This window comes from Sciurus carolinensis, chromosome 11 (genome assembly GCF_902686445.1).
Source record: "Sciurus carolinensis chromosome 11, mSciCar1.2, whole genome shotgun sequence".
Taxonomy (NCBI): domain Eukaryota; kingdom Metazoa; phylum Chordata; class Mammalia; order Rodentia; family Sciuridae; genus Sciurus; species Sciurus carolinensis.
This window is the reverse complement of record NC_062223.1, coordinates 72,972,122-73,044,210: the sequence shown is the minus strand read 5'-3', so window position 1 is coordinate 73,044,210 and position 72,089 is coordinate 72,972,122. Positions and strand designations below refer to the sequence as shown.

At 36.7% G+C, this 72,089-nt stretch overlaps 4 protein-coding genes and 2 pseudogenes across 4 annotated transcripts; all 6 read right to left on the bottom strand.

Annotated features, from left to right (window-relative positions):
* Window positions 1–1,164: 1,164 nt before the first annotated feature.
* Window positions 1,165–2,109, bottom strand: LOC124960721 (olfactory receptor 51V1-like). The gene has a single exon (XM_047519636.1). It carries the CDS (start codon window positions 2,107–2,109, stop codon window positions 1,165–1,167), a length of 945 nt encoding a protein of 314 aa, XP_047375592.1.
* A 23,160-nt stretch (window positions 2,110–25,269) lies between these two features.
* Window positions 25,270–26,223, bottom strand: LOC124959561 (olfactory receptor 51V1-like). The gene has a single exon (XM_047517971.1). The coding sequence runs from the start codon at window positions 26,221–26,223 to the stop codon at window positions 25,270–25,272; it is 954 nt and encodes a 317-aa protein (XP_047373927.1).
* Window positions 26,224–36,775: 10,552 nt separating this feature from the next.
* LOC124995340 (olfactory receptor 51V1-like) lies at window positions 36,776–37,720 on the bottom strand. Its single transcript, XM_047567663.1, has one exon. It carries the CDS (start codon window positions 37,718–37,720, stop codon window positions 36,776–36,778), a length of 945 nt encoding a protein of 314 aa, XP_047423619.1.
* Window positions 37,721–45,721: 8,001 nt separating this feature from the next.
* On the bottom strand, window positions 45,722–46,666 carry LOC124995339 (olfactory receptor 51V1-like). Its single transcript, XM_047567662.1, has one exon. The coding sequence runs from the start codon at window positions 46,664–46,666 to the stop codon at window positions 45,722–45,724; it is 945 nt and encodes a 314-aa protein (XP_047423618.1).
* An 8,108-nt stretch (window positions 46,667–54,774) lies between these two features.
* Window positions 54,775–55,723, bottom strand: LOC124959560 (olfactory receptor 51V1-like; annotated as a pseudogene).
* An 8,097-nt stretch (window positions 55,724–63,820) lies between these two features.
* Window positions 63,821–64,764, bottom strand: LOC124995330 (olfactory receptor 51V1-like; annotated as a pseudogene).
* Window positions 64,765–72,089: the final 7,325 nt, after the last annotated feature.

Here is a 72,089-nt window from a genome sequence, read left to right as displayed (position 1 = left end):
AATGATCTTAGGTACTTTATTTTTTTTAAGGAGGGTAAGAACGTGAATAAGTCTAGGCTAAGGAGTCAAAGTACACATTTTCAAATGATTCAAATGGTCTTATATAGTAATTATTACTGGTATAATTATTAGTATTAAGAAACTAATTACAAATTTCTTTCCATTCTGTTATATACTGGCTTTTGATCTTTTCATATTTCCAGTTGAGTTACTATTCATAGGTGGAGATAGAGAATGATGGGTCAGAGAACATTCTAGCAGCAAGATTACTTCTTTGGTTGTTTCATTACTTTTTTTTGTTTGTTTGTTTTGCGGTACTGGGGATCGAACTCAGGGCCTTGTGCTTGCAAGGCAAGCACTCTACCAGCTGGGCTATTATTTTGAAACGATCAAAAAAGTCCAATCTGAGGATGATAATGACTCCATTATAGGACCTTGTGACTCAACTTGGTATATGGACCATGGGTAAACAATGAATATGTTACTTAGAGTAATAAAAAGAACTAAGATAATAGTTGATTTTTTAATAATTCCTAGAAGGACTTTAGTCACCAAAAATTACCATATTCATTATGGGCATATTTCAAAAATACTCTCACACAACTGGCCCTAATAAAGTATGAATTTTCTATCAGATCTGCCTAAGACATTAATATGAGTCTCAGTTCCATTGCATATGTACATTCTCATATTAAAAATGTATTGCTGGGGGTTGGGGGTGGGGAATGAGAGAATAATGGAGGAACTTTAGAATATGTAGAAGGAAATGAGAGGGGGGGTATGAAAAATGGTGGAATGAGACAGACATCATTACCCTATGTACATGTATGATTACACGAATGGTATGAATCTACATTGTGCACAACCATAGAAATGAAATGATGTACCAAATTTGTGTACAATGAATCAAAATGCAGTCTGTAAAAAATTAAAAGCTAAATAAAAAAATAATAAAAAAGATCATAAGAAAAAAATGTATTGCTATATTATGCATGGCAATTTACTGAATTATGATGGCTATGGAATAAGAGAGAGATGCATTTGTAACATGTTAAAGATCATTAAAATAGAAGTTAGTATATCTATTTTGAATAACTTACAGATTTTCACACTAGTTAACTTCTCTTGTTGACTTTTAAGTACATGCACATTGCATCTCAAGACTTAGACTGCTTTCAAGGAGAACAACTTCTGGACTCTTCTTCGTATCTGCTGGGTCTTGATACTGTAGATAATGGGGTTCATCAAGGGTGGGAAAAGGATGTAGATGTTGCCCATGAGGACGTGAACCAATGGAGAGAGGTGTTTCCCAAAGCGATGAACCATGGTCAGACCAATGATTGGGATGTAGAAAATCAAAACAGCACAGATGTGAGACACACAAGTCTGCAAGGACTTCATTCTCTCTTCCCGGGATGCAATGGCTAAAACCGTGTGCAGAATCATCACATAGGAGATTAATATGAGCACAGCATCCAACAACAGGTTGCTGATCACCAAAGCCAGACCATAGATGCTATTGAAATGGATGTCTGAACAGGCCATTCGAATTAAGTCTTGGTGCAGGCAGAAAGAGTGAGAGAGGATGTGAGGCCGGCAGTAAGTTAAGAACTTCAGGCGGATGATGACTGGTGGAATAAGTAAAGAACTCCTACATGAGATTGCCACTCCAATTTTCATGATTTTGTTACTAGTTAGGATGGAGGAGTAGCGTAAAGGGTTGCAAATGGCAATGTACCTGTCAAAGGCCATGGCCAGGAGAACAGAGGATTCCATGAAGGACAGACCATGGATGAAATAGGACTGGGCAATGCAGAAATCCAGGCTGATCTTTTGCATGAACCCCCACAGAACTCCCAGCACCGTGTGCACAGTGGACAGTCCCATGCACAGGTCAGTGAAGGCCAGCATGGCCAGGAAGTAGAACATGGGCTGGTGCAAGCTTGGCTCAGTTCGGATCACATGGAGGATCATGCAGTTTCCCAGGAACACCATGGCATAGATGGAGGAGAAAGGGATGGCAAGCCAGAGGGAGTAAACTTCTAGGCCAGGAACCCCAGTGAGAACAAATGAGGAACTGTTGATGTGGGAGTCAGAGAGAGTGGACATGAGTAGAAGATGGAAAATCCTCCAAGAGGGCTATTTTAGTTGCAGAGGTTTTTGATGTGAGAATTTCCAATAAGGTTTATCTGCACTGGTGAAGAAAATAATATGTAATACAATTCCGTAAGCAGCAGCAGAAAGACCAGTTTCATTATTGTTTATAGGTGATCCTTTTTGCTAGACATGGAACTTGCAATAGGAGTAATGAGTATCTCAGAAAATTGGGGAGTTTTATGAAGAAACAGCAATGTGAATGGACACAGGGGATTTAGATTGGAGGCTCACCTTCTGGGAGTCTCTGTTCAATTCTAAAAGAAAATAATGCATGCTCAATTATTGGGAAGTGCCACCAGGGCTGGCCTCACCCTCAAGAGAATGTAATATACATAGCTAATTTTTCTCTTTGGTACCACATCTGTGCCTTTCCCCTAGGCCACATTTGATAATAAGATCTCTAAGGAAATGGACTGGTTAAATTAATCTAACTTTATGGTACATAAAAGTTAGATGAAAGAAACTAAACAAAGTGGAATCTGAATACATTCATTTGCACATCCTTTCCTCTCTGTGGATCTGTATTTATGTCTCATATTATTTCTGTGTGAAGATCTTCCTTCACATTTCTTGGAAAACATATATATTGACCCAAAATCTCACTACTTTTCTTGTTTGTCTCAGAAATTTTTATTTGAAAATTTATGAAATATATATTTGCAGTATATAATATTCCAATGATTCCTTTTTTTTTTTTTTTCCCCAGCACTTTCAAGACGGCTTTTCATTGTCCTAATTTGGCACAGTTTCAGATATCTTGTAGTTTGATGTCTGTTGCTTTTTCAAGTGTATCTTCTTTGATATCTGTATTCTTTTAATATTATAATGTTGTTTTATATCACTATCATAAGCCTTTGTCTGTGGTTTTGTATATTTACAAATGTCATTAACATTTGTCTTCCTTTGAGCTTTTTGTGTATATGGTTAATTCCTATTATTCATTTTGAAGAAAATATTTGGATATTATGTTTTTAAATGTTTCTCCTACCCTATGCATACTTTTTTCCTTCTCAGATTTGTGTTTTACCTAACCATATGACAGATATGAACAGCTCTTTGATGTTTTCTTGTTTTCCTCCTCAGTTTCTCCTTTCCACCTCCTCCTTCTCTCCTTTTCTTCCCCCTCCCTCTTCCTTCTCCTTCCTTTATTCTGCCTCTTCTCATTATGCTTTCTTCAGTAGCCCTACCTTCAAACTTACAAATTCTTTCCTTGTCATGAGTCTGTCAAAGGTATTTTCTATCTATGAGTAATTTATTTTATCTTATTTTCATTTCTAACAATTCATTTTATTTTTTTTAATAGTTTTTATCCAGCTGCTGAAATTGCCCATTCAATGTGTATTTTCTACCTTTTTTCCATCATTGATCTAAACACATTAGGTATAATTTGTTTCAAGTTCTCATTAGATAGATCCAAAATCTGTGTCATATCTTAGTCTGATGATTTGTTTATTATTTGGAAGTAGTTTTTTGCCTTGATCTGATACATTTTATAAAATAATATTAAGATCATTTTTTCATATACATATTGTAACATGACAATATATATTAACCTTTTTTGATAATAAAAAATCTTCATGAGGAAATAAAACTAAAGAGTGGTTTTCACCTTATAACTATATTGTATCAAGTAAATTATTCCCAGATCAAAATTGCTGTTGTAATTTATTTTTATTTTTTTCAGTGCTAGGGATAGAACCCAGGGTCTTGTGCTAATAAGCAAGTGCTGCACAACTGAGATATAGTCCCAACCTATGGTTATAAATTTTATTTTAAAATCTGATTTTCACATCAGTTTTTTACTCCACATTTCTATTTTAAAGGACACTTAGCACATAGCTTTGCCTAGTAGTTCATGTATCCTTAAAACTAAGGAAACTTCTTCATGAGTTCTTATTGACTCAGTACTTAATATAGCCACTGAAATAGTGAATTTTTCAATTTCCTTCTGCCAGACCTCTTCATTGAATGAATAAATGACTTCTGATTAAGGATACAAAAAGAATATGTAACCAATAAATCCATGAATTATTGCAGAAAACCAAACTCATTCCAGTGGAATAATCTTCAACTGCTTGTACTCAAATTGCATGGGATCACATTACTGAAAATGTGTCTTTTCTCTCTGGAGTGAATGTGTGTAAGCCTGTAAATAAGTATTTGTGTGTATGTGGTGTGTATGTGTGAGTGTGTGTGTGTGTGTGTGTGTGTGTGTATGTGTGTGCAAGAAAGAGAGAGAGAGAGAGAGAGAGAGAGAGAGAGAGAGAGATCTCGAGAGAACGAAAGATATAAAAGAGAACCAAAATCTGAGATAAACCATTTGAATGATCGTGTGTCTCTGTATGCATTCCTGGACCTACTTAATTGCCTCATCAGTAAGTGGCTGTCTGAATAAGGACATGTGAAACAGTCAAACTTTTTTTTTCTTTTTTTTTGATTCCACAGATTGAACTCAAGGGCACTCCACCACTGAGCCACAGCCCTAGCCTTTTTTTTGTATTTTATTTATAGACAGTCTCACTAAATTGCTTAGCTCCATACTATTGCTGAAGCTGGCTTTGAACTTACCATCCTCCTGCCTCAACCTCTCAGCCGCTGGGATTACAGAAGTGTGACACTGTGCCCAGCTTCTGTCTTTAGTTTTTTACACCCATACACCCAGGGACTATGGTTTGAAGATGATATGTCCTTCAAAACTCATGTGTTGAAGATGTAGTCTTCAGTCCGTGATGCTTTTTGGAAGTGTTGGAATCTTTAAGAGTTGGGACCTAAAACTTAGGTCACTGGAGGGTGAACTGTAAAGAGGTATTCAAACCCCAGCCCCTTTCTGTCCCTCTCTTTTTGCTTGCTAACCACCGTGAGGTGAAGAGATTTCCTATGCCAGGTGCTCCTACCGTGATATAATGTGTGGTCACCATCCCAAAGCAACAGGACCAAGTGTCCACGGACTGCATCTTCTGACACTGAGCCAAAATAAAACTTTCTCTTTTTCACTTGATTTTCAAGGTTTTTTTTTTTTTTTTTTACAGTAATGAAAAGTTGATTAGTAAACTAATTGAGAAGAGAAAACAGAAGAAATATGCCCAACATCTACAGTCAGTCTGAATCAAAAGGTGCAAGCCTGGCTGCTGTGAGCTCTAGGCCAACATGCTCAAGCTCAGTGGCTCAGTCTCCAAGCCCTTGGTGCTTACACTGATGGGGATCCCTGGGTTTGAGTGTGTGGAGTTCAGGATTGGGAATTCTTTCTATGACATGGACATCATTGCTCTAAGAATTCCATTTCTTTTCATCTTGAAAGCTGTTCTCAGTGATTCTCTGACATGACACAATTTTGACCCACCAATTTCTTATTCAGATTGGCATTGGAGTGACCCTTCTTGCACGTCCATGACTCATTCTCTTCAAATGCAGAATAAATGGCCAGTAAAGTCTCCCATTCATACTGCAAGCACATGACTACAGTGAAGTTGGCAACAGAAGTTGTTGAAATCAAGAACATATGTGGTTACTTTGTGTATTGCAGTATACTTGGATTCACTGTAATATCCACCACACTCTCCTACATTCAATTATTTATAACTCAAGCTGCCTTCAAAGAAAACTAGGTTCAACTGGGCTCATTGGTACATGCCTATAATCCCAACTACTCAGCAGGCTGAGGCAGGAGTATCTCAAGTTCAAGGTCAACCTGGGTAACTTAGAAAGACATGTCTTAAAATAAAACTTATAAAAAGGGCTGGGGATATAGTTCATCAGTAGAGCACTCTTATGTTCATTCTTCAGTACTATAACCAAACAAACAAACAAACAAATTAAGGAAGATAGGCCTGAGGTCTTTAATATCGGCATCACCCACACTTGTGTCTTCTTGGAGTTTTATCTCCTGTCTTTCTTTTCCTTTACACACAGATTTAGTTTCCACATTCCAACCTATATTCATGTTCTCCTATCTAACCTTACTTAGCTATCCTATGAACCTGAACTAGATTAGAGATCAGGTGTCCAAAAATTTCCACACTAAGTGTCTTTCTTTATTCCTCATATATTTCATTTTATTCCCAATTGCAAAGGTCATTCTGAAAAAGCTGGTTCTTAGTAAGCACAGTGTTTTCTCAACTTCATAGGGTGATGAAATACAGATTTTAGTTCTACATTCAAAATGGTCAAATATTGTCTCTTTTGAAAATTTCTTATCTGTTGTTTTTAGACATATAGGACAGTAGATATATTTTGACATACTATACATGCATGTGGTAATACCCATTACAATATTAATTCCATACTTGTGGTTAAACATGATGTGGTATTACACTGTTATGTATTCATATATGAGCATAGGAAAGTCATCTGATTCATTCTAATGTCTTTCCTATTCCCATACTCCCTCCCTTTCCTTCATTTCCATTTGTCCAATATAATGAGCTTCCATACTTCCCCTTCCTACCATCACTTGTTGTGGGTTAGCATCCACATATCAGAGAGAACATGTGACCTTTGGTTTTCTGGGACTGACTTATTTCACTCAGCATGATATTCTCCAGTTCCATCCATTTTCCAGCAAATTCCATAATTTAATCCTTCTTTATAGTTGAGTAATATTCCATGGTGTATATATACCATATTTTCTTTATCCATTCATCTGTTGAAGGGCACTTAGTTTAGTTCCATAGCTTGGGTATTGTGAATTGAGCTGCTATTAAGCATTGATGTGGCTGTGTCACTGTAGTATGTGATTTTAAATCCTTTGGATGTAGGTTGAGGAATTGGATAACTGGATCAACTGGTGACATGATTTCTGGATTATTTTTATATTGAAAAATTGTTATTTATCTGACAGAAAACTTCTGAATTAATATAAAGAAATGACAATAACTTGTATACACACTAATTCAAAACATTTTCACTAAGCACCAAGTAGAATAGTTCCCTATCTTTTCACCAAAAATACCTTTATCATTGAAAGACTGCTTCAAACTTACTTTATTTAGAATTTTAATCAAGAAATCTAAAGCTGCCAATCAGAGCTTCTAATTAGCATAAGATGACCGGGTTAAACCCTTATGAGTAAAAAATAACTTTCAAGTTTTGACCTATACATTCCAACCAAGGGAATATGCTAGCCTCAGGCTGATCAACACAAGTCATAGGTCCACAAAACAAATATCATCCTCAAAGCGCACAGACAAAATGAGCAATATATATATATATATATACATACACATATATATATACACACACAAAGTGAGAACAAAGTATTATGTAAAATACATGATGTGTATATACAGTGCCTAATAGGAGTAATGCCTATTCCCATGAGCATACAATGCAGCAAGGGGCACAGAAACAAATACCATACACTAACCCACAAGGCAGTTGGAAGGAATGAAAGTCCTGTGCCTTGGAATGGAGTGGAGGTTTCTCGATCAGGTGGCATCCAGGCCAGACCAGGAACAAGAGTGGATATCAAAGCGTGTGGGGAAGGATCTTCCTTGTTGGAGAGGACAAAAGAGCCACAGACCTACTGAGTACTCAGAAGACAGTGGAGTGTCTGTACTGGCTGAAGAGATGTGATCTAAGAAAAGATACAACAGAGAACAGAAAACAAGAGGGCAAATACCTTCCCCAGAGGAGCCGCGTGCTCTCTATGGAGGTGAATAAGCAGAGGATCACTCTGTAGGTCACCTTTGCCCCAAGGCCCTAATGCCTGGCAGTCAAATTCATGAGCAAGAATATTCCTTCATGTAATTTCTTTTCTTCAAGGAGTAAAACAAAAACACAAGCAAACACCACAAAATTCAAAAGAAAAAGAATCAGACCAAGCTTTGACCCCTCGTGCTTCACCCTGTGTCCCAGCTGTCCTGCTAGAGACTGGGTCTGCTTGGTACTCACACTGGTTAATTACTGCAAGGCATCTAGCATATCATGCTCCTAATACAGTTCCCCATCAAACAGGCAACACCACACAACACAAACTCACCTAAACAAAAGGCAGCATCAAATTAAGGATCTACTGTGATATTACTACACTAACAGCATATTAACCCCTTTTCTGACCCATTTACAAAAATTTACAAAATATCTGCACTACTATGGAAGCATTACAAACATTGCATTAGATTCCTCTTCTTGAGGTAGTTCAAAGTCTTGAGACAGCAAATTTACGTATTTTTCTTTACTATCATGAATGGGTAGTAAATGTTAAAGGACTAAAACCAAACTCTTTCTCCACTGATTCTGGAGTATTGTAATTTTCCTCCTCAGTTAATAACTAACAACTGGAAAAAAGTATATAAAAGTCATATAAAATTTTTAAAAACAAGCAAAAAAACAAGAAAGAATCTGTGTCATCAAACTAAGTCTAAACTTTGCTACAAACAAAACCAAATCTCACTTGGTTCACCAAGCCATAAGCATTTTATAAACTAATCAAGTAATTAACAGTTCACAAAAATCAGGGAAATTTTTAGGTGGAAACAAAATTAACACCAACTTATTCCCTGGCAAATAATTCTTCTAAAATGTCACGTCCACACAGAGAGGTTTGTTGAAACTGTCTTCAAGAGGCTACCTTGTAGTCCAGAGCCCTCTCAGGTCTGCTTCAGAGGCGCAGGGATATTGGCAGAAGCCTGCCCCAGGTAGGCCAAGGAGCCCTGAGGGACTTCCGCTGGCTTTTTGTGCTGCACGTTGATGTCCTCCAGCACCTGCTGCCAATGCCTTAGCTTTGTCAAATGCTTCTGCACCAGCGCATCCTCCGCTGCAATTCATTCCTTAGTTCTGAGACGTCCTCTTTGATAACTTGCTCTGGTTTCTGGACAGACAACTGCAATCTTTTCTGTAGAAAGAAGCATTCTGTCTTGCAATGTCTAGAAACTTCTGGATACACTGATCAACACGTAGAATGACGACTCCAACTCGTCCACCAAGGTGCTGCTAGAAGTTCTCTTTTTGCCAGGCGCGGCGTGGAGAAGGGAAGCCTGGCCGGGGATGTGGCGGCGGCCCCGGAGGCTTCCCGGAGAACTTACCGCCCAGCGGAGTTGCCATGTTTGGGATGGCAGGCGGCGGCCCACTCGATTTCTGGATTTTTGGGAAAAATCTCCATACTGCTTTCTAGAGTGGTTGCATGAATTTGCAATCCCACTACCATTTCCCCCCACATCCTTGCCAACATTTGTTGTTACTTGTGTTCTTTATAATTGCTGTTCTGAATGGAGTGAGATGGAATCTTAGTGCAGTTTTAATTTGCATGTCTCTAATTGCTGGAGATGTTGAACATTATTAAATATATGTTTGACCATTTCTATTTCTTCTTTTGCAAAGTGCCTGTTCAATTCCTTTGCCCATTTATTGTGGCCTGAAAATATTGGTCTAAAAAGATGGCTCCTCCCATAGGCCGGCGTGATGATTCCCTTGATATGAGACACCCCTAGCAACTACTATCATGGACACTGTTGGTGTAATGGGCATAAGATGGACATACCTTTCTTTCAACTTTCATTTGGTGAGGGATTTTTTTTTTTTTTTTTTTTTTTGGCAACATGAGGGTATCTAATGTTGGCTATGTTATGTCAAATTGAGAGATTTTTGTGCAAAATTAAAGATATTGTCTCTTAAAGAGTATCACTAGATCACAGATGTATTCTAAATACAGAGAATTAATCACATTTAATCAGCAGATAACACAAGGCAAATTTATGAAGTTTTTAAAAGATCATTGGCTCTAACAATGGATATTTTTAAAAAGCAGTATTAAATGTTAACAATTTAGCTTCTGATAAACAGTATTTTTATTAAAGATATATTTAAAACTTAAATTATAACTATCAATTCTTTTCTTTCCACAATGAGATACATGTTCTTGACATTATTGCTTTCCACATGTCCTAAAGATATTCCTGTTTTCTTCATATAACAATCTTATTTCCAAATTATTTTTATATTATCTAAATTGTTATGCTAATTACCTAAAAGTTCAAGATTTAAGTTTGTTTTATTTTATATCTTGAAATTATCATTTAACTGTTTTCAGTGTTTGATCACTAAAAAGGAGGATATTTTAGATAATTTTTGTGGAAGTTTTGTCAGAGAATGATATGAAAGCAATTACAGGTTTCTGTAAAGGATGAACAAGGCAAATGTATATAAGACTATAGAATTCTAAGTTCACAATCTTTTTTTTCAAAATTCTAGACATAGTGTCTTCAAAAAATATACCTATTTATGCAAATGAAAGGATTATTGAAAGTGTAGCTGCTATAGTCTGGAGCTGGAGCTCATATCCACCTGACAAGACTTTGAAACTGACTATATTTTAATTACAGAAGTTCTCTGACCACCATTATTTATACCTCTTACTCGATATTAATGCAATATTTCTTTTAGAGAATTGTTCAAACTGTGTAATTACTATTATATTTTATTATCTTCCTTCACTTAATTTGCTCATAAAATCTAAACTCAGTATATATGAAATTATTTGAATATAACTATGAATTTTATAAAATTGATAAGCAAAATTCTGTGACAATTTGTTCCAAATCCATGTATCGCGTTCCCTCTGGCCGCAGAGAGAGACACGACAAACGTCTGAAGCTTTGGAAGTTTATTGTGCACAGTCTTCCTTTCTTTCCCTCTTTTCTAATCCCTTTCTCTCTTTTCTTTCTCTCGCTCTCTTTCCCTCTGCTTAACTCTCGCCTGCTCCGGTCGCTCCGCTCCTCCCGCTTGGCTCACACCTACTTCGGCCGCTCCGCTTCTCCCACTCGGCTCTCGCCCTTGCTCGCACTCTTCTTCCTCGCTTCTATTCCTACTCTCAGCTTCTTCTTCTCTCAGCTTCTTCTTACTCCCAGCTTCAGCTTCAGCCGCCCCTTACTCCCCCACCTCACCAAACTTATATACACTTCAACCAATCAGGGGAGAGCACACGAGGTAAACGCGCGGACAGCTGCAGGCATAGAATAGGTACACGAGGGGGGCATGCTCTAATCACATCGTTAACTAGCCAATCATTGGAATTCGCTGGTTGTTTACTGTATAGCTGGCCGCTTTTGGTTCAGCGCCAGGCACCATCTTGACCGTGCTCAAGGCTGGGGGTCCCGGGAACCCCGACATATCCCCCTTCTTTATTATTAAACTAAGGCTCGGGACCGTGTCTGTCTTAGGCTGAGTGGTCAGCATATGTCCTTACCCATCATCAGAGCCTGCAGAGCATGCTGCAGTTCCTGTCTTAGGTTGGTACATAGCCACCTCCTTCATTACCCGTCTTTGACTACTGGTCCAGCATCAAGAGCCATACTAATGGGGGGCTGTCGGCCTTTAGGGCGGTCATGGCCTGATGAAAGATAATTTGATCTCTCTATTGGCTAGCTCGTAGATGCATGCCAAAACGAATGAAGAGAAGGAGGCCAAGGCAGAGGAGTACCACCATAGCTTCTAAGCCTGCCCATTGTTTGATAAATCTATAAACAGAAGAAAAACCATGTAGCCATATTAAATACAGAAACAATATACATCCCAGTAGAGTTACAATACGGGCAACACAAACAGCTCTCAGGGAATAAACGCATCCCAGTCCCAAAAGTTCTTGCAAGGTATCCACTTGTTCTTATAGTAAGTCCACTTTCTGATAGAGTCTCTATGGTCTGTAAGGCAGCAGCTGTATTTTCGGCCAAATGATCGTTGTTATGGTTGTGTCAATGCTGCTACTGCAAGGACTGTGATGGCAATGATCATGGCTGTTGCAATGTCAAAGCCTCTTCTGTTTCTTGATAATAGCACTGGCAATTCTATATCTGCAACAGAAACTAGGACTGGTAGGAAGATAGAAATGTGCATCAAAATTGCACGGGTGGCAAAAGAACCATTCCAGCATTGTGAGAGATAGCACACGGTTAGTGAACAGTTAAGAGGTGTTATTAGAAATGTTAGTTGGTAGAAACATAAAAGGGAGGAAATACACAAGCTGACGTGGGAGGAAAAGCAAAATTACAGCTAGGGTCAGCAGAACGAGTTGCTCTACTCTGGGTCTGATTTGTAGTATGATTCCAACGGCAAAGTGCAAAAATTCCTCCTGTTAAAGCAAAGAAAGACTAGAGATATCCTTGTCACCAAAAACAGCACGGCCTGAAAAATCATCAGTAGAATTGACAGGCTTGTAGAGGAATTGGTGAAAAACAAGAAAAGAAAGGATAAAAAATGTGTTAGTTAGAAGTAAAAAATATGGCCAGGCTAACAATGGCCCATAGGTTCCAGGTTTGCCTTTCCGTCTGAGTTTTTTGTTATTGGAGGAAGGCTCAGGCTCGCCATTGCGAGGAGGAGGAGCATCACTTGCATGCTGTAAAACTCTGATTAGCCTTTCTGGAATCCAGACTGGAGTCTGTTGATCCTGTGGGAAAATACAAACAGACCCTCGGACCCAACGAAGGACTGGATCCGGTCCTTTCCAACAACCTGTCAGGATATCTTTCCATTTTGCCCATACTTGAGGAGTATCATGGGGATTATAATGTCGATCAGCTGCAGAGTGGCCGTCCCTATCCAGAGTTAAGAAATTTAGAATGAAAAGAACTAAATTAAGTTTATCTTTAGGAGACTTGTAGGAGGCTCCTATTCCCCCTTTTTGTTTATTTAGACAATTTTTTAAAGTAAGATGTGCTCTTTCCACAATGCCCTGTCCCTGAGGATTATAGGGGATGCCAGTGACTGATTGGATGTTAAATGTTTGTAAAAACAACCGGAAGCTTTTGGAAGTATAAACAGGACCATTATCTGTTTTAATAACTTTAGGTATGCCCCAGCCAGCAAATGCTTGTAGGCAGTGTTGAATGACATCTTTTACCTTTTCTCCAGAATGAGCGGAAGCCATAATGACCCCTGAAGCAGTGTCTACTGACACATGTACATACTTAACAGTACCAAATTCAGAAATATGGGTTACATCCATCTGCCAAATATGACCAGGCAGCAGTCCCCTGGGGTTAACTCCAAAGGATTGTACTGGGATTAAAGGAGCACAATGTTGACAATATTTTACTATTTGTCGAGCCATACATTTAGATATAGGAAATTTTCTGCTCAAAGTAGTGGAATTTACATGGAATTTTTCATGAAAGAGTTTTGCTTGTTCCTCTATGGAAAAAACAAAAATTGATTTGGTGGCCATATCTACCAAGTCATTAGCATTGGCCAAAGGTCCTGGTAAATTAGAATGAGCTCTAATATGTCCTACATAGAATAGATGTTTACGCTGTAGGATAAGGTTTTGTAGCGTGGTAAAATAAGAAGCTACCATGGACATGGAAGAAATATGGGGTACCGTTTCAAGAACCTGTAAAGCGTTGACGATATATAAGCTATCAGATAGAAGATTGAATGGCTGATTATCTGCTAATTTAAAGGCTAATATTACAGCTGCAAGTTCAGTAACCTGTGCGGAGTTGGGTGGAACTATTATGGTGTGAAGTTGTTTACTGATAAGTACTGCACCTACTCCATTTTTGGAGCCATCAGTAAAAATGGTTACACAGTCTTTAAGAGGCTGGACACTAGTCACTTTTGGAAAAACTATGGGAGTATTTTTACAGAATTGAATCCAGGGATGTTGGGGATAATGGTTATTGAACTGAGCTAAAGTGGAACAATATAATACTGACCAATCATCATCATTATTAATTAGCCATTTAATTTGCTGAGTGGAATAAGGAGTTATAATAATAGACGGATGGATTCCAAAAACAGTAATGCAAGATTCTATTCCCTTGAATATTACCTGAGCAATAGCTTGGGGATATGATTGTAATGTTTTAGCTGGACAGCTAGGGAGATTTATACTTTGCAGAGGTCCTCCTTGCCAAACTATGCCAAAAGGGGTATGTTTCTCTGAGATTATGATTAAACTTAATGGTTGAGTAGGATCACAACGATCAACGTAACATTGCTGAAGTCTATTCTCTACTAGCTGTAAGGATATCCGTGCTTCGGGAGTAAGTTTCCTAGGGGAATTCAAGTCAGGATTACCTTTTAATATATCGAATAAAGGTTTTAATTCCCCTGTGGATAATTTTAAATAGGATCTGATCCAGTTAATGTCACCTAAGAGTTTCTGAAAATCGTTCAAGGTATTCAATTGATCTGTCCTGATGGTCAACCTTGATGGTCTGACTGTAGTAGCAGTGAGCCTTGTACCCAGATATTCTTGGATCTCCTCTAATTTTTCAGGGGCTATTGTTAGTCCTCTTTTTTCTAATGCTTGAGTTATAAATTGTAATGCTTCTAACAAAACTTCTCTTTCTGGATGGCAAATAAGTATGTCATCCATATAATGATAAATCAACAATCTCTTAAACTTTTGTCTAGTAGTTGTTAACGCTTTATCTACGTATATTTGACATATAGTAGGACTGTTAGCCATACCTTGAGGCAACACAGTCCATTCGAATCTCTGATCAGGCTGAGTGTGATTAAGAGAGGGCAAAGTAAAGGCAAATCTCCAACAATCATTTTTGTGTAAGGGTATAGAGAAAAAGCAATCTTTTAAATCCAGAATAATAGTAGGCCAATTTTTTGGTAGCGCAGTGACAAGAGGGAGTCCGCATTGGATGGGTCCCATAGGGTACATTTTTTCGTTTATGTCTCTTAAATCATGTAATAACCTCCATTTTCCTGATTTTTTCTTTGTTTAAGAATATTGGAGTATTCCAAGGAGAAGTAGAATGTTGTAAATGACCTGCTTGTACCTGCTCTTGTACTAACTTATGAGCTGCCTCTAGCTTCTCTTTTGTTAGGGGCCACTGTGGAATCCAGCGAGGGTTATCATCTTTCCATATTATAGGGATTGATGGTTTATCAGTGGCCCCTAGGAAAAACCCAATCCATGAGAATCATTTTTTGGTGGAAGTAAAGCAGTGGTTGGGTAGATCCTTGACTATGTCTTCCTAATCCTTTTTTATCATCATAGTTCATATTTTGTAACATATTTCTTACAGGAGTCCCTTGGTAAGTCTGATCAGTGGTGAGTTTCATATCCATTTGCTGCAGGACGTCTCGTCCCCATAGACTAATAGGAACATTACAGACATATGGCTGAAATATTCCTGTGTGTCCCTCTGTATCTTTCCACGATAATGAGGAAGCACTTTGATTGGGGCTTTCTGCTACTCCTAAGCCTCTCAAGCTCTGAGCTGCTGTGATCAATGGCTAGTGCTTTGGCCAGACCATTGCACTAATAATACTTTTGTCTGCTCCCGTATCTAATAAACCTGTAAATTCCATATTTCCCACTTTTAATTTTAGGAGGGGCCTCTGTCCCATATCCATAGTAAGGTTTATTAAAGTGGTTCCTGTTGATCCAAAACCTCCTTGTCTTTTATTTGTGTTTTTACTGGGCCACAAAGAATGTCGACTGGGTAATATAAGCATTTGTGCAATGCGATCCCCTGGAGAGATGACCGTAATTCCTTTTGGTGAAGAGACCAAGGCTTTTATTTGTCCAGTGAAATCAGGATCAATAACCCCTGGGTGTACTATAAGTCCTTTTAGTGTTGAGGAACCTCTACGTAGTAATAGTCCTACACTGTTCTGTGGGATTTTTTCATGCCAATCAGTATCAATCATCTGCACCCCCATATCTGGGGTTAGTATGAGTCTGGAGGTGGCACAGATGTCCAATCCGGCACTTCCTGAGGTGGCTCTGCGCTCCCCTTCTCTGTGGGAGGATACCACCGTTGGGGAACTTGTTGAATTACCCCGTATATTTGTTGCGGGCCCCGGGGAGGGCCCTGTCTCCCGTTTTTTTGAAGTTTAGGATTCAACCCTAGGAAATTATCCTCCCTATCTCTAATAGACTGACAGGCACTACTCCAATGACTTCCTCTTCTGCATCTTGGACATAGCCCAGGTCCGGTTCCCAAGTTATTCTTTGTATAGATGTTCCCACCTTGGGCAAAGGGTGGCCTTTTGTTTGGACAAGTGGCTTTTAGATGTCCCTTCTGTCCGCACACAAAACATGATCCTAAAGACTCTTTATTAGTTCTTGAAGGGAACCTCCCCTGGGCTTGTGCAAGTGCGGCAGACAACAAGGTGGTTTGTCTATCTATGGCTGCTACAAAGGCACTGCTCTGCGCCGAAGTATCATTTATATCTCTACACACTTTTAAGTAGGTGGACAAGTCTTTGTTTCTCCATGGTCTTATGGCCTCCCTACACCATTTGTTGGCTTGTTCGTAAGCCAATTGTTTTACTAGGGGCATGGCTTGCTCTGCATCTCCGAAGATGCGTGATGCTGTCTGAATTAGCCTATCGACGAAGTCCGCGTAGGGCTCACTACTCCCTTGAGTTACCTTTGACAACTGGCCCTGCAAATCTCCTGCTCCTTGTAATGTTTTCCAGGCCTTGGTTGCAGCCACGGCAATTTGCGCATAGACTGCTGGATGATAATTAAGCTGTGCCTGAAGGGTTTCATAAGGTCCTACGCCCATAAGCATGTCCCTATCGACTTGGGGATTCCCCGCTGCCGCATTTCGGCGGGCGGTATCCGTAGATATTTCCTGCCATGATGTTTTCCACATAAGGTACTGTCCCCCAGACAGAGCGGCCCTAGCAAGATTAGTCCAGTCCTGGGGCACTAAGTTTAATGATGTCAAGGTATCTACTAAGGCTATAGTAAAAGCTGACTGAGGACCATATGTGCTAACTGCTTCTTTTAACTGTTTCACTATTTTGAAGTCTAAGGGTTGGTGGAACCTTTGATTTTGAGCATCCTCAAAAACAGGATACGCTACAGATCCAAGATGACTCCATTCTGAGCGTAATCCAAAACCGGACGCTTCATGAGGGGGTTCCCTATTTATGGGAGGTGCACTAGGCAACACGGGCACTAGAGGGGGCTTTTCATCTAGTCTTAATCTTTGTACTCTTTTTTCCAGTTCCTCTCCTGATAGTTCCCGTTCTGATAGTTCCTCATCTGAATTAGTTTCTTTTTCTGAATTTTGGGAAAGATAAGAGCGTTCCTCTTTTATTTCTTCCAAAACCTGTCTTCCCTCAGCTAAAGGCTCGGTGAGTGAAGGTTTTTTGTTTTTATCTCGCAGACAGGATTTAATAAGAGACCAAATAGCCATAGTGCCTACTGGCAAAGGGTTTTGCCTATCCGCTATACGAAGGTCCTCCCCCAGCTGTTCCCACTGTAGGGTATTCAAAAGGCCCTCATCCAAAAACCAAGGGGAAAATCTTTCCACAGTATCGAGAAATACTTTAGCTGTTTTTTCCTTTAATGGCGTCCCATGGTTTTTTAATAGCTCCCTGAGGGGTTTCTGCATTCTGAATTTAGACGTTTCAGAACCCATTGTTACTAATTTGAATAGCTTCAGTTATGGCAGTTACAATAACAAACAGTGGCCAAGCTGCCAGGAGCAACGAGATTACTGAAGGGAAAACTATCTATCAAGTGTGCATTAAAATTTTTATAGTGGCTTTTCACGTGCTACCTATACCCTAATTGGACCGCTTCAAGCGTGTTTCTACTTTCACTTTTAATTGGACCGCTTTCCACGCGTCAGGACCGCTGCTGGCGTATCCCGATACCGGACCACCTTCGGTGTGTCCTTATTTTTATTTTAATCGGGCCGCATCCCGCGTGCCCCCAGGACCGCTGACGGCGTATCCTGATACCCTTTAACTGGATCGCATTCCGCGTATCCCCAGGACCGCTGATGGCGTATCCTGATACCCTTTAACTTTTTTATAACCGGTTTAACTTATTAAAAATTTTTTAAGATATCTTACCTTGTCTTCTTTATAATATTTTCATCTTCCCGGGTTTCGGCACCAGTTATCGCGTTCCCTCTGGCCGCAGAGAGAGACACGACAAACGTCTGAAGCTTTGGAAGTTTATTGTGCACAGTCTTCCTTTCTTTCCCTCTTTTCTAATCCCTTTCTCTCTTTTCTTTCTCTCGCTCTCTTTCCCTCTGCTTAACTCTCACCTGCTCCGGTCGCTCCGCTCCTCCCGCTTGGCTCACACCTACTTCGGCTGCTCCGCTTCTCCCACTCGGCTCTCGCCCTTGCTCGCACTCTTCTTCCTCGCTTCTACTCCTACTCTCAGCTTCTTCTTCTCTCAGCTTCTTCTTACTCCCAGCTTCAGCTTCAGCCGCCCCTTACTCCCCCACCTCACCAAACTTATATACACTTCAACCAATCAGGGGAGAGCACACGAGGTAAACGCGCGGACAGCTGCAGGCATAGAATAGGTACACGAGGGGGGCATGCTCTAATCACATCGTTAACTAGCCAATCATTGGAATTTGCTGGTTGTTTACTGTATAGCTGGCCGCTTTTGGCTCAGCGCCAGGCGCCATCTTGACCGTGCTCAAGGCTGGGGGTCCCGGGAACCCCGACATCCATGAAATAAAATTGACAAACCAAACAGGGATAACGTTTAGCATGAGACTCTTGTATTATGGACACATTGTTTGGGAGGCATAGTTTTAGCATACAGTCCAAGACATCAAGACCTATCTTCAGTTGTAACCTGAAGTGTATAGTAAAAATTATTGAAAGACATATTAATGTATATGAAGAATGTCTAACGTATTATGTAGAAATAATTCATGTGTTTTCTAAAAGTTGGCAATGAAGATGAGAAAATAAGTTCATTGTGATTTTCAAATTTTTGTGTGGCCACTGGTTAGTTTAACTATAATTGTTGTATTGGGATTTGTTGTTTCAATATTATGTTGCTGGCCAATGCTGACACATATTCATATTCTTTATTTGTTACACATTGAAAATACTACCTTGGAACTTATGGCACTTAGAGTACAACATTATTCTTTGTAAAGATCAGTACAACTGACACTTTTAGCCAAACTTACCAGAAAATAAAAAGAAAAGATACAAATGACCAATAATATAATTAGTGAATACTATGATCAAATTTATACCAATATATTTAATACTTGGACAAGAAAGGAAAATTACTTGTAACACAAACCATCAAAGATCCTTCCAAAAGAAATGATAAGACAAAGAGTCTTTCATTTATTTGAGAAATTGTAATTGGAAACATTTAACAATTTACCAGGCCCAGCTAGATTTAGTAGGTAAATACTACTAAATAGGTGTGAAGAAAGTAAAGTAAAAACTCTATAAACTTTTCCCAAAACATTTTTATTAGAGATTTATAATAATGTGTAATACTGGTTCATTTTGACAAAATCATACATGCATTTCCCTCTATTCTACTGGTTTTCTTTTCTCTCATTTATTAATATATTTTATCTGTGATTTATATATATACATAAAGGTGGAATTCATTATGGCATATTTATATACATGGTATGATTTTTGTTAAATTCATTCTGGATTTCCTCCCTTTCTACCCCTTCTCCCCTGCTCTTTTTCTTTTGGGGGGCTACTGAGGATTGAATTCAAGAACACTCCACTATTGAGACATATCCCCATCCCTATTTTGTATTTTATTTAGAGACAGGGTCTTACTGAGTTGCTTAACACCTCGCTTTTACTGAGGCTGGCTTTGAACTCATGATCCTCCTGCCTCAGCTTCCCGAACCACGGGGATTACAGGTGTGCACCACAGTGCCTGGCCTCCCCTGCTCTTGACCTCCTTGTTCTACTCCACTGATCTGCCCTATATCATTATGATATTGGCTTCCCCCTTCTTTTCTCCCTTATTTTGCTCTAGCTTTTGCCTTTGAGACAAAACTTTTGACCCTTGATTTTCCAAATCTGGTTTATGTCATATAGCATGATATTCTCCAGTTCTGTCCATTTACCAGCAAATGCCTTAATTTCATTATTCTTTATGGCTAAGTAAAAAGCAATTGTATATATATACCATATTTTCTTAAGTCCTTCATCTATTGACATGCATCTGGCCTGGTTATGTAATTTGGCTATTGAGAATTGTGCTGCTGTAAATAATGAGGTGGCTGTATCACTGTAGTATGCTGATTTTAGTTCTTTTGGATAAATAGAGTGGGATAGCTGGGTCATATGGAAGCTCTATTCCTATGTTTTTGAGGAATCCCATACTATTTTTCAGAGTAGTTGTATAATTTGTAGTCCCACCAACAATATCAATGTACCTCACCAGCATTTATTATTATTTGTATTCTTGATAATTGCCATTCTGACTGCAGTGAGAGAAAATCTTAGTGTCATTTCCCTAAAATGTTTTTAAAGAGGAAAATACTTTCGAAGTCATTTTATATGGGTAGATTTATGCTGGTACAGATAGATATTACACCATTATAAAGTAATGAAAAGGCTGGTAATAAATTTCACAAACAACACCTTCTCTCTCTCCATGAACAACAATTCTATTGTTTAATTATCTATATTTGAGGTCAATATAATACTTGGCACTTTTCCTGTGCTTATCACCATCTTCAAAAGTCTCCATTTTAAATTCTTGGCAATGTCTTACTGTGTAGATAGGTAAATAATAAGCTCTCATCACCCTTTCATATATTAGATTAGTAATTTAAGTTCTGTCAGATTTCAGTCATACCTAGTGAGAATATATAACAGTTCACAAGCACAGGTCTCCTGTAGCCTTGGGTCAGCTTACATTATGGCTTTGGATGGGTACTGTGTGGCATGAAAAAAGTTACAAGATCTTCCCTTGTCACCAAGAGCCTATGGCAACAGGTCAGCATCATTTTAATTTTATTTTTTTACTTTTACAGACTGAATTTTGATTCATTGTACACAAATGGGGTACATCTTTTCATTTCTATGGTTGTACATGATGTAGATTCATACCATTTGTGTAATCATACATGTACATAGGACAATGATGCCTGTCTCATTCCACCATTTTTCATACCCCCACCCTCAGGTCAGCATCTTAATTCCCAGTCCCCAAATCTTATCCTTGAAATATAGAATTAAATGACTGAAGCATGCATCCTTGTGAACCATCAAGCGTGTCTGGTACAGGTTGAACACTCTGGGTATTAATAAATTCCAGTGGTTCCCCAAGATGGTAGAGGAGCTAAAGTCACCTGAAAATAAACTTATCTTGAGATATGACAGAAAAAAAGAGATAAAAGGAATTGAGGGTACCTTATTTTAATTTCTTAAAGAGGACACTCCCACATAAAATTTTATGTCTTCAAAACAATGGAATTTACAAAAAAGGGAGCAAAATGACTTGTAACCATGGAAATGAGGAGGGCGGTGAGAGCCAATGATGATCGAGATTCAGTCAGGGTCCTGCCAGAGAGGGTATATGAGTTTATTTTTCTAAGAAGAAATATCAGCTTCTAAAATGTTATCAATCAATTAAAAACTGTATTTCCCCACAGGAACAAGTGCAGTAAGTGCATCCAGAGACTACATAAACATTGTTTTAGTCACTTGATGACTCAGAATCATCTCTTCTCTTTGCTGGCAGACCTTTATACAGTATTTTATTAAAATGTTCCAGAATATCTGAATATCACACCACTTAAAATGAACTTTAGAATGGGCCTCAGAAATATCGAGAGTTAATTGGGGAAACATATTCCAGAAAAAGAATTACCATTGTACAAGTCAAGATAGGAAAACCATTACTGAGGGGTCCACAACAAAAGACTGTAGAGGGTGTACAGGGGAAAAGTAAAACAAGTGGCGAATCTTGGAACTTTAAGCAATTCATCGAGAAATACTCAGTTTAGTTTTTGGGAAACAATATAGGTTTATGACCAAAAAGACATTCTTTGGAGTCATATTTCTAATAATCAAGTATCTGTTTACTGATTTTATTATGAAATCCTAGGAAAGTTATTTCATCTATGTGTCAATATTTTTAATCAAGGAAGTATATATAAAGCACTTTTAATGGTGTCTAGAGTATAATAAATGTCTTATGAATGTTAGATATCATTAATAAATAATGAAGTTTAGTTTTTACATTTTCATAGCCATCTTGGTTTTGGAATTTGATTTAAATATGGTACATTGAAAATCAGCTTATGCCAAAAACAAATTAGCATTATTTTTAAGTCCAAAATTAGTACTTGTTACCACAAAGATGGAAATAGTTGAAAGAGTCCACACACATGTGTATTATGTGTATACATGTGTTTATGTTTCATACATAGAGTATTTTTAGAAATGCAAAGGTATTTTTCTTTTTGACTGTTCTTGATCTTACTCTAGAGTCTTACTGTCTTGTTTCTGCCAGAGTGTGAACTACAACTATGATAGTGAGAAAGGATGCTTGCACGCAGAGAAAATTCTTTCTACACACATATGCACACACACACACACACAACTGAACCCTTTTGAACATGAGGTGGGGGAGAGAGGCAAAGAAATGGAAGATATGACCTTCAAGATCCCAGTTTCAGCTGCCCATCCCCTGGTCCTCATTCAAATTGTCAAGATATGAAAAGACAAACCCAATGTGATCTGAGAGAAAAACCAAAAGCAAAGGAACAGTGACACCCGATTTCCTACTCGAGCATGTGAGGCAGATGACGTGGTGTGACATCTCAGGACATGGGAGGGCAGCAGTGGAGTGCAAATGACCCGAGGCATGTTCTGCAGGGAAAGTGAAAGTGTGCAACTGGTTTCCTTCTCCCCTGCCAGGCACATGGGGATGTGGGAACTCAGTACTGTCAGAAACACGCTAATCATGACAAATGGTTGTGTGACATTGTATGAGACATACCTTGGCTACGTCTATGTGGGACAAAGGACTTTGTGGTCAACGACCATTAAAAGCAAATGTTCAGTCAGATGAGTAAGAGAAAGTGGGTCATGTGTGAGGGTTTTGTAAGGTAAGAATCTAGGGTATGGAAGGTTCACTAAATGAATACCAAAGAAGATATCAAAGTTCAGCAGAGAGTACAGAAAAGATAAATTTTCATACAAAGTCTGGAGATTAACGTGTGTTTATTTTGACATGGAGAAGCCAAATAACATCCCTCACTCCTTAAATACAGGTGAATTTTCCCCTTTTAAAAATCGGTTCTTTGTAATTATACATAAGACCAAAATTCATTTTGACACAATTATAAAAGAATGGGATAAAATTTGTTGTAATGCAGTCCCTAGTACTTTCCCTTTTAAAGAGGGTGATGAGAGATGAAGCGTTCAGAGACCTATGGAAGAAAGAAGTTGTTCAGCAGAGATTATCAACTTCCAATGGGCAGAAAAGTTATTCAAAGAACTTGTTTTATATCACAACAAAAGTATTTTTTAAGTTCAGAAGCATTAATTAACATTTAAGTGGAAGGGTGTTAGTTCAGATAACCATTAGCTTATATAGGGTCACTTGGAACAAAACAAGGATACAAAAATAAAAAAAACAAATCAAAAAAATTCCCAAAACAAAACAAACATGTGCATACCTGCCTTTAGAATATAAACTGCAAAACCGACTACATAGGAACTTGATATCATGGTATTGGCTGAGAAAAGATTCATCTATTAATGTGTTCAGTTGGTAACACACTTGAAAATAAACATTCACATAAATATACCATTTAAAATACTTCACCACATACAACAAAGTAGTAGAATAATGAGGGAATGGCTCTTAACACAAAATGAAACAATAGTAGCCCTGGTAAAAGTACAATTTTTTAACCAAATTGCTCTATTATTATTTTATATGAATATAAAACCCCTTTATTGCAAGACCCTCAGCTATATGTTGAGAAATGTTTTATAATCATGTGGTATGTATGTTTATATTAGTTTTATTCAAAACTAAAATAACAAAACTATAAAATGTCCATCAACTAATGAATAAATAAACAGATTTTTGTATATGGAATGTAACAACAAATAGTAACAAGTAGAATTAAAAATACAACTAGGTATATAACCCAGTGATAGAGTTCTTGCTTACTATGCATGAGATCCCGGGTTCAAATCCTCAGACTGCAAAACCACAACAATAAAAAATGTGGATATGAACAGGTTTAGGAATGAGTCTATGAAGATTCTTTTAAGTGAAATTACTCAACGTGGAAGATATTAGCTACTATTTAATATACAGGACTTTCTCTGAAAGGCAAAGATATTTTGAAAATTATATGAGTAGCTGCCAAGAATTAGAGGTTATAGGAGAGGATAAATCAAACACAGGTACAAGGGCACTTTTGAGGGTGATGGAACTACTCTATTTATAGATTGTGTTAATGGCTGTGTGACTCAAATATTTTTCATAGTTCATGAAACTGTTCATATATCTAACTATAATGAGTTACATTTGTAATTCTACCTCAAGAAACAACATTAAAAATATGAAGCTAATTAGATTTATATTAAAACAATTATTCAAATTTTATTTTATTGGTTCTTGTTAGTTATATATGACAGTAGAATCAATTTTGATATAATTATACAAGCATGGAATGTATCTTATTCTAACTCAGACCCCAGTTCCTCTCTTTCCCCTTCCCCTTTCTCTCCCCCTATTCTCTTCCCTCAATTGATCATCCAGAAATGACTCTTAAACAAATGTACAGACACAAAAAAGAATGTAATTATATTCAGCTTATTATCATCCCTGATTTAAATTGGTGACTATTTGTTCATTGGTTTGTCATATAAATCTTTTGGAAGGTCACAGAAGTATTTTTAAACATTGTATTAAAAAGAAGTACAGAAGGAAGCAAGAAGGAATGAACTGTCATGAGATTCGTTATAAAGTATTATAGACAAAAACAATTTCCATCATGTGTTTCCTCCTAATTATTGGCATATCATTTTAACTCTGTGCATTTTAAACATCAATTTATGTAAAATAAAATAAGATACACTTCAGTCTTGTGAAAAGATTAAATTTGGAAACATATTTCATTAATAGATCATGATAACAATCTAGTCACTTCATCCCCTGCCAACAGTATTTTAAGCTATAAAACCTGAAGATTGAAGTGATTAAAGACAAATTAAATGTGCACTGAATCCAATGCGTGCGCATATTCTGAAATATAAGTTATACATTCAATTTCAATGACAGGACAAGTGTGGAAAGTGGGGATAGTACTTATAACAGGTAAAGGATCATATAAATTAAACTTAGAAATCTATGTGGAAATACTTACTGAATATAAGCTTATCTTAACTCCACCGGTTGACTTTTAAATACATTCACAATGCATCTCAAGACTTAGACTGCTTGTCTAAGGAGAATAACCTCTGGACTCTCCTTCGTATCTGCTGGGTCTTGATACTGTAGATAATGGGGTTCATCAAAGGTGGGAAAAGGATATAGACATTGCCCATGAGGACATGAACCAGTGGAGAGAGGTGTTTCCCAAAGCGATGAACCATGGTCAGACCAATGATTGGGATGTAGAAAACCAAAACAGCACAGATGTGAGACACACAAGTCTGCAAGGACTTCATCCTCTCTTCCCGGGATGCAATGGCTAAAACCGTGTGCAAGATCATGATGTAGGAGATTATTATGAGCACAGCATCCAACAGCAAGTTCATGATCACCAGAAATAGAGCATAGATACTATTAAAGCGGATGTCTGAACAGGCCAATCGAAGTAAGTCTTGGTGCAGGCAGAAAGAGTGAGAGAGGACGTGAGGACGACAGTAACTTAAGAACTTCAGGCGGATGATGACTGGTGGAATAAGTAAAGAACTCCTACATGAGATTGCCACTCCAATTTTCATGATTTTGTCATTAGTTAGGATGGAGGAATAGCGTAGAGGGTTGCAAATGGCAATGTACCTGTCAAAGGCCATGGCCAAGAGGACAGAGGATTCCATGAGGGACAGACCATGGATGAAATAGGACTGGGCAATGCAGAAATCCAGGCTGATCTTTTGCATGAACCCCCACAGAACTCCCAGCACCGTGTGCACAGTGGACAGTCCCATGCACAGGTCAGTGAAGGCCAGCATGGCCAGGAAGTAGAACATGGGCTGGTGCAAGCTTGGCTCAGTTCGGATCACATGGAGGATCATGCAGTTTCCCAGGAACACCATGGCATAGATGGAGGAGAAAGGGATGGCGAGCCAGAGGGAGTAAACTTCTAGGCCAGGAACCCCAGTGAGAACAAATGAGGAACTGTTGATGTGGGAGTCAGAGAGAGTGGACATGAGTAGAAGATGGAAAATCCTCCAAGAGGGCTCTTTTAATTACCCAGGTTTGTGATTCCCGAAGCTTTAGTGATGTTCATAAGCTATCGGGAAGAAAATAAAACATTCAATTCCATAAGTAGCAGTACAGGGAAGTAAGTCATTGTTCTGTACAGATAAGCATCTTCTGTACACATGGAAACTTTACAGTGGGAGTAATGAGTGTTCCAGGAACTTAGAAACTTTTATGCATTAGCAGTAGTGTAAATGGGCACCTGGGATTTGGTGTGCAGGATGGACTTGTGGGAGCCACTGTTCAATTCTAAAGATGGTAATACATGCTCACAGGTGTGAAGAGGCACCATGACTGGCTTCACCCTCAGGAGATTGAAACCACAGGCACTTTTCTAAGCTCTGCCTTTGGTTTCCATTAAAGGGTTTTGAAATACCTAAGGAAATGGCCTGGTTTATGTAATCTAATTCTGCAGAGCGCAAAAATTAGTGACCACCCAGTAAATAAGTGGAATCTGAACTGTATTGCATTCTATATTGGACCCCTCCCTTAAGTATTTATCTATTTAAATAACTTCACTTTTCCTTTCTATTTGTTTATTCAAAAGAATTTGTGAATTATTGAATTGTAAAAATATATGTGGAACTGGGCACGGTAGTACACATCTGCAATTCCAGCAGTTCCAAAGGCTGAGGCAGGAGGATAGTTCAAAGCCAGCCTTAGCAATTTAGTTAGGTTCAAAGAATTTTAGGGAAATCATGTCTCTACATAAAATCTACAAAGGGCTGTGGATGTTGCTCAGTTCTTAAGTGACCCTCATTCAATCCCCCTTATCCAAAAAATAAAAGGAAGAAGGAGGAGGAGGAGGAGGAAGAGGAGGAGGAGGAGGAGCAGAAAGAATCAATCTAGAATTCTGAAATACGATTAGAAACCCATAAAAGTCCACTAAAGTGACTTATCAGACTGTATAAAGTAAAACTTTTAAAAACAACATTATTTTATTTCTGCAAAAGAATTTAATATTTAAAAAAATAAAAAAAATTAAATATTTTGAGCACACATGATATTCTCATCCTAATACCTCTGATTGCCAGAATACTAGCTTAAGACAAAAAATAAAGATGAAAAATCATCGTGAAACAGAATTGGATTATTCTACATTGTGATTTTTTTTTTCTTAATAAGAAATCAGTCAAAACTCAGTGACTAATGCAATGAGTTTTTGGCAACAACCAAGAGAAGTCACTGGGAATTATCAACAAGATATTGGATAGTACAAGGTAGAAGAGAAAATGAATGCTAGTTTTTCTGCAAAGTTTTTCCCAGCATGTAAGGACAGATATTTTAGTCATATTACTAACAGATTTAATTAGATAGGGAGCATATTTTTTTATTCTTCATTATATTTCATTTTGATATATTTTAAGTTTATGCCCATTAAACACAGTAAACAACAGAAGGAAGTTTAATGCATGTTTATGAACACATGAAAAAATTACATAGAGTCAATTTTGTTAGGAAAATAAGAACTCACACTATCCCTATTTGTGGATGACATGATTCTATATTTAAGAAGGTGGAAAAATTCCACTAGAAAACTCGTAGAACTCATAAATGAATTCAGCAAAGTAGCTGGATATAAAACAAACACCAGTAAATCAATTGCATTCCTATACATCACTGATGAATCTACTGATAGAGAAATTAGGAAAACTATCCCATTCACAATAGCCTCAAAAAATATTTGGGAATCACTCTAACAAAAGAGGTGAAAGATATACATAGAACTCTAAAGAAAGAATTGAAAAAGACCTTAGAATAGGGAAAGCTGTCCCATGTTCTTAGATAGGAAGAATTAATATTGTCAAAATGGCCATACCGGGCTGGGGACATAGCTCAGTTGGTAGAGTGCTTGCCTTGCAAGTACAAGGCCCTGGGTTCAAACCCCAGCACCGCAAAAAAAAAAAAAAAAAAAAAAAAAAAAAAAAAAAAAAAAAAAAAATGGCCATACTACTGAAACTGCTATACAGATATAATGCAATTCCTATTAAGGTTTTGATGACATTTTTCATAAAAATAGAAAAAGCAGTTATGAAATTCACTTGGAATAATAAGAGACCCAGAAGAGTCAAAGAAATTTTCAGCAGGAAAAGTGAAGCAAGAGGGTTCACAATACCAGACCTTAAATTATACTACAGAGCTATAGTAACAAAAACAGAAAGGTATTGGCACCCACACAGACATGATGACCAATGGTACTGAAGAGAAGTCACTGAGACGAACCCTCATAAATACAGTTGTCTCATACTAGACAAAGGCAGCAAAAACATCAGGTGCTGCATCTATTTCCCACCCCTCTGACACTTGACACGGTTCTGTTGAAAAATCATCCTCACTCTTGGGGACCATCGGTGTGGCATGTCTCCATGTGTAGTTGCTTTTTAATATTAATAATCAATATATCATTAGAAACTTATTGGAAAAACATTGGGAAGATTTTACTGTATTGGGACACAAAATAGTGCATAATAAAAATTTAGTAGTAATATGTAGATAAGATATATAAAAATAAACAATTACAGCCATGCTTTGTGGGGGCATCCGGAATTCCATCCAGTTCTTGACAAAGATCCTCTGGAGGATGATTGCAAAGGCTCATCCTAAAAGGAATTGCCAGATGTTTTGCTCCGGAGCATGATGGTTTTTCTGCTGTGTTTTTCTGATAATATATTACTCATTTCAGTCTGAACGGATTGCTTAAGGGGATGAGGGGAATACAACAAAAATTCCAGAAAATTTTACCTACAATCTGAAAAACAATGGGTCTTTACCACTAACAAAATTAAAAATAATTTTACAATCGTGCAATGAGTCCCTGAAAGCCTCTGGAGAAAATAGTTATAGATCTGCCTTTGTCTCCAACAGGCTGGTTAAATTTTAACAATGGTTTTGTTTATGTGTGGTGGTGAGGTTAAGAGAATAAGGTTGCACAACATTCCTTCCTTCCTACAAAGAATATGTCACCCCTATAATAAACGTTGGTACACAATAACCATTGGGACCACTGCCCTCCTGTAACCCTTAACTCAGCAATTTAGATATTAACCAGATGGACCTAGTAGAGATGGTCACATGAGATTACTTGTCTATCGCTTTAACCGCGAGAATAATAAGAATAGTCTTAGGTCACATAGAGTTTAGATATTAAGGAAATAAACATTGTATTAGCTCATCAATGTAGTTAGATATTCTTAAAACAATTGTGATTAGGTAAGGATGATCTGTAAGGTTGTTGTTTTCTGCCTATGCTTTGGAAACTTCTTTAATATTAACCACAAGACTGCCATTATAGCCTGAAGAAAAATGTATATAAACCCAGCCTTCCCCAGAATAAAGTGGGATTGATTGCACCAGAACTAGAGGCTGTGTCTTTCATTCTCCGTCCATCGCCAACGCTGTCTCCCCGCGCCCCGTTTACCAGTGTGGAACCCATGGACTCCTGCTAGGGCTGGACCCCGGCAATGCTTGAATTAAAAGGAGCCTGTGATTACTTTAGTATTATAATTTCTAACTATAGATGGATAAGCAGGTATTCCTCCGAGCTTGGATGCGGTGTTTAGCCCTTGTTGCTTTCCTAGTCTTAATAATTGATTCTAGAGATACTTTACATAATAAAAGTATTTGTGTTAGTCATAAATATAATTTGTATTTTTCCTATGTTTAGTCTAATTCTTTGAGAATCAAAATAAGATTGTAGTCCACCATTAAATGAAATAGAATAGACTAAATATTAACTATAAGCTGATTTCTTTGCCCTTTCTTAATACAGTAAATGTTTTTCACTGTTAAACACCGGAGTTCAGGGTAAGGGTAATTTCTCAGAAAATCTAGTGACATATTTGTTTTGAAAATTGAAAGTTAACAGATCATGGTGCCCTCAGTTTAGCTGGGAGACAAGGCTGTTTTAATTTAGCTGGGAAATAAGGTTGTTTTGATCTAAGCTATCATACAGAAAGAATGTGTACTTTGAGAAGCATAGATTGTACTTTTGAAGTTTTTTTTTTTTAAACTAACCATAAAATGATATAATCATTACTAAAGAAAAAAATGTATAAAAACGGCTGGCAAAAAAACATAGAGATTCAGCCTGAGAACACTTGGTGTCTCTGTCTGCTGTTTCTCTGATGCCTTCCATCCACCTAGGACCCCTGACTGCTGCTAGGGCTAGACCCGGCTTTCTGGGGTAAAGATAGCCTCTTCAATACATAATGCTGGGAAAACTGGAAATCCTTATGTAACAAAATGAAATTAGACCTGTATCTCTCACCTTGCACAAAACCCAACCCAAAGTGGATCAAGGACCCAGGCATTAGACTAGAGACCCTGTAACTACTAGACGAAAAATTAGGCCCACTTCTCCATCATGTTGCCTTAGGAACTGAATTCCATAATAATATCAATAAATGAGGAAGGGAACTAAACAGACATAGAGAAGAATACATACCATCAGTCAACAAATATATGAAAATAATGTTCAATATCACAAGTAATTAGAGAAATGTAAATTAAAACTACACTGATATTTAATCTCACTCTAGTTGGAAGGGAAAGTATCAAGAATACAAGTAATAATAAATTTTCACAAGGATGTGGATTTGACACTCATAAATCACTAGTAGTGTAAATTAGTGCAACCACTCTGGAAAGCAATATGGAGATTCCTCAGAAAACTTGGAGTGGAACCACCATTTGACCTAATTATAACACTGCTTGGCATAATCTCAGGGGACTTAAAATAAGCATATTATGGTGAAACAGCCATATCAATATTTATAGCAGTTCAATTCACAATACCTGAGCTATGGAACCAGCCTCGGTACCTGTCAACAGATGAATGGATAAAGAAAATGTGGTACATATACCAAGCAGAATATTACTCAGCCATAAAGAAGAATAAAACTGTGGCATTTGCTGGTAAATGGAAAGCCAAATGTTCTCTCTCTCTCTCTCTTTCTCTCTCTTTCTTCTTTGGCACCAGGGATTGAACTCAACCACTAGTCACTCCCCAGCACTATTTTGTATTTTATTTAGGGACAGTTCTCACTGAGTTGCTTAGTCCTTACCATCGCTGAGGCTGGCTTTCAGGTGGTGATCCTCATGCCTCAGCCTCCAGGGTGACTGGGATTACAGGTGCCTGGCCAAATGTTCTCTCTGTTTTGGGGATGCTGACTTATAATAGTCTAGGGGGATGGAGGTAGGGAGGGAGGTTCACTGAATTGGACAGGGTGGATTCGGGGGAAGTGAGGGAGTTTGGGAATTTGAAAGACAGTAGAATGAATTGGATATAACTTTCCTATATTCAAATATAAATACGTGACTAGTATAATTCCACATCATGTACAGCCACAAAAACGGGAAGTTATATTCCATGCATATGATATTACATTCTACTGTCATGTATAAGTAAATATAACAAATAAAAAAGAGAAAAAATGAGTAAATTCTGTGACTTTTCCCATGAATGTTTTGGCAATCACTCTTATGTAATAAAGGTTAGAAATCTTCATAAATATATAAATCATTGATAATCATTTTGAATTTAAAATAATTGCATATCTCTGAATGGATGTAAAAAAAAAAAAAGTATGGAGGGTGCCCAGAACTTAAAAATAGAACTGTCACATGACCCAGACATCCCACCTCTGAATATATATGTCTTGCAGAAAATATAATATACCTCAAAACATACTTCCTTATTTATTGAAGCACTACTCACAACAGCCAAGGTATGGAAACAACCTGAGTCTTAATTGACAGATAAATAGATAAGGAATCTTGATACATGAGTAAGATGGAATATTATTCAGCTAAAAGGAGAAGGAAATTCTACCATTTTGTCCACAAATATAAAGCTTTATGCTAAGTGGAATAAGTCACAAAAAGAAAAATAAATGTTCTATTATACCATTAAAGTATGAAATCTAAAAGAGTAAAGAGCAGAGCTATCAAGGGTATAAATGGTAGTTTTCAGGGGCCAAGGGAGAAAATAAATGGAAATACAAGTTATAAGATTAAAATTATGATTATAAGATATGTGCTAGATACTGAGTGTACAGTATGCAATTTTGGTTAATTGTAAAGTATATATTTTATTCTGGGAATTTATACCACGAGTAGATTGAAAGAATTTGAACATACACACACAAACACACACACACACACACACACACACACACATACACACATACACACAAACACCTATGTAAAGTAAGGGGTATGTCAATTGGCTTTATTGTAAAATCATTACAAAAGGTTGTTCTACCAAAACACCACCATATCCCATGCCTCAAATATATACCTCTGTTTTACTTGTCAATTATATTTCAAAAGCTGAAAAATGCAAATTGATGAATCTAGATGTAAGTTCAATTCTTCTTTTGAACAGTATCAGCCATACCCCATGATCCATTTGCCAAAACTTAATCATAGACCTAAATGTCAATCAGTAAGAGAAAACATGAGTAAAAATATGTGTGAACTTTGACACATGTGAAATTGGACCACATGCAGTTTTTGCAAAAGCAACGAGATTACAATGGTGTTTTCTTCATCTGTAGGGTCAAGTGTCAGAGCAGTGATGAGCACAGGTGAGGGCGAACCAGGTGATGCTCTGCTCTTCTGGTTCAGTTCTCATACCACCCACAGATGTCCTCACATGGTCTTTTGGTGCCATGCTGTAAAGGTTTCAGTGCTTTTCGTTGGGTATTGTTGTTGAACATGACCCCCAAGTGTAGTGGTGAAACTGTGAGTATTCCCTAAGGGCAAGAACGTGGCGAGGTTCCTTAGGAAAAGTATGTCAGATAAACACCATTTGCATGAGATATAATGCTGTTGACTGTGTGTTCAGTGCTAATGAGTCAACATGTTACCCAGAAAATGGAAAATAAAGGCACCCGTTCTGCATGTAAAGAATTTGTGACAACGTGCTGAAGTAGCATTTATTGTATAGATTGACAATATGATAAAGATGGAAAAGAAGAAATATTTTATGAGATGACAACTGGTTGAACAGTGTAGTGGACAGCATTGGCATGGGCTGCAGAGGTCTATACCCAGGGTCAGGAAAATAAACTCCTCTAGGCTGCTTCTGGTTGTCTCCCAAGGTTCAAAAGGAGCTATGACAGAAAACATGGCTAACTTAAAGACAAGGCAAGGGTGCAGATCAGGGGAGAGCAAAAGAAATTTAAAACATCAAGAAAAAGAGCTTTGTGGAAGAGCATGTTTTCCATAATGATGACACCGGCTTAAGGACATTGATACATAGACCAATGTAACAGAAGAATTCCAGTTGTTAAAAGTTTATGGACCACAGGCTTATAGGACCACAGGCTGTACTCCCCTCCACAGCAATAATTCACTATTTATTGTCTAATGTCAACTTTAGAGATCACAAATACAATCAATAATGAGATTGATTTGTAAGTACATGCTTGTTGACTTTCAGTATATATAAGTGGAGAAATAAATATTTATCTAATATTTATCTGAACTCAGTCCACTAGGAGAGGCTTTGAAGCAGTAATTTCCTGTAAGAAATGACCTGTTGCACATGCCAATCTTCCCTTTTTCTGTCTTATTCAGCTGTCCATTATGATGACAAGATAAATGAGATGACTAACAAAGAGGAAAGGCTTATTTTGGTTCACAGCTTTGTACACTCTGGTCCATGATCTTTTGAGCCTGTGGCAAGACACCTACCACAGCAGGAGCTCATGACAGAGCAAAAACACTTAAGTCAGAGACCAGGAAGCAAAAGAGAAAAAGCAGAGGTGCCACAATGCCACTTGGCCGACATACCTCCTATGCCTGACTCTGACACTGGATGGCATATATGACATTAATCCATATTGCAGCATCATTCCATATTCCATATGTTTTCATGTGTGTTAAGCATGTCATTCCATGTATGTACTAGACTTTGTTCATGATAGTAGTTGACGGACATTATTTTTTCATATTTTTGGGCTATTGGCAGGAATGCTATGATGAACATTCATGTACAAACATGTTTGCAGTCTCTTGGATATATCTCCAGCAGTGAGTTAGAAAAATAATTCTATTTTTTAACATTTTGAGAAACTGATTTACTATTTTGTGATCCTGCTGAAACCTTTTGTATTTTCACCAACATTTTATGTTGGTTGAGATTTCTTTACAGACTCACTAACACTATGATTCTCTCTAATTTTTGATGATCCTGGTAGATATGATTCTTGAGTTTTTATTAGATCCTCCTTAATGAGTAATGACTGGTGGTATTATATTTATTGTCATAGTTATTTAATTGGAAGAGCTGTGATTCCTTTATCAGGGATATGATTTACTAATTTGTTATTCTTGTCTATAGCTTTGCTTTGCAATATCAAGGATTTTTTTTGAAGTGTTAATATAATAATTTTGTTTATAATTTACATTTTTGTGCTGTTGATCATGTTTTGATGGTGCACCTACTAATTGGAAAAAAGGAATTAAAGATTTACTCCTATGTTTTCTTCAACGTTTTATAGATATGTATTGGTGTGCTACTTAAATCCTATCTACTTTGGAGATTGAGGGAGATGGATGGCTTGTTTAATGCCAACCTGGACAATTTAGCAAGATCCTAATGCAATATATTAAAAAAGAGAAAACCGATCAAAAGGTTTGGGATGTTGGTTGCTCAGTGGTAAAGTAGTTGCCCATTCAGAGTACATTTTTTAATACTGTATATATGTTCAGGAACCTGGCATCATTTTACTTTTGGTTATAGGATGGGAAAATTTTACATTACATGTTTATAAAAAACAATTTTTGTTTTCCTTCAATTTTATCAGCTTCATTTTACAAATCAATAGCACATGAATGGATCACCTTACATCTACAATGCCTGTGTCCAATTTCAAGAATAGCTCATCATTAGCAAATGACAATCTTTGTAAAGGACTTGTTTAGTAGGCTGGTGGGCATGGCACAAACCGGATCTACAAACATCTGACAAATTGTCCATCTGAAAGACACTCTCTCATGTATTCCTGTTCTTGTCAGATATAATTTCAGATTAGTGATCCCTATACTGAATCTTAAACTGTACTTGTGTGGAAAATTACCAGGAACTTTGTCTACCTAGCACACTTCCATATTTTCAGTTTACTCAGATCCAGCTAGTCCATCTGAGCACTCATGAAATCGGAAATGACTCCCATGCATTCATATATATACAACAAAACAGTTGACTATTTTTATAATCTCTTCCCCCCACCCCACTTTCACATACTTCTCCCAAAGTTTCACCATTTAAATAAATAAGGGAAAGATGAAAATTCCAGTTACCTCAAGATCCTGTTACCTGAAAACTGGTGGTTGGGCAAATTCCAGGGCTGGCAGAGACACGGAGGTTAGGTGATTGATTGGGGCTAAAGCATACCCACTCCTACTTTGTTCTTTTCTCCTCATCTCCTCTGAGCACACTTATCCATATCTGCTGAGTTCTCAGAGCTGCACGCATATATTTCTTTCTGTCCCCTTATGTAAAATATGGAAGAAAAGTAAGACAGAAGGAGCTATAATAAAATTTAAAGTAATATGAAGAGACAGTAAAGTTGAGTCCCATCATTGCAAACCTTTGAACCTGTATGTATTTAAACATCAATTAATGTTAAAGAAATTAATATTAATATCACACTTGATGTAGAGCTTATATTAGGAACATTTATTACTTGATTACAGTAACAATCAAGGCACTTTATTTTTTTAGTGGAAACTGGGTATTGAAATGATTAATGAAAATATGGCCTCAATTTAAACATTATAGAATGTTTATAATGGTTTTCAAATGGTTGTTATTATTAGCACTGTAATTTAAAGAAACGGAATATAAAACTCTTTTTGTCCACTAAGGCAATTACTGGTTATTCATATCTTGAGATAAATTATTGCACATAGAGTGGAGTGGGGGAGGTTGTTGGGATGATGAACATTGTTCCATCAAGACTATTTGCTCATTGTTTATTTCACTACTCCTTTAAATATATAAAAAGTTCAGACTCCCTATGGTGCTTTATCCATTGAAAAGTCATGTAAGTGAAATTGGTGTAGGGCACATGGATAAAGGTTAAATGTGTTGCTTGAAAAATAAAAATGAAAAAAATAATGGTTGATCTTTCAGCAATTATTTGAAGGCATTTAGACACCAAATTTTCCTTTTTTCCTGATTGATATGTTAAAAAATACCCTGACTCAGCACTCCTTAACAAAGCATAGATTTCACTATCAAATCTACTTATATTAATATGATTCTAACTACACATACATAGGGTGACTTATAAAATAGTTCTCCGTATTACATATGTCAATTTCACAGAATTATGATAATTGTGGAAAAGGTGGAGTAGTATTTGTACCATGTAAATGATCATTTAAGTGGAAGTTAGAAATCTATTTTGAATTACTTACTGAATCTCCACTTTTCTTAGCTCTACTTACTAGTTGACTTTTAAGTGCATTCACAATGCATCTCAAGACTTAGACTACTTTCAAGGAGAACAACTTCTGGACTCTCCTTCGTATCTGCTGGGTCTTGATACTGTAGATAATGGGGTTCATCAAAGGTGGGAAAAGGATATAGACATTGCCCATGAGGACATGAACCAGTGGAGAGAGGTGTTTCCCAAAGCGATGAACCATGGTCAGACCAATGATTGGGATGTAGAAAACCAAAACAGCACAGATGTGAGACACACAAGTCTGCAAGGACTTCATCCTCTCTTCCCGGGATGCAATGGCTAAAACCGTGTGCAAGATCATGATGTAGGAGATTATTATGAGCACAGCATCCAACAGCAAGTTCATGATCACCAGAAATAGAGCATAGATACTGTTGAAGCGGATGTCTGAACAGGCCAATCGAAGTAAGTCTTGGTGCAGGCAGAAAGAGTGAGAGAGGACGTGAGGACGACAGTAACTTAAGAACTTCAGGCGGATGATGACTGGTGGAATAAGTAAAGAACTCCTACATGAGATTGCCACTCCAATTTTCATGATTTTGTCATTAGTTAGGATGGAGGAATAGCGTAGAGGGTTGCAAATGGCAATGTACCTGTCAAAGGCCATGGCCAACAGGACAGAGGACTCCATGAAGGACAGACCATGGATGAAATAGGACTGGGCAATGCAGACATCCAGGTTGATCTTTTGAATGAACCCCCACAGAACTCCCAGCACCGTGTGCACAGTGGACAGCCACATGCACAGGTCAGTGAAGGCCAGCATGGCCAAGAAGTAGAACATGGGCTGGTGCAAGCTTGGCTCAGTTCGGATCACATGGAGGATCATGCAGTTTCCCAGGAACACCATGGCATAGATGGAGGAGAAAGGGATGGCGAGCCAGAGGGAGTAAACTTCTAGGCCAGGAACCCCAGTGAGAACAAATGAGGAACTGTTGATGTGGGAGTCAGAGAGAGTGGACATGAGTAGAAGATGGAAAATCCTCCAAGAGAGCTATTTTAATTACCCAGGTTTTTGATTCCTGAAGCTTTAGTGATGTTCATAAGCTATCGGGAAGAAAATAAAACATTCAATTCCATAAGTAGCATTATGGGGAAGTCAGTCATTGTTCTGTGCAGATAAGCATCTTCTGTACACACATGGAAACTTTACAGTGGGAGTCATGAGTGTTCCAGAAACTTAGGAACTTTTATGCAGTAACAGCAGTGTAAATGGACACCTGGGATTTGGTGTGCAGGATGGACTTGTGGGAGCCTCTGTTCAATTCTGAAGAATGTAATACATGCTCACAGTTGTGAAGAGGCACCATGGCTGGCTTCACCCTCAGGAGACAGCAATACACAGGCAGTATTCTCATTGGCATCACAACTGTATCCATGGCTTCCAAGGAAGCATCATAACATCCCTGTGGAAAGGAACTGGTTAATGTATTCTAATTCTGCTGAACACAAATATTCGCCAAGATCCAGTAAACAAGAGAAATGTGAACTGTATTGCATTCCGTATTGGACCCTTCTCTTAAGTATTTACCTATTTATTTATTGCATTTTCTTCCAAATTTTATCTGCTTTTTACTCTGTATGACATTTCTACATATTCTGATTAATAATATTATTATATCTGATGTCTTTCATTAATAAAGAAGCATAGTGGGCATGAATTTTATACTGGATATTTTAAACAAATATTGTATGATTTCTGTGTTATCAATAACTGTGCTGTTTATAGTTAGAATAAAACTAGACGCTTTAAGTATATCTCATTTTTATCAAAACCAGTATTAGAAAGTTATATTATATGGATCTAGCCTCTTTAGATAAATAGCAGTACCCAATGATTTCAGAACTTTCTATTAAATACAATAAAATTTGATATTAGTGTTTTTTTGTCTGTTTTGCTTCCTTTAGTTTTGTTTTGGAGTAGTTGAGATTGAACCCAGGGTTCCTCTACTACTGAGCTAAGAGAGGCTTTTTGCTTCAGACCCTGTTAAGTTGCTGAGGTTGTCTTCAAATTTGCAAATGTCCTACTTCAGTCTCCTGAGCAATTGGGATTGTAAGCATGCACCCAGGTGCCTGGTAACATGTGTTAGTTTACAAGACTTTATGAATTGTTGAAGCTTATAAGAATATATCTAGAATTTCAGAATACAATTGGAACTCCATTGTGAACAACCAAATTTTTATAAGGTTGATAAAAGAATACTTTCTTTAAAAGCATAATCATATTTCCTAAAAGGAATTTAATATCTACAAATATAAAAAATATTTAAATATTTTCAACAAATTTGGCATTACCTACCCAATACCTCTATTGCCAGAATACTAGCCTTATGAAAGGGTAGTTAAGACAGTTAATAAAGATGAAAAATCACCTTGATACACAGTTGCATTATTAACGTGTGCAATTTCTTCTTAATAGGGATTCAGTCAAAATATCAGTGACTAATGCAATGAGTTTCTGGTAATATGGCTAAGAAAAGCCAATGGGAAATATCCCCAAGCTATTGGACAGTTCAAGATAGAAGGGAAAATAAATGTCAGTTTTTCTGCAAAACCTCTTCAAGATAATTTAATAGGAAGGACTTTTCTAATGTTTGATTCTTCAATATATTGTGAAACAATACATATTTGTTTTCCATATGTTTTATGTTTAAGCCCATTAAACCTGGTAAACAACAAAAGTTCATTGCCTGTTTATGAACACATGAAGAAATTATTTAGAGTAAATTCTGTGACCTTTCCAAAAATATTTTTTGGGAAACCAGTATTATGCGTTCTAGGTTAGAACTTGGTATAAATGTATAGATCATTGATAATCATTTCCAATTTAAAATAACTGTGTAACTCTAAATGTGTGCAACATAAATTATGAATGTTGCCCAGAAACTAAAAGCAGAACTCTGATATTTCATAAGTATCCCATGTCTCAGTTTATATCTAGCAGAAAATAAAATAGACCTCAAAACATGGTACTTCCATGTTTATTGAAGCATATTCATAAATCTATGGTATGGAAGCAACCTAAGTGTACACTAGCAGACACAGAAATAGGGAGTTGTGGTTAAAATGGAATATCAGTCATCATAAAATGGAAAGAAATTCTGCCATTGTTTCCACAAGTATGAAACTGAGGAAATAATGGTAAGTGAAATAAGGTACAAAAGGAAAAAATAAATGGTCCATAATATCCCTTAAAATTAAAATCTAAAAGAGTGAAACTGAGAGATATTGAGGGTAGCAATGGTAGCTTCCAGGGACGAAGGGAGAGAGAAAATGGACAAATACTGGTTACAGGCTTAAACGTTCTCTTTTGTTCACATGTCATTAGAGGTGCATTATAATGATGGGATTTTTTATTACACAAACAGGCACATTAGATGGCTATGGGATTTGGCCTGTCTCACTCTCCAGTACTTACCCACTTCCTCACCATTTTACCCGTTGGTCCTTTTTCTCTATTGATCTCCCTTTGATTTCCATGAGGTCTGCCCCATCTTTCTTTTATTTTTTCCTGTCTAGCATCCACACTTGAGAGAAAACATTTGACTCATGACCTCAGTTTGACCTATTGAAAATAACATAATGATTTCTAGTTCCATTCGTTCTACTGAAAATGCCCTAATTTCATTTTATTTATGACTGAATGAAACTCTATTTTGAGTATATAACACATTTTCTTTATCTATTCATTGGTTGATAGACACCTGGACTGGTTCCAAGGTTTTGTTATAGTGAATTGTGCTGCTATAAACATGGGTATGAATGGCACACATGTAAATGTAAGATGACTTTAATTCTTCAGTATACATATGGAGAAGTGGTATAGTTGGGTCAAATTGTGATTCCTTGTTTAGTCTTTTGAAGAATCTCCATACTGGTTTATATGGTGGTTGTAGTAATTTACAATCCCACAAAAAGTGTAAAAGTGTTCCTTTTACCCCACATCCTCTCCAGAATTTACTATTACTTGTTTCTTTTTATTTTTATGGACTTCATTTTGATTCATTCTTGATGACTGCTATTTTTAATGATCTGTGATGAAGTCTCAGTGTGTTAGTATTTTTTTAAAGTAGACAGACCCAAAACCTTTATTATATTTATTTTTATGTGGTGCTGAGGCTTGAACTCAGTGCCTCACACATGTTAGGCAAGCATTCTACCACTGAGTCACAACATCTGCCCCCTGAGTGTACTTTTGATTAGCATTTCCCTTATCACTAAAGATGTCAAACATTTTCTTAAGCATTTGTTGACCATTTGCGTTTATTCTTTGGAGAAGTGTCTGTTTCATTTGTCCACTTAATAATTGGGTTATTTGATTTTCTGGTGTAAGATTTTTGGGGTTCTCTATACATTGTATGTATTAATCCTTGGTCAGAAAATTAGCTAGCAGAGATTTTCTCCTATTCTGTAGTCTCACTCTTCATATTTCCATTTTCTTTGCTGCACAGAAGATTTTTAATTTGAGATGTAGTCTAAAATTTTGATTCTGAAATGATTAGATTTAGATATCTAGTGTACAGCCTGATACCTGTGATTAATAATGATGATGTACATACTGTATTTTGGGAAATTATTGCAAGAATAGTTTTAAAGGATTTCAACACACACACACACACACACACACACACAAACACACATACACAAAAACACCTATGTAAAGTAAGGGTATGTCAATTGGCTTGATTGTGAAATCATTATAAAAGGTTGCTCTATCAAAACACCACCATATCCTATGCCTTAAAAATATCTTTGTTTTATCTGTCAATTATATTTCAAAAGCCTAAAAATGCAAATCGATGAATCTAGATGTAAGTTCAATTCTTCTTTTGAACAGTATCAGCCATACCCCAAGATCCATTTGCCAAACTGCATCATAGACCTAAGTATTAATCAGTAAGAGAAAACATGAGTTTTCTCGCTGACAGAGCAGTGATGAGCAAAGGTGAGGACAAACCAGGTGATGCTCTGCTCTCCTGTTTCAGTTCTCATACCACCCACAGATGTCCTCACATGGTCTTTTAGTGCCATGCTGTAAAGGTTTCAGTGCTTTTCATTGGGTATTGTTGTTGAACATGACCCCCAAGTGTAGTGGTGAAACTGTGAGTATTCCCTAAGGGCAAGAACGTGGCGTGGTTCCTTAGGAAAAGTATGTCAGATAAACACCATTTGCATGAGATACAATGCTGTTGACTGTGTGTTCAGTGCTAATGAGTCAACATGTTACCCAGAAAATGGAAAATAAAGGCACCCATTCTGCATGTAAAGAATTTGTGACAACGTGCTGAAGTAGCATTTATTGTATAGATTGACAATATGATAAATATGGAAAAGAAGAAATATTTTATGAGATGACAACTGGTTGAACAGTGTAGTGGACAGCATTGGCATGGGCTGCAGAGGACTATACCCAGGGTCAGGAAAATAAACTCCTCTAGGCTGCTTCTGGTTGTCTCCCAAGGTTCAAAAGGAGCTATGACAGAAAACATGGCTAACTTAAAGACAAGGCAAGGGTGCAGATCAGGGGAGAGCAAAAGAAATTTAAAACATCAAGAAAAAGAGCTTTGTGGAAGAGCATGTTTTCCATAATGATGACACCAGCTTAAGGACATTGATACATAGACCAATGTAACAGAAGAATTCCAGTTGTTAAAAGTTTATGGACCACAGGCTTATAGGACCACAGGCTGTACTCCCCTCCACAGCAATAATTCACTATTTATTGTTTAATGTCAACTTTATAGATCACAAATACAATCAATAATGAGATTGATTTGTAAGTGCGTTCTTGTTGATTTCAATATATATATAGGTGGAAACAAATATTTATCTAATATTTATGTGAACTCAGTCCACTAGGAGAGGCTTTGAAGCTGTAATTTCCTGTAAGAAATGACCTGTTGCACATGCCAGTCTTCACTTTTTCTGTCTTATTCAGCTGTCCATTATGATGACAAGATAAATGAGATGACTAACAAAGAGGAAAGGCTTATTTTGGTTCACAGCTTTGTACACTCTGGTCCATGATCTTTTGAACCTGTGGCAAGACACCTACCACAGCAGGAGCTCATGACAGAGCAAAAACACTTAAGTCAGAGGCCAGGAAGCAAAAGAGAAAAAGCAGAGGTGCCACAATGCCACTTGGCCGACATACCTCCTATGCCTGGCTCTGACACTGGATGGCATATATGACATTAATCCATATTGCAGCATCATTCCATATTCCATATGTTTTCATGTGTGTTAAGCATGTCATTGCATGTATGTACTACACTTTGTTCATGATAGTAGTTGATGGACATTATTTTTTCATATTTTTGGGCTATTGGCAGGAATGCTATGATGAACATTCATGTACAAACATGTTTGCAGTCTCTTGGATATATCTCCAGCAGTGAGTTAGAAAAGTAATTCTATTTTTTAACATTTTGAGAAACTGATTTAATATTTTGTGATCCTGCTGAATCCTTTTGTATTTTCACCAACATTTTATGTTGGTTGAGATTTCTTTACAGACTCACTAACGCTATGATTCTCTCTAATTTTTGATGATCCTGGTAGATATGATTGTTGAGTTTTTATTAGATCCTCCTTAATGAGCAATGACTGGTGGTATTATATTTATTGTCATAGTTATTTAATTGGAAGAGCTGTGATTCCTTTTTCAGGGATATGATTTACTAATTTGTTATTCTCGTCTATAGCTTTGCTTTGCAATATCAAGGATTTTTTTTGAAGTGTTAATATCATAATTTTGTGTATAATTTACATTTTTGTGCTGTTGATCATGTTTTGATGGTGTACCTACTAATTGGAAAAGAGAAGTCAGAAAGATTTACTCCTATGTTTTCTTCAACGTTTTATAGATATGTATTGGTGTGCTACTTAAATCCTATCTACTTTGGAGGTTGAGGGAGATGGATGGCTTGTTTAATGCCAACCTGGACAATTTAAGAAGATCCTAATGCAATATATTAAAAAGGAGAAAACCGATCAAAATTTTGGGATATTGGTTGCTCAGTGGTAAAGTAGTTGCATGCTTGTGAGTCCCTGAGTAAAATCTACAGTACAGTGTGTGTGTGTGTGTACATATTGATCTGTGTCCGTGGGTTTAGACCAATTAGCTTTTACTAGAATTTTGCGATCTATTGAGAGTACATTTTTTAATACTGTATATGTGTTCAGGAACCTGGCATCATTTTACTTTTGGTTATAGGATGGGAAAATTTTCCATTACATGTTTATAAAAAACAATTTTTGTTTTCCTTCAATTTTATCAGCTTCATTTTACAAATCAATAGCACATGAATGGATCACATTACATCTCCAATGCCCGTGTCTAATTTCAAGAAGAGCTCATCATTAGCAAATGACAATCTTTGTAAACGACGTATGTAGTAGGCTAGTAGGCATGGCACAAACTGGATGTACAAACATCTGACAAATTGCCTATCTGAAAGGCACTCTCTCATGTATTCCTGTCCTTGTCAGATATAATTTCAATGATTAGGGATCCCTATACTGAATCTTAACCTGTACTTGTGTGGAAAGTCACCAGGAACTTTGTCTCCATAGCACACTTCCATATTTTCAGTTTACTCAGATCCAGCTAGTCCATCTGAGAACTCACAAAATCGGAAATGACTCCCATGCATTCATATATAAACAACAAAACAGTTGACTATTTTTATAATCTCTTCCCCCCACCCCACTTTCACATACTTCTCCCAAAGTTTCACCATTTAAATAAGCAAGGGAATGATGAAAATTCCAGTTTCCTCAAGATCCTGTTACCTGCAAACTGATGGTTGGGCAAATTCCAGGGCTGGCAGAGACACAGAGGTTAGGTGATTGATTGGGGCTAAAGCATACCCACTCCTACTTTGTTCTTTTCTCCTCATCTCCTCTGAGCACACTTATCCATATCTACTGAGTTCTCAGAGCTGCACGCATATATTTCTTTCTGTCCCCTTATGTAAAATACGGAAGAAAAGTAAGACAGAAGGAGCTATAATAAAATTTAAAGTAATATGAATAGACAGTAAAGTTGAGTCCCATCATTGCAAACCTTTGAACCTGTATGTATTTAAACATCAATTTATGTTAAAGAAATTAATATTAATATCACACTTGATGTAGAGCTTATATTAGGAACATTTATTACTTGATTACAGTAACAATCAAGGCACTTTATTTTTTTAGTGGAAACTGGGTATTGAAATGATTAATGAAAATATAGCCTCAATTTAAACATTATCGAATGCTTATAATGGTTTTCAAATGGTTGTTATTATTAGCATTGTAATTTAAAGAAACGGAATATAAAACTCTCTTTTTGTCCACTAAGGCAATTACTGGTTATTCATATCTTCAGATAAATTATTGCACATAGAGTGGAGTGGGGGAGGTTGTTGGGATGGTGAACATTGTGCCATCAAGACTATTTGCTCATTGTTTATTTCACTACTCCTTTAAATATATAAAATTTCAGACTCCCTATGGTGCTTTATCCATTGAAAAGTCATGTAAGTGAAATTGGTGTAGGGCACATGGATAAAGGTTAAATGTGTTGCTTGAAAAATAAAAGTGAAAAAAATAATGGTTGATCTTTCAGCAATTATTTGAAGGGATTTAGACACCAAAATTTTTCTTTTTTCCTGATGGATATGTTAAAAAATACCCTGACTCAGCACTCCTTAACAAGGCATAGATTTCACTATCAAATCTACTTATATTAATATGATTCTAACTACACATACATAGTGTGACTTATAAAATTGTTCTCCATATTACGTTTCAATTTCACAGAATTATGATAGTCGTGGAAAAGTTGGAGTAGTGTTTGTACCGTGTAAATCATCATTTAATTGGAAGTTAGAAATCTATTTTGAATTACTTACTGAATCTCCACTTTTCTTATCTCTACTAGTTGACTTTTAAATACATTCACAATGCATCTCAAGACTTAGACTACTTTCAAGGAGAACAACTTCTGGACTCTCCTTCGTATCTGCTGGGTCTTGATTCTGTAGATAATGGGGTTCATCAAAGGTGGGAAAAGGATATAGACATTACCCATGAGGACATGAACCAGTGGAGAGAGGTGTTTCCCAAAGCGATGAACCATGGTCAGACCAATGATTGGGATGTAGAAAACCAAAACAGCACAGATGTGAGACACACAAGTCTGCAAGGACTTCATCCTCTCTTCCTGGGATGCAATGGCTAAAACCGTGTGCAAGATCATGATGTAGGAGATTATTATGAGCACAGCATCCAACAGCAAGTTCATGATCACCAGAAATAGAGCATAGATACTGTTGAAGCGGATGTCTGAACAGGCCAATCGAAGTAAGTCTTGGTGCAGGCAGAAAGAGTGAGAGAGGACGAGAGGACGACAGTAACTTAAGAACTTCAGGCGGATGATGACTGGTGGAATAAGTAAAGAACTCCTACATGAGATTGCCACTCCAATTTTCATGATTTTGTCATTAGTTAGGATGGAGGAATAGCGTAGAGGGTTGCAAATGGCAATGTACCTGTCAAAGGCCATGGTCAGGAGAACAGAGGACTCCATGGAGGACAGACCATGGATGAAATAGGACTGGGCAATGCAGAAATCCAGGCTAATCTTTTGAATGAACCCCCACAGAACTCCCAGCACCGTGTGCACAGTGGACAGCCACATGCACAGGTCAGTGAAGGCCAGCATGGCCAAGAAGTAGAACATGGGCTGGTGCAAGCTTGGCTCAGTTCGGATCACATGGAGGATCATGCAGTTTCCCAGGAACACAATGGCATAGATGGAGGAGAAAGGGATGGCGAGCCAGAGGGAGTAAACTTCTAGGCCAGGAACCCCAGTGAGAACAAATGAGGAACTGTTGATGTGGGAGTCAGAGAGAGTGGACATGAGTAGAAGATGGAAAATCCTCCAAGAGGGCTCTTTTAATTACCCAGGTTTGTGATTCCCGAAGTTTTAGTGATGTTCATAAGCTTTCAGGAAGAAAATAAAACATTCAATTCCATAAGCAGCATTATGGAGAAGAGAGTCATTTTTCTGTGCAGATAAGCATCTTCTGTACACATGGAAACTTTACAGTGGGAGTCATGAGTGTTCCAGAAACTTAGGAACTTTTATGCAGTAACAGCAGTGTAAATGGACACCTGGGATTTGGTGTGCAGGATGGACTTGTGGGAGCCTCTGTTCAATTCTGAAGAATGTAATACATGGCACAGTTGTGAAGAGGCACCATGGCTGGCTTCACCCTCAGGAGACAGCAATACACAGGCAGTATTCTCATTGGCATCACAACTGTACCCATGGCTTCCAAGGAAGCATCATAACATCCCTGTGGAAAGGAACGGGTTAATGTATTCTAATTCTGCTGAACACAAATATTCGCCAAGATCCAGTAAACAAGAGAAATGTGAACTGTATTGCATTCCGTATTGGACCCTTCTCTTAAGTATTTACCTATTTATTTATTGCATTTTCTTCCAAATTTTATCTGCTTTTTACTCTGTATGACATTTCTACACATTCTGATTAATAATATTATTATATCTGATGTCTTTCACTAATAAAGAAGCATAGTGGGCATGAATTTTATACTGGATATTTTAAACAAATATTGTATGATTTCTGTGTTATCAATAACTGTGCTGTTTATAGTTAGAATAAAACTAGATGCTTTAAGTATATCTCATTTTTATCAAAACCAGTATTAGAAAGTTATATTATATGGATCTAGCCTCTTTAGATAAATAGCAGTACCCAATGATTTCAGAACTTTCTATTAAATACAATAAAATTTGATATTAGTGTTTTTTTGTCTGTTCTGCTTCCTTTAGTTTTGTTTTGGAGTAGTTGAGATTGAACCCAGGGTTCCTCTACTACTGAGCTAAGAGAGGCTTAGTTGTTTAGACCTTGTTAAGTTGCTAAGGTTGTCTTCAAACTTGCAATTGTCCTACCTCAGTCTCCTGAGCAATTAGGATTATAAGCATGCACCCAGGTGCCTGGTAATATGTGTTAGTTTACCAGACTTTATGAATTGTTGAAGCTTATAAGAATATATCTAGAATTTCAGAATACAATTGGAACTCCATTGTAAACAACCAAATTTTTATAAGGTTGATAAAAGAATACTTTCTTTAAAAGCATAATCATATTTCCTAAAAGGAATTTAATATCTACAAATATAAAAAATATTTAAATATTTTCAACATATTTGGTATTACCACCCAATACCTCTATTGCCAGAATACTAGCCTTATGAAAGGGTAGTTAAGACAGTTAATAAAGCTGAACAATCACCTTGATACACAGTTGCATTATTTAATGTGTTTAATTTCTTCTTAATAGGGATTCAGTCAAAATATCAGTGACTAATGCAATGAGTTTCTGGTAATATGGCTAAGAAAGGCCAATGGGAAATGTCACCAAGCTATTGGACAGTTCAAGATAGAAGGGAAAATAAATGTCAGTTTTTCTGCAAAACCTCTCCAAGATAATTTAATAGGAAGGACTTTTCTAATATTTGATTCTTCAATATATTGTGAAACAATATATATTTGTTTTCCATATGTTTTATGTTTAGGCCCATTACACATGGTAAACAAGAAAAGTTCAATGCCTGTTTAGGAACACATGAAGAAATTATTTAGAGTAAATTCTGTGACCTTTCCAAAAATATTTTTTGGGAAACCAGTATTATGTGTTCTAGGTTAGAACTTGGTGTAAATGTATAGATCATTGATAATCATTTCCAATTTAAAATAGCTGTGTATCTCTAAATGTGTGCAACATAAATTATGAATGTTGCCCAGAAACTAAAAGCAGAACTCTGATATTTCATAAGTATCCATGTCTCAGTTTATATCTAGCAGAAAATAAAATAGACCTCAAAACATGGTACTTCCATGTTTATTGAAGCATATTCATAAATCTATGGTATGGAAGCAACCTAAGTGTACACCAGCAGACACAGAAATAGGGAGTTGTGGTTAAAATGGAATATCAGTCATCATAAAATGGAAAGAAATTCTGACAATGTTTCCACAAGTATGAAACTGAGGAAATAATAGTAAGTGAAATAAGGTACAAAAGGAAAAATAAATGGTCCATAATATCCCTTAAAATTAAAATCTAAAAGAGTGAAACTGAGAGATATTGAGGGTAGCAATGGTAGCTTCCAGGGACAAAGGGAGAGAGAAAATGGACAAATACTTGTTACAGGCTTAAACGTTCTCTTTTGCTCACCTTTCATTACAGGTTCATTATAATGATGGTATTTTTTATTACACATACAGACACACTAGGTGGCTATGGGATTTGGCCTGTCTCACTCTCCAGTACTTACCCACTTCCTCACCATTTTACCCGTTGGTCCTTTTTCTCTATTGATCTCCCTTTGATTTCCATGAGGTCTGCCCTATCTTTCTTTTATTTTTTCCTCTCTAGCTTCCACACTTGAGACAAAACATTTGACTCATGACCTCAGTTTGACCTATTGAAAAGAACATAATGATTTCTAGTTCCATTCGTTCTACTGAAAATGCCCTAATTTCATTTTTATTTATGACTGAATGAAACTCTATTTGAGTATATAACACATTTTCTTTATCCATTCATTGGTTGATAGACACCTGGACTGGTTCCAAGGTTTTGTTATAGTGAATTGTGCTGCTATAAACATGGGTATGAATGGAACACATGTAAATGTAAGATGACTTTAATTCTTCAGTATACATATGGAGAAGAGGTATAGTTGGGTCAAATTGTGATTCCATGTTTAGTCTTTTGAAGAATCTCTATACTGGTTTATATGGTGGTTGTAGTAATTTACAATCCCACAAAAAGTGTAAAAGTGTTCCTTTTACCCCACATCCTCTCTAGAATTTACTATTACTTGTTTCTTTTTATTTTATTTTTATTTTTACAGACTACATTTTGATTCATTCTTGATGACTGCCATTTTAACTGGTCCGTAATGTAGTCTCAGTGTGTTAGTATTATTTTTTAAAGTAGACAGACCCAATACCTTTATTATATTTATTTTTATGTGGTGCTGAGGCTTGAACTCAGTGCCTCACACATGTTAGGCAAGCATTCTAACACTGAGTCACTACCTCTGCCCCCTGAGTGTACTTTTGATTAGCATTTCCCTTATCACTAAAGACGTCAAACATTTTCTCATGCATTTGTTGACCATTTACATTTATTCTTTGGAGAAGTGTCTGTTTCATTTGTCCACTTAATAATCGGGTTATTTGATTTTCTGGTGTAAGGTTTGTGGGGTTCTTTATACATTCTATGTATTAATCCTCTGTCAGAAAATCAGCTAGCAGAGATTTTCTCCTATTCTGTAGTCTCACTCTTCATATTTCCATTTTCTTTGCTGCACAGAAGATTTTTAATTTGAGATATAGACTAAAATTTTGATTATGCAATGAATAGATCTAGATATCTAGTGTACACCCAGATAACTGTGGTTAACAATGATGATGAACATACTGTATTCCGGGATATTATTGCAAGAATAGTTTTAAAGGATTTCAACACACACACACACACACACACACGTACACACAAACACCTATGTAAAGTAAGGGGTATGTCAATTGGCTTGATTGTGAAATTATTACAAAAGTTTGCTCTATCAAAATACCACCATATCCTATGCCTTAAAAATATCTTCGTTTTATCTGTTAATTATATTTGAAAAGCTGAAAAATGCAAATTGATGAATCTAGATGTAAGTTCAATTCTTCTTTTGAACAGTATCAGCCATACCTTATGATCCATTATCCCAAACTGCATCATAGACCTAAGTATTAATCAGTAAGAGTAAACATGAGTAAAGATATGTGTGAACTTGGACCCATGTCGAATTTGACCCTATGTGGTTTTTGCAGAAGCTACAAGATGACAATGGTGTTTTCTTCCTCAGTCTGTGGGGTTGAGTGCCAGAGCAGTGATGAGCACAGATGAGGGAGAACCAGGTGATGCTCTGCTCTCCTGTTTCAGTTCTCATACCACCCACAGATGTTCTCACATGGTCTTTTAGTGCCATGCTGTAAGGTTTCAGTGCTTTTCGTTGGGTATTGTTGTTGAACATGACCCCCAAGTGTAGTGGTGAAACTGTAAGTATTCCTAAGGGCAAGTACGTGGCGAGGTTCCTTAGGAAAAGTGTGTCAGATAAACACCATTTGCATGAGATACAATGCTGTTGACTGTGTGTTCAGTGCTAATGAGTCAACATGTTACCCAGAAAATGGAAAATAAAGGCACCCATTCGCATGTAAAGAATTTGTGACAACGTGCTGAAGTAGCATTTATTGTATAGATTGACAATATGATAAATATGGAAAAGAAGAAATATTTATGAGATGACAACTGGTTGAACAGTGTAGTGGACAGCATTGGCATGGGCTGCAGAGGTCTATACCCAGGGTCAGGAAAATAAACTCCTCTAGGCTGCTTCTGGTTGTCTCCCAAGGTTCAAAAGGGACTGTGACAGAAACATGGCTAACTTAAAGACAAGGCAAGGGTGCAGATCAGGGGAGAGCAAAAGAAATATAAAGAATAACAGCTTTGTGGAGGAGCATGTTTTCCATAATGATGACACCGGCTTGTTTCACAAGGACATTGATACATAGACTAATGTAACAGAAGAATTTCAGTTGGTAAAAGTTTATGGACCACAGGTTTATAGGACCACAGGCTGTACTCCCCTCCACAGCAATAATTCACTATTTATTGTTTAATGTCAACTTTATAGATCACAAATACAATCAATAATGAGATTGATTTGTAAGTGCATTCTTGTTGACTTTCAGTATATGTAGGTGGAGAATAAATATTTATCTAATATTTATGTGAACTCAGTCCACTAGGAGAGGCTTTGAAGTAGTAATTTCCTGTAAGAAATGACCTGTTGCACATGCCAATCTTCACTTTTTCTGTCTTATTCAGCTGTCCATTATGATGACAAGATAAATGAGATGACTAACAAGAGGAAAGGCTTATTTTGGTTCACAGCTTTGTACACTCTGGTCCATGATCTTTTGAACCTGTGGCAAGACACTACCACAGCAGGAGCTCATGACAGAGCAAAAACACTTAAGTCAGAGACCAGGAAGCAAAGAGAAAAAAGCAGAGGTGCCACAATGCCACTTGGCCGACATACCTCCTATGCCTGACTCTGACACTGGATGGCATATATGACATTAATCCATATTGCAGCATCATTCCATATTCCATATGTTTTCATGTGTGTTAAGCATGTCATTGCATGTATGTACTACACTTTGTTCATGATAGTACTTGATGGACATTATTTTTTCATATATTTGGGCTATTGGCAGGAATGCTATGATGAACATTCATGTACAAACATGTTTGCGGTCTCTTGGATATATCTCCAGCAGTGAGTTAGAAAAGTAATTCTATTTTTTAACAATTTGAGAAACTGATTTAATATTTTGTGATCCTGCTGAAACCTTTTGTATTCCCAGCGACATTTTATGTTGGGTGAGATTTCTTTACAGACTCACTAACACTTTGATTCTTTCTACTTTTTGATGATCCTGGTAGATATGATTCTTGAGATTTGTTTCAATCCTCCTTAATGAGTAATGACTGGTGGTATTATATTTATTGTCATAGTTATTTAATTCAAGAACTGTGATTCCTTTATCAGAGATATGATTTACAATTTGTTATTCTTGTCTATAGCTTTGCTTTGCAATATCAAAGATTTTTTTTGAAGTGCTAAATATAATAATTTTGTGTATAATTTACATTTTTGTGCTGTTGATCATGTTTTGATGGTGTACCTACTAATTGGAAAAGAGAAGTCACAAAGATTTACTCCTATGTTTTCTTCAACGTTTTATAGATATGTATTGGTGTGCTACTTAAATCCTATCTACTTTGGAGATTGTGGGAGATGGATGGCTTGTTTAATGCCAACATGGACAATTTAGGAAGACCCTAATGCAATATTTTAAAAAAGAGAAAATTGATCAAAAGATTTGGGATGTTCGTTGCTCAGTGGTAAAGTAGTTGCATACTTGTGAGTTCCTGAGTAAAATCTACAGTACAATCACTAATACCATCAATTATGTGTGTGTGTATGTGTGTGTGTACATATTGATCTGTGTCAGTGGGTTTAGACCAATTCGTTTTTACTAGAATTCTGCGATCCATTCAGAGTACATTTTTTAATACTGTATATGTGTTCAGGAACCTGGCATCATTTTACTTTTGGTTATAGGATGGGAAAATTTCCATTACATGTTTATAAAAACAATTTTTGTTTTCCTTCAATTTTATCAGCTTCATTTTACAAATCAATAGCATATGAATGGATCACCTTACATGTCCAATGCCCATGTCTAATTTCAAGAAGAGCTCATCATTAGCAAATGACAATCTTTGTAAACGACGTATGTAGTAGGCTAGTAGGCATGGCACAAACTGGATGTACAAAACATCTGACAAATTGCCTATCTGAAAGGCACTCTCTCATGTATTCCTGTCCTTGTCAGATATAATTTCAATGATTAGGGATCCCTATACTGAATCTTAACCTATATTTTTGTGGAAAGTCACCAGGAAATTTGTCTCCCTAGCACACTTCCATATTTTCAGTTTACTCAGATCCAGCTAGTCCATCTGAGCACTCACAAAATCGGAAATGACTCCCATGCATTCATATATTATACAACAAAAGAGTTGACTATTCTTATGATCTCCCCCCCCCCCCGGCTTTCACATACTTCTCCCAAAGTTTCACCATTTAATAAGCAAGGAACGAAGAAGAAATTCCAGTTTCCTCAAGATCCTGTTACCTGCAAACTGGTGGTTGGGCAAATTCCAGGGCTGGCAGAGACACGGAGGTTAGGTGATTGATTGGGGCTAAAGCATACCCACTCCTACTTTGTTCTTTTCTCCTCATCTCCTCTGAGCACACTTATCCATATCTGCTGAGTCTCAGAGCTGCACGGATACATTTCTTTCTGTCCCCTTATATGAAATACGGAAGAAAAGTAAGACAGAAGGAGCTATAATAAAATTTAAAGTAATATGAATGGACAGTAAAGCTGAGTCCCATCATTGCAAATCTTTGAACCTGTATGTATTTAAACATCAATTTATGTTAAAGAAATTAATATTAATATCACACTTGATGTAGAGCTTATATTAGGAACATTTATTACTTGATTACTGTAACAATCAAGGCACTTTATTTTTTTTAGTGGAAACTGGGTATTGAAATGATTAATGAAAATATGGCCTCAATTTAAACATTATCGAATGCTTATAATGGTTTTCAAATGGTTGTTATTATTAGCATTGTAATTTAAAGAAACAGAATATAAAACTCTTTTTGTCCACTAAGGCAATTACTGGTTATTCATATCTTGAGATAAATTATTGCACATAGAGTGGAGTGGGGGAGGTTGTTGGGATGATGAACATTGTTCCATCAAGACTATTTGCTCATTCTTTATTTCACTACTCCTTTAAATATATAAATTTCAGACTCCCTATGGTGCTTTATCCATTGAAAAGTCATGTAAGTGAAATTGGTGTAGGGCACATGGATAAAGGTTAAATGTGTTGCTTGAAAAATAAAAGTGAAAAAATAATGGTTGATCTTTCAGCAATTATTGAAGGGATTTAGACACCAAAATTTTTCTTTTTTCCTGATGGATATGTTAAAAAATACCCTGACTCAGCACTCCTTAACAAGGCATAGATTTCACTATCAAATCTACTTATATAATATGATTCTAACTACACATACATAGTGTGACTTATAAAATTGTTCTCCATATTACGTTTCAATTTCACAGAATTATGATAGTCGTGGAAAAGTTGGAGTAGTGTTTGTACCGTGTAAATCATCATTTAATTGGAAGTTAGAAATCTATTTTGAATTACTTACTGAATCTCCACTTTTCTTATCTCTACTAGTTGACTTTAAATACATTCACAATGCATCTCAAGACTTAGACTACTTTCAAGGAGAACAACTTCTGGACTCTCCTTCGTATCTGCTGGGTCTTGATTCTGTAGATAATGGGGTTCATCAAAGGTGGGAAAAGGATATAGACATTACCCATGAGGACATGACCAGTGGAGAGAGGTGTTTTCCCAAAGCGATGACCATGGTCAGACCAATGATTGGGATGTAGAAAACCAAACAGCACAGATGTGAGACACACAAGTCTGCAAGGACTTCATCCTCTCTTCCTGGGATGCAATGGCCTAAAACCTGTGTGCAAGCTCATGATGTAGGAGATTATTATGAGCACCAGCATCCAACAGCAAGTTCATGATCACCAGAAATAGAGCATAGATACTGTTGAAGCGGATGTCTGAACAGGCCAATCGAAGTAAGTCTTGGTGCAGGCAGAAAGAGTGAGAGAGGACGAGAGGACGACAGTAACTTAAGAACTTCAGGCGGATGATGACTGGTGGAATAAGTAAAGAACTCCTACATGAGATTGCCACTCCAATTTTCATGATTTTGTCATTAGTTAGGATGGAGGAAATAGCGTAGAGGGTTGCAAATGGCAATGTACCTGTCAAAGGCCATGGTCAGGAGAAACAGAGGACTCCATGGAGGACAGACCATGGATGAAATAGGACTGGGCAATGCAGAAATCCAGGCTAATCTTTGAATGAACCCCCACAGAACTCCCAGCACCGTGTGCACAGTGGACAGCCACATGCACAGGTCAGTGAAGGCCAGCATGGCCAAGAAGTTAGAACATGGGCTGGTGCAAGCTTGGCTCAGTTCGGATCACATGGAGGATCATGCAGTTTCCCAGGAACACAATGGCATAGATGGAGGAGAAAGGGATGGCGAGCCAGAGGGAGTAAACCTTCTAGGCCAGGAACCCCAGTGAGAACAAATGAGGAACTGTTGATGTGGGAGTCAGAGAGAGTGGACATGAGTAGAAGATGGAACATCCTCCAAGAGGGCTCTTTTAATTACCCGGTTTGTGATTCCCGAAGTTTTAGTGATGTTCATAAGCTTTCAGGAAGAAAATAAAACATTCAATTCCATAAGCAGCATTATGGAGAAGAGAGTCATTTTTCTGTGCCAGAATAGCATCTTCTGTACACATGGAAACTTTACAGTGGGAGTCATGAGTGTTCCAGAAACTTAGGAACTTTTATGCAGTAACAGCAGTGTAAATGGACACCTGGGATTTGGTGTGCAGGATGGACTTGTGGGAGCCTCTGTTCAATTCTGAAGAATGTAATACATGGCACAGTTGTGAAGAGGCACCATGGCTGGCTTCACCCTCAGGAGACAGCAATACACAGGCAGTATTCTCATTGGCATCACAACTGTACCCATGGCTTCCAAGGAAGCATCATAACATCCCTGTGGAAAGGAACGGGTTAATGTATTCTAATTCTGCTGAACACAAATATTCGCCAAGATCCAGTAAACAAGAGAAATGTGAACTGTATTGCATTCCGTATTGGACCTTCTCTTAAGTATTTACCTATTTATTTATTGCATTTTCTTCCAAATTTTATCTGCTTTTTACTCGTATGACATTTCTACCATTCTGATTAATAATATTATTATATCTGATGTCTTTCACTAATAAAGAAGCATAGTGGGCATGAATTTTATACTGGATATTTTAAAACAAATATTGTATGATTTCTGTGTTATCAATAACTGTGCTGTTTATAGTTAGAATAAAATAAGATGCTTTAAGTATATCTCTTTTTATCAAAACCAGTATTAGAAAGTTATATTATATGGATCTAGCCTCTTTAGATAAATAGCAGTACCCAATGATTTCAGAACTTTCTATTAAATACAATAAAATTTGATATTAGTGTTTTTTTGTCTGTTCTGCTTCCTTTAGTTTGTTTTGGAGTAGTTGAGATTGAACCCAGGGTTCCTCTACTACTGAGCTAAGAGAGGCTTAGTTGTTTAGACCTTGTTAAGTTGCTAAGGTTGTCTTCAAACTTGCAATTGTCCTACCTCAGTCTCCTGAGCAATTAGGATTATAAGCATGCACCCAGGTGCCTGGTAATATGTGTTAGTTTACCAGACTTTATGAATTGTTGAAGCTTATAAGAATATATCTAGAATTTCAGAATACAATTGGAACTCCATTGTAAACAACCAAATTTTATAAGGTTGATAAAGAATACTTTCTTTAAAAGCATAATCATATTTCCTAAAAGGAATTTAATATCTACAAATATAAAAAATATTTAATATTTTCAACATATTTGGTATTACCACCCAATACCTCTATTGCCAGAATACTAGCCTTATGAAAGGGTAGTTAAGACAGTTAATAAAGCTGAACAATCACCTTGATACACAGTTGCATTATTTAATGTGTTTAATTTCTTCTTAATAGGGATTCAGTCAAATATCAGTGACTAATGCAATGAGTTTCTGGTAATATGGCTAAGAAAGGCCAATGGGAAATGTCACCAGCTATTGGACAGTTCAAGATAGAAGGGAAAATAAATGTCAGTTTTTCTGCAAAACCTCTCCAAGATAATTTAATAGGAAGGACTTTTCTAATATTTGATTCTTCAATATATTGTGAAACAATATATTTGTTTTCCATATGTTTTATGTTTAGGCCCATTACACATGGTAAACAAGAAAAGTTCAATGCCTGTTTAGGAACACATGAAGAAATTATTTAGAGTAAATTCTGTGACCTTTCCAAAAATATTTTTTGGGAAACCAGTATTATGTGTTCTAGGTTAGAACTTGGTGTAAATGTATAGATCATTGATAATCATTTCCAATTTAAAATAGCTGTGTATCTCTAAATGTGTGCAACATAAATTATGAATGTTGCCCAGAAACTAAAAGCAGAACTCTGATATTTCATAAGTATCCATGTCTCAGTTTATATCTAGCAGAAATAAAATAGACCTCAAAACATGGTACTTCCATGTTTATTGAAGCATATTCATAAATCTATGGTATGGAAGCAACCTAAGTGTACACCAGCAGACACAGAAATAGGGAGTTGTGGTTAAATGGAATATCAGTCATCATAAAATGGAAAGAAATTCTGACAATGTTTCCACAAGTATGAAACTGAGGAAATAATAGTAAGTGAAATAAGGTACAAAAGGAAAAATAAATGGTCCATAATATCCCTTAAAATTAAAATCTAAAAGAGTGAAACTGAGAGATATTGAGGGTAGCAATGGTAGCTTCCAGGGACAAAGGGAGAGAGAAATGGACAAATACTTGTTACAGGCTTAAACGTTCTCTTTTGCTCACCTTTCATTACAGGTTCATTATAATGATGGTATTTTTTATTACACATACAGACACACTAGGTGGCTATGGGATTTGGCCTGTCTCACTCTCCAGTACTTACCCACTTCCTCACCATTTTACCCGTTGGTCCTTTTCTCTATTGATCTCCCTTTGATTTCCATGAGGTCTGCCCTATCTTTCTTTATTTTTTTCCTCTCTAGCTTCCACACTTGAGACAAAACATTTGACTCATGACCTCAGTTTGACCTATTGAAAAGAACATAATGATTTCTAGTTCCATTCGTTCTACTGAAAATGCCCTAATTTCATTTTTATTTATGACTGAATGAAACTCTATTTGAGTATATAACACATTTCTTTATCCATTCATGGTTGATAGACACCTGGACTGGTTCCAAGGTTTTGTTATAGTGAATTGTGCTGCTATAAACATGGGTATGAATGGAACACATGTAAATGTAAGATGACTTTACTTCTTCAGTATACATATGGAGAAGAGGTATAGTTGGGTCAAATTGTGATTCCATGTTTAGTCTTTTGAAGAATCTCTATACTGGTTTATATGGTGGTTGTAGTAATTTACAATCCCACAAAAAGTGTAAAAGTGTTCCTTTTACCCCACATCCTCTCTAGAATTTACTATTACTTGTTTCTTTTTATTTTATTTTTATTTTTACAGACTACATTTTGATTCATTCTTGATGACTGCCATTTTAACTGGTCCGTAATGTAGTCCTCGTGTGTTAGTATTATTTTTTAAAGTAGACAGACCCAATACCTTTATTATATTTATTTTTATGTGGTGCTGAGGCTTGAACTCAGTGCCTCACACATGTTAGGCAAGCATGTCTAACACTGAGTCACTACCTCTGCCCCCTGAGTGTACTTTTGATTAGCATTTCCCTTATCACTAAAGACGTCAAACATTTTCTCATGCATTTGTTGACCATTTACATTATTCTTTGGAGAAGTGTCTGTTTCATTTGTCCACTTAATAATCGGGTTATTTGATTTTCTGGTGTAAGGTTTGTGGGGTTCTTTATACATTCTATGTATTAATCCTCTGTCAGAAAATCAGCTAGCAGAGATTTTCTCCTATTCTGTAGTCTCACTCTTCATATTTCCATTTTCTTTGCTGCACAGAAGATTTTTAATTTGAGATATAGACTAAATTTTGATTATGCAATGAATAGATCTAGATATCTAGTGTACACCCAGATAACTGTGGTTAACAATGATGATGAACATACTGTATTCCGGGATATTATTGCAAGAATAGTTTTAAAGGATTTCAACACACACACACACACACACACACGTACACACAAACACCTATGTAAAGTAAGGGGTATGTCAATTGGCTTGATTGTGAAATTATTACAAAAGTTTGCTCTATCAAAATACCACCATATCCTATGCCTTAAAAATATCTTCGTTTTATCTGTTAATTATATTTGAAAAGCTGAAAATGCAAATTGATGAATCTAGATGTAAGTTCAATTCTTCTTTTGAACAGTATCAGCCATACCTATGATCCATTATCCCAAACTGCATCATAGACCTAAGTATTAATCAGTAAGAGTAAACATGAGTAAAGATATGTGTGAACTTGGACCCATGTCGAATTTGACCCTATGTGGTTTTTGCAGAAGCTACAAGATGACAATGGTGTTTTCTTCCTCAGTCTGTGGGGTTGAGTGCCAGAGCAGTGATGAGCACAGATGAGGGAGAACCAGGTGATGCTCTGCTCTCCTGTTTCAGTTCTCATACCACCCACAGATGTTCTCACATGGTCTTTTAGTGCCATGCTGTAAAGGTTTCAGTGCTTTTCGTTGGGTATTGTTGTTGAACATGACCCCCAAGTGTAGTGGTGAAACTGTAAGTATTCCCTAAGGGCAAGTACGTGGCGAGGTTCCTTAGGAAAAGTGTGTCAGATAAACACCATTTGCATGAGATACAATGCTGTTGACTGTGTGTTCAGTGCTAATGAGTCAACATGTTACCCAGAAAATGGAAAATAAAGGCACCCATTCTGCATGTAAAGAATTTGTGACAACGTGCTGAAGTAGCATTTATTGTATAGATTGACAATATGATAAATATGGAAAAGAAGAAATATTTTATGAGATGACAACTGGTTGAACAGTGTAGTGGACAGCATTGGCATGGGCTGCAGAGGTCTATACCCAGGGTCAGGAAAATAAACTCCTCTAGGCTGCTTCTGGTTGTCTCCCAAGGTTCAAAAGGGACTGTGACAGAAAACATGGCTAACTTAAAGACAAGGCAAGGGTGCAGATCAGGGGAGAGCAAAAGAAATATAAAGAATAACAGCTTTGTGGAGGAGCATGTTTTCCATAATGATGACACCGGCTTGTTTCACAAGGACATTGATACATAGACTAATGTAACAGAAGAATTTCAGTTGGTAAAAGTTTATGGACCACAGGTTTATAGGACCACAGGCTGTACTCCCCTCCACAGCAATAATTCACTATTTATTGTTTAATGTCAACTTTATAGATCACAAATACAATCAATAATGAGATTGATTTGTAAGTGCATTCTTGTTGACTTTCAGTATATGTAGGTGGAGAATAAATATTTATCTAATATTTATGTGAACTCAGTCCACTAGGAGAGGCTTTGAAGTAGTAATTTCCTGTAAGAAATGACCTGTTGCACATGCCAATCTTCACTTTTTCTGTCTTATCAGCTGTCCATTATGATGACAAGATAAATGAGATGACTAACAAAGAGGAAAGGCTTATTTTGGTTCACAGCTTTGTACACTCTGGTCCATGATCTTTTGAACCTGTGGCAAGACACCTACCACAGCAGGAGCTCATGACAGAGCAAAAACACTTAAGTCAGAGACCAGGAAGCAAAAGAGAAAAAGCAGAGGTGCCACAATGCCACTTGGCCGACATACCTCCTATGCCTGACTCTGACACTGGATGGCATATATGACATTAATCCATATTGCAGCATCATTCCATATTCCATATGTTTTCATGTGTGTTAAGCATGTCATTGCATGTATGTACTACACTTTGTTCATGATAGTACTTGATGGACATTATTTTTTCATATATTTGGGCTATTGGCAGGAATGCTATGATGAACATTCATGTACAAACATGTTTGCGGTCTCTTGGATATATCTCCAGCAGTGAGTTAGAAAAGTAATTCTATTTTTTAACAATTTGAGAAACTGATTTAATATTTTGTGATCCTGCTGAAACCTTTTGTATTCCCAGCGACATTTTATGTGGGTGAGATTTCTTTACAGACTCACTAACACTTTGATTCTTTCTACTTTTGATGATCCTGGTAGATATGATTCTTGAGATTTGTTTCAATCCTCCTTAATGAGTAATGACTGGTGGTATTATATTTATTGTCATAGTTATTTAATTCAAAGAACTGTGATTCCTTTATCAGAGATATGATTTACAAATTTGTTATTCTTGTCTATAGCTTTGCTTTGCAATATCAAAGATTTTTTTTGAAGTGCTAAATATAATAATTTTGTGTATAATTTACATTTTTGTGCTGTTGATCATGTTTTGATGGTGTACCTACTAATTGGAAAAGAGAAGTCACAAAGATTTACTCCTATGTTTTCTTCAACGTTTTATAGATATGTATTGGTGTGCTACTTAAATCCTATCTACTTTGGAGATTGTGGGAGATGGATGGCTTGTTTAATGCCAACATGGACAATTTAGGAAGACCCTAATGCAATATTTTAAAAAAGAGAAAATTGATCAAAAGATTTGGGATGTTCGTTGCTCAGTGGTAAAGTAGTTGCATACTTGTGAGTTCCTGAGTAAAATCTACAGTACAATCACTAATACCATCAATTATGTGTGTGTGTATGTGTGTGTGTACATATTGATCTGTGTCAGTGGGTTTAGACCAATTCGTTTTTACTAGAATTCTGCGATCCATTCAGAGTACATTTTTTAATACTGTATATGTGTTCAGGAACCTGGCATCATTTTACTTTTGGTTATAGGATGGGAAAATTTTCCATTACATGTTTATAAAAAACAATTTTTGTTTTCCTTCAATTTTATCAGCTTCATTTTACAAATCAATAGCATATGAATGGATCACCTTACATGTCCAATGCCCATGTCTAATTTCAAGAAGAGCTCATCATTAGCAAATGACAATCTTTGTAAACGACGTATGTAGTAGGCTAGTAGGCATGGCACAACTGGATGTACAAACATCTGACAAATTGCCTATCTGAAAGGCACTCTCTCATGTATTCCTGTCCTTGTCAGATATAATTTCAATGATTAGGGATCCCTATACTGAATCTTAACCTATATTTTTGTGGAAAGTCACCAGGAAATTTGTCTCCCTAGCACACTTCCATATTTTCAGTTTACTCAGATCCAGCTAGTCCATCTGAGCACTCACAAAATCGGAAATGACTCCCATGCATTCATATATTATACAACAAAAGAGTTGACTATTCTTATGATCTCCCCCCCCCCCCGGCTTTCACATACTTCTCCCAAAGTTTCACCATTTAAATAAGCAAGGGAACGAAGAAAATTCCAGTTTCCTCAAGATCCTGTTACCTGCAAACTGGTGGTTGGGCAAATTCCAGGGCTGGCAGAGACACGGAGGTTAGGTGATTGATTGGGGCTAAAGCATACCCACTCCTACTTTGTTCTTTTCTCCTCATCTCCTCTGAGCACACTTATCCATATCTGCTGAGTTCTCAGAGCTGCACGGATACATTTCTTTCTGTCCCCTATATGAAATACGGAAGAAAAGTAAGACAGAAGGAGCTATAATAAAATTTAAAGTAATATGAATGGACAGTAAAGCTGAGTCCCATCATTGCAAATCTTTGAACCTGTATGTATTTAAACATCAATTTATGTTAAAGAAATTAATATTAATATCACACTTGATGTAGAGCTTATATTAGGAACATTTATTACTTGATTACTGTAACAATCAAGGCACTTTATTTTTTTAGTGGAAACTGGGTATTGAAATGATTAATGAAAATATGGCCTCAATTTAAACATTATCGAATGCTTATAATGGTTTTCAAATGGTTGTTATTATTAGCATTGTAATTTAAAGAAACAGAATATAAAACTCTTTTTGTCCACTAAGGCAATTACTGGTTATTCATATCTTGAGATAAATTATTGCACATAGAGTGGAGTGGGGGAGGTTGTTGGGATGATGAACATTGTTCCATCAAGACTATTTGCTCATTCTTTATTTCACTACTCCTTTAAATATATAAAATTTCAGACTCCCTATGGTGCTTTATCCATTGAAAAGTCATGTAAGTGAAATTGGTGTAGGGCACATGGATAAAGGTTAAATGTGTTGCTTGAAAAATAAAAGTGAAAAAAATAATGGTTGATCTTTCAGCAATTATTTGAAGGGATTTAGACACCAAAATTTTTCTTTTTTCCTGATGGATATGTTAAAAAATACCCTGACTCAGCACTCCTTAACAAGGCATAGATTTCACTATCAAATCTACTTATATAATATGATTCTAACTACACATACATAGTGTGACTTATAAAATTGTTCTCCATATTACGTTTCAATTTCACAGAATTATGATAGTCGTGGAAAAGTTGGAGTAGTGTTTGTACCGTGTAAATCATCATTTAATTGGAAGTTAGAAATCTATTTTGAATTACTTACTGAATCTCCACTTTTCTTATCTCTACTAGTTGACTTTTAAATACATTCACAATGCATCTCAAGACTTAGACTACTTTCAAGGAGAACAACTTCTGGACTCTCCTTCGTATCTGCTGGGTCTTGATTCTGTAGATAATGGGGTTCATCAAAGGTGGGAAAAGGATATAGACATTACCCATGAGGACATGAACCAGTGGAGAGAGGTGTTTCCCAAAGCGATGAACCATGGTCAGACCAATGATTGGGATGTAGAAAACCAAAACAGCACAGATGTGAGACACACAAGTCTGCAAGGACTTCATCCTCTCTTCCTGGGATGCAATGGCTAAAACCGTGTGCAAGATCATGATGTAGGAGATTATTATGAGCACAGCATCCAACAGCAAGTTCATGATCACCAGAAATAGAGCATAGATACTGTTGAAGCGGATGTCTGAACAGGCCAATCGAAGTAAGTCTTGGTGCAGGCAGAAAGAGTGAGAGAGGACGAGAGGACGACAGTAACTTAAGAACTTCAGGCGGATGATGACTGGTGGAATAAGTAAAGAACTCCTACATGAGATTGCCACTCCAATTTTCATGATTTTGTCATTAGTTAGGATGGAGGAATAGCGTAGAGGGTTGCAAATGGCAATGTACCTGTCAAAGGCCATGGTCAGGAGAACAGAGGACTCCATGGAGGACAGACCATGGATGAAATAGGACTGGGCAATGCAGAATCCAGGCTAATCTTTTGAATGAACCCCCACAGAACTCCCAGCACCGTGTGCACAGTGGACAGCCACATGCACAGGTCAGTGAAGGCCAGCATGGCCAAGAAGTAGAACATGGGCTGGTGCAAGCTTGGCTCAGTTCGGATCACATGGAGGATCATGCAGTTTCCCAGGAACACAATGGCATAGATGGAGGAGAAAGGGATGGCGAGCCAGAGGGAGTAAACTTCTAGGCCAGGAACCCCAGTGAGAACAAATGAGGAACTGTTGATGTGGGAGTCAGAGAGAGTGGACATGAGTAGAAGATGGAAAATCCTCCAAGAGGGCTCTTTTAATTACCCAGGTTTGTGATTCCCGAAGTTTTAGTGATGTTCATAAGCTTTCAGGAAGAAAATAAAACATTCAATTCCATAAGTAGCATTATGGGGAAGTCAGTCATTGTTCTGTGCAGATAAGCATCTTCTGTACACATGGAAACTTTACAGTGGGAGTCATGAGTGTTCCAGGAACTTAGGAACTTTTATGCAGTAACAGCAGTGTAAATGGACACCTGGGATTTGGTGTGCAGGATGGACTTGTGGGAGCCTCTGTTCAATTCTGAAGAATGTAATACATGCTCACAGTTGTGAAGAGGCACCATGGCTGGCTTCACCCTCAGGAGACAGCAATACACATGCAGTATTCTCATTGGCATCACAACTGTACCCATGGCTTCCAAGAAGCATCATCACATCCCTGTGGAAAGGAACTTGTTAATGTATTGTAATTCTGCTGAACACAAATATTCACCAAGATCTAGCAAAAAAATGAAATGTAAACTGTATTGCATTCCATATTGAACCCTTCTCTTAAGTATTTACCTATTTAAAATTTACTTTATATTCTTCCAAATTTTCATTCTGCTTTTTACTCTGTATGACATTTCTATATTTTCTGATTCACAATATTATTATATCTGATGTCTTTTAAGGAAGTATAGTGGGCATGAATTTTATACTGGATGTTAATAAACAAATATTGTATGATTTCTGTGTTATCAATAACTGTGCTGTTATAGTTAGAGTAAAACTAGACATTTTATGTATATCTCATTTTATAAAAACCAGTATTAGAAAGTTATATTATATGGTTCTAGCTTTTTTAGATCAATAGCAGTACCCAATGATTTCAGAACTTTCTATTAAATACAATAAAATTTGATATTAGTTTTGTTTTCTGTTTTGCTTCCTTTAGTTTTGTTTTGGGGTAGTTGGTTTTGAATCCAGGTTTCCTCTACTGAGCTAGCAGAGGCTCAGTTGCTTCAGACCTTGTTAAGTTGCTGAGGTTGTCTTCAAACTTGCAATTGTCCTACCTCAGTCTCCTGAGCAATTGGGATTATAAGCATGCACCCAGGTGCCTGGTAATATGTGTTAGTTTACCAGACTTTATGAATTGTTGAAGCTTATAAGAATATATCTAGAATTTCAGAATACAATTGGAACTCCATAGTAAAAAAACAAAAATATTTGTAAGGTTGGTAAAAGAATACTTTCTTTAAAAGCATAATTATATTTCTTAAAAGGAATTTATATCTACAAATATAAAAAATATTTAAATGTTTTCAACACATTTGGCATTACCTACCCAATACCTCTATTGCCAGAATACTAGCCTTATGAAAGGGTAGTTAAGACAGTTAATTAAAGATGAACAATCACCTTGATACACAGTTGCATTATTTAACGTGTGCAATTTCTTCTTAATAGGGATTCAGTCAAAATATCAGTGACTAATGCAATGAGTTTCTGGTAATATGGCTAAGAAAAACCAATGGGAATATCCCCAAGCTATTGGACAGTTCAAGATAGAAGGGAAAATAAATGTCAGTTTTTCTGCAAAACCTCTCCAAGATAATTTAATAGGAAGGACTTTTCTAATATTTGATTCTTCAATATATTGTGAACACCTTTGTTTCCATATGGTTTATGTTTAGGCCCATTAAACATGGTAAACAACAAAAGTTCAATGCCTGTTTAGGAACACATGAAGAAATTATTTAGAGTAAATTCTGTGACCTTTCCAAAAATATTTTTGGGAAACCAGTATTATGTGTTCTAGGTTAGAACTTGGTGTAAATGTATAGATCATTGATAATCATTTCCAATTTAAAAATAGCTGTGTATCTCTAAATGTGTGCAACATAAATTATGAATGTTGCCCAGAAAACTAAAAGCAGAACTCTGATATTTCATAAGTATTCCATGTCTCAGTTTATATCTAGCAGAAAATAAAATAGACCTCAAAACATGGTACTTCCATGTTTATTGAAGCATATTCATAAATCTATGGTATGGAAGCAACCTAAGTGTTCACTGGCAGACACAAAAATAGGGAGTTGTGGTTAAAATGAAATATCATTCATCATAAAATGGAAAGAAATTCTGACAATGTTTCCACAAGTATGAAACTGAGGAAATAATAGTAAGTGAAATAAGGTACAAAAGGAAAAAATAAATGGTCCATAATATCCCGTAAAATTAAAATCTAAAAGAGTGAAACTGAGAGATATTGAGGGTAGCAATGGTAGCTTCCAGGGACAAAGGGAGAGAGAAAATGGACAAATACTTGTTACAGGCTTAAACGTTCTCTTTTGTTCACCTTTCATTACAGGTTCATTATAATGATGGTATTTTTATTACACATACAGACACACTAGGTGGCTATGGGATTGGCCTGTCTCACTCTCCAGTACTTACCCATTTCCTCACCATTTTACCTGTTGGTCCTTTTTCTGTATTGATCTCCCTTTGATTTCCATGAGGTCTGCCCCATCTTTCTTTTATTTTTTCCTCTCTAGCTTCCACACTTGAGACAAAACATTTGACTCATGACCTCAGTTTGACCTATTGAAAATAACATTATGATTTCTAGTTCCATTCATTCTACTGAAAATGCCCTAATTTCCTTTTATTTATGACTGAATGAAACTCTATTTTGAGTATATAACACATTTTCTTTATCCATTCATTGGTTGATAGACCACCTGGACTGGTTCCAAGGTTTTGTTATAGTGAATTGTGCTGCGATAAACATGGGTATGAATGGAACACATGTAAATGTAAGATGACTTTAATTCTTCAGTATACATATGGAGAAGAGGTATAGTTGGGTCAAATTGTGATTCCTTGTTTAGTTTTTTGAAGAATCTCCATACTGCTTTATATGGTGGTTGTAGTAATTTACAATCCCACAAAAAGTGTAAAAGTGTTCCTTTTACCCACATCCTCTCCAGAATTTACTAGTACTTGTTTCTTTTTATTTTTACAACTTCATTTTGATTCATTCTTGATGACTGCCATTTTAACTGTCAGTGATGAAGTCTCAGTGTGTTAGTATTTTTTTTAAAGTAGACAGAACCCAATACCTTCATTATATTTATTTTTATGTGGTGCTGAGGCTTGAACTCAGTGCCTCACACATGTTAGGCAAGCATTCTAACACTGAGTCACTACCTCTGCCCCCTGAGTGTACTTTTGATTAGCATTTCCCTTATCACTAAAGATGTCAAACATTTTCTCATGCATTTGTTGACCATTTACATTTATTCTTTGGAGAAGTGTCTGTTTCATTTGTCCACTTAATAATCGGGTTATTTGATTTTCTGGTGTAAGATTTGTGGGGTTCTTTATACATTCTATGTATTAATCCTCTGACAGAAAATCAGCTAGCAGAGATTTTCTCCTATTCTGTAGTCTCACTCTTCATATTTCCATTTTCTTTGCTGCACAGAAGATTTTTAATTTGAGATATAGACTAAAATTTTGATTATGAAATGAATAGATCTAGATATCTAGTGTACAGCCTGATAACTGTGGTTAATAATGATGTACATACTGTATTTTGGGAAATTATTGCAAGAATAGTTTTAAAGGATTTCAACATACACACACACACACACACACACACACACATACACACAAACATCTATGTAAATAAGGGATATGTCAATTGGCTTGATTGTGAATCATTATAAAAGGTTGTTCTATCAAAACACCACCATATCCTATGCCTTAAAAATATCTTTGTTTTATCTGTCAATTATATTTCAAAAGCTGAAAAATGCAAATTGATGAATCTAGATGTAAGTTCAATTCTTCTTTTGAATAGTATCAGCCATACCTCATGATCCATTATCCCAAACTGCATCATAGACCTAAGTATTAATCAGTAAGAGTAAACATGAGTAAAGATATGTGTGAACTTGGACCCATGTCGAATTTGACCCTATGTGGTTTTTGCAGAAGCTACAAGATGACAATGGTGTTTTCTTCCTCAGTCTGTGGGGTTGAGTGCCAGAGCAGTGATGAGCACAGATGAGGGAGAACCAGGTGATGCTCTCCTCTCCTGTTTCAGTTCTCATACCACACACAGATGTCCTCACATGGTCTTTTAGTGCCATGCTGTAAAGGTTTCAGTGCTTTTCTTTGGGTATTGTTCTTGAACATGACCCCCAAGTGTAGTGGTGAAACTGTGAGTATTCCCTAAGGGCAAGTACGTGGCAAGATTCCTTAGGAAACGTATGTCAGATAAACACCATTTGCATGAGATATAATGCTGTTGACTGTGTGTTCAGTGCTAATGAGTCAACATGTTACCCAGAAAATGGAAAATAAAGGCACCCGTTCTGCATGTAAAGAATTTGTGACAACGTGCTGAAGTAGCATTTATTGTATAGATCGACAATATGATAAAGATGGAAAAGAAGAAATATTTTATGAGATGACAACTGGTTGAACAGTGTAGTGGACAGCATTGGCATGGGCTGCAGAGGTCTATACCCAGGGTCAGGAAAATAAACTCCTCTAGGCTGCTTCTGGTTGCCTCCCAAGGTTCAAAAGGGACTGTGACAGAAAACATGGCTAACTAAAGACAAGGCAAGGGTGCAGATCAGGGGAGAGCAAAAGAAATTTAAAACATCAAGAAAAGAGCTTCGTGAAGAACATGTTTCCATAATGACACGGACTTGTTTCACAAGGACATTGATACATAGACCAATGTAACAGAAGAATTCCAGTTGTTAAAAGTTTATGGACCACAGGCTTATAGGACCACAGGCTGTACTCCCCTCCACAGCAATAATTCACTATTTATTGTTTAATGTCAACTTTATAGATCACAAATACAATCAATAATGAGATTGATTTGTAAGTGCATGCTTGTTGACTTTCAGTATATATAAGTGGAGAAATAAATATTTATCTAATATTTATCTGAAGTCAGTACACTAGGAGAGGCTTTGAAGCACTAATTTCCTGTACGAAATGACCTGTTGCACATGCCAATCTTCCCTTTTTCTGTCTTATTCAGCTGTCCATTTTGATGACAAGATAAATGAGATGACCTAAGAAAGAGGAAAGGCTTATTTTGGTTCACAGCTTTGTACACTCTGGTCCATGATCTTTTGAGCCTGTGGCAAGACACCTACCACAGCAGGAGCTCATGACAGAGACAAAACACTTAAGTCAGAGACCAGAAGCAAAAGAGAAAAAGCAGAGGTGCCACAGTGCTTCTTGGCCGACATACCCGCTATGCCTGACTCTGACACTGGTTGGCATATATGACATTAATCCATATTGCAGCATCATTCCATATTCCATATGTTTTCATGTGTGTTAAGCATGTCATTGCATGTATGTACTACACTTTGTTTATGATAGTAGTTGATGGACATTTATTTATTGACTTTTTTCACATTTGGGGGCTATTTCTGAGAAGTCTATGATGAAAATTCATGTGCAAACATGTTTCCAATTCTCTCGCGTATATATCTAGCAGTGAGCTGGAAGAACAATTCTATGTTTTAACATTTTGAGAAGATGATCAAGTATTTCCCAAACCTGCTGAAACTTTTTGTATTCCCACCAACATTTTATGTTGGTTGAGATTTCTTTACAGACTCACACACTGTGAATTTCTCTACTTTGTGGTTTTCCTGGTGTGTATGAATCTTGAGGTTTGATTCCATCCTCCTTAATGACTAATGACTGGTGGCATTATATTTGTTGTGTTAATTAATTGGAAGAGCTGTAACTCCCTTATCAGAAATATGATTTACAAATTTGTTATTCCTGTCTATAGCTTTGCTTTGCAATGTCAAGAGGATGTTGTTTGAAATACAAAAGATTATTATTTTGTTTGAGCATAAGTTACTTTTTTCTGTTGTTGATCCCTTGTTGATTATGTTTCAGTCGTGTAAGTAATAAGTAATAGCATGAGAGAAGTCACAAAGATTTATTTCTAGGTTTTCTTTCAAAGTTTTATAGATATGTAGTAGTGTATGACATAAATTATAGTTACTTGTAGTTTGAGGCAGAATGATGAATAGTTCAAAGCTTAGACAACTTAGCAAAACCAAGTTTCAATATTAAAAAACAAATAAAAATTCTAAGGCCTGGGTTGCTGGTGAGTCAGTGTTAGAGCAGTTGCAAGCTTAGGAGACCCTGAGTACAATCTCTCTAGTACAATCTCTAGTGCCATCATATAAATACATATTTCATAATACAAGGGATCACACTAGAGATTGTACTATAGTATACAATGTATATATATAAAATTAAATATATATATATGTGTGTGTGTGTTTTGTATGTTTGTGTAGATATATTAGCTATTACTAAAGATCTGTGATGACTTCAGAGTACATTTTTGCATACATATATTTAGGCGTCTCAGAACATTTTGCTTTAGATATTGATGTCCAATTTTTGAAGTACAGATTTGTTAAAATATTTTTTGTTTTTCCTTCGATTTTCTTAACTTCATTAGATATTAATGTACATGAATGGATCATCTTATGTCTCTGATGCCCATGTCTAATTTCAAGAAGAACTCATCATTAGAAAATGCCAATCTTTGTAAAGAACTTAAGTAATAGGCTAGTAGGCATGGCACAAACTCAATCTAAAAAGACCTAATAAATTGTCCAGCGGCAGGGTACTCTCTCATGCATGACAAATAAACAGTATTTTTCTAGGATCTTTTAATCTCAGTAATTACAGATCCCCATGCTGAATCTTAACCTGTACATGGGTGAAAAATCACCAGGGACTTTGTCTTCCTAGCACACTTCCATATTTTCATTTTCCCTAGATTTGGATAGTCCATTTCAGCGGTTATGAAATAGGAATGGTAAGTATGTTAAAGGTCCTACATCAATGTCTACCATGCATTCAAATATTATAACAACAAAACAGTTTGTTGTTTTATAACCTCTTTTTCCCTTATCACTACATGCTATGAGTAAAGTTTCACCACTTAAGATACTAACCAGAAGATGAGAATATCAGTTTCCTAAAGATCCTATTACTTGCAAACTAGTGGTTGGGTAAAGTCAAAGGTGGGCTGAGATATAGAGGTTAGGTTAGGGATTATGCCTTAATCAGTACCTACACTCTTCTTGATGTTTCTCTCTACATTTATGCTTTGCACACTCATCCCTATCTACTGAGTTCTTAGAGTTTTAGGGATACATTTATTTCTGTCCCCAGATTGTGAAATTCAGAAGAAAAGAAAGTCAGAAAGATCTATAATGAAATTTGAAAGTAATTTAAAGAGACAGAATAGCCATATCCCATCATGTAAA

What these genes read in the sequence shown, in the direction of transcription:
- LOC124960721 (XM_047519636.1), bottom strand. Translation starts at nt 2,109, where the DNA reads ATGTCCACTCTCTCTGACTCCCACATCAACAGTTCCTCATTTGTTCTC.
- LOC124959561 (XM_047517971.1), bottom strand. Translation starts at nt 26,223, where the DNA reads ATGTCCACTCTCTCTGACTCCCACATCAACAGTTCCTCATTTGTTCTC.
- LOC124995340 (XM_047567663.1), bottom strand. Translation starts at nt 37,720, where the DNA reads ATGTCCACTCTCTCTGACTCCCACATCAACAGTTCCTCATTTGTTCTC.
- LOC124995339 (XM_047567662.1), bottom strand. Translation starts at nt 46,666, where the DNA reads ATGTCCACTCTCTCTGACTCCCACATCAACAGTTCCTCATTTGTTCTC.